Genomic DNA, 57500 nt, shown 5'->3' with positions numbered 1-57500 from the left:
AAAAAATATATTTCACTGTGTTTGTTTAGTATTAAATTATTGTAAACAAATCTAAAATATGTATAGTTGGGTTAGGCTAAAATAAATTGTTTTTGTTATAATAAGGTTAGGTAAGTTTTCTAAGATTCTTTTGGTGCAAAATTAATTTTTTTTACATTAACATTAATGAAAAAAATATATCTTTAAAGGTATAAGAGAAATTTTTAGAAAGGACTTAATTTTGAATGAGTTCATGCTAATTGATCAGTTTTACATATTCGGCACGACATATATATATATATGTATATATATATATATATATATATATATATATATATATATATATATATATATATATATATATATACATATATATATATATATATATATATATATATATATATATATATATATATATATATATATATATATATATATATATATATATATATATATATATATATATATATATTTCTAAAATTTCTCTTGTAAGTTTAAAGATATATTTTTTTCAGTTTTGTTAATGTAAAAATTAATAATTTTGCACCAAAAGAACCTTAGAAAACTTACCTAACCATTGTGGAAAATTGCATTTATCTGAATGTAACTCATTATGTACATAACAGTTGTTAGGTAAGACACATATGCAACAGTTAGGTATCTTTATTACGAATGAGTTCATGCTAATTGACATAACAGTAAATGATAACAAAGATAATTATTATTTATCAAAGTTACATAGACAAGTAGGAATTTGGGACACCTAGGTCGCAAAAATGTCCCTCTTTGATACCTACCACTGTCATATCCACAAGTTGCTCTAGACCTATTACTTACAAATGAAATATGTATCACCAGGAATTCTGGTAAATATATAAATTTGTGGACTGTATATTAAAATTAATAAATGATTATATATATACACATTTACATAACAGAAGGAGAATATATCTTAATATCACTCACCAATTTGACTGGAGATTAAGGTGTCTTATACTCAGAAAACCCCCCTGTCTACATTTATGATAATAATACTGGCCAGAACTATAAACATAAATATATAGACATGACTTAGTTGGGGGTAATATCCTGTTTTCATCTAATTACGGAGTCCTGTCCAGTCGCCTGATTCTCTCGTTATGCAGGACTGCACATCCAACAATTTCGGCTCCTATTTGAGAGGTGTCAGCCCAATTTTACCTCTAGAGCACGAAAATTCTTCCCATTATTCACTAACGTTTGTGTTAACCAGTTCAAATATGGCGAGTCTCTCTGCTTCCCATTTTTTACTGCATAGTTTGTATTAAATACAGTATTGCCATCTGTTTACATATAACTACTGTATTTCTGGAAAATATATATAGTATTTTCCACAACCATATTATAACAAGCGCACTAATCCAAGGCTAGCCTAATCCAACTAAATATATTTTAGATAAGTTTACAGTAATTTAATAACAAACAAACACAATGAAATATATTTTTTTCGTTAGGTTCAGAATGATTTTTGCGAAATTCTTACAGTCGGCTGTCAAAATATTAAAAATAATATAGTTGCTGAGAAAGCTGTGATATGAAAAATGTATTTTGATTCACGTCTTCCGAAAATTGATTTTGTGGAATGAAATTGATGAAATATATATTTTACGCTCTCTGTATGCGGTTGTCTCTCTTATGCGGAGAAGAGAAGATATCCGGAGCCAATACGAAGTCAGCAGAGGATAATTCATCAGGAAGTGTCAGCAGCTCAGTCTGGTGGAGGATATTATGTAACTGTTAGGTATGAAATAGCCACAACAGTGACTTGCACTGTATGAAGGAACCACAACAGTGACTTTTGCACTGTATGAAGGAACCACAACAGTGACTTTTGCACTGTATGAAGGAACCACAACAGTGACTTTTGCACTGTATGAAGGAACCACAACAGTAACTTTTGCACTGTATGAAGGAACCACAACAGTGACTTTTGCACTGTATGAAGGAACCACAACAGTGACTTTTGCACTGTATGAAGGAACCGTAACAGTGACTTTTGCACTGTATGAAGGAACCGTAACAGTGACTTTTGCACTGTATGAAGGAACCACAACAGTGACTTTTGCACTGTATGAAGGAACCGTAACAGTGACTTTTGCACTGTATGAAGGAACCGTAACAGTGACTTTTGCACTGTATGAAGGAGCCGTAACAGTGACTTTTGCACTGTATGAAGGAACCACAACAGTGACTTTTGCACTGTATGAAGGAACCACAACAGTGACTTTTGCACTGTATGAAGGAACCACAACAGTGACTTTTGCACTGTATGAAGGAACCACAACAGTGACTTTTGCACTGTATGAAGGAACCACAACAGTGACTTTTGTACTGCATGAAGGAACCACAACAGTGACTTTTGCACTGTATGAAGGAACCACAACAGTGACTTTTGCACTGGATGAAGGAACCACAACAGTGACTTTTACACTGTAAGAAGAAATTATTACAGTGATTTTTACACTAACTGTTCTTGTAATTTCGTGTGATAACACACACGTCTTCAGAAACAGCTGACACGAATGTTCAGGTTGTTCATTCGTCAGGAGAGGGGAAGATGACGTCACACTGCCTTACGTCGTCAGTAGAGCTGGAACTACCGTCAGTAGAGCTGGAACTATCGTCAGTAGAGCTGGAACTACCGTCAGTAGAGGTGGGACCACCGTCAGTAGAGGTGGGACCACCGTCAGTAGAGCTGGAACTACCGTCAGTAGAGGTGGGACCACCGTCAGTAGAGGTGGGACCACCGTCAGTAGAGGTGGGACCACCGTCAGTAGAGGTGGGACCACCGTCAGTAGAGCTGGAACTACCGTCAGTAGAGGTGGGACCACCGTCAGTAGAGATGGGACCACCGTCAGTAGAGGTGGGACCACCGTCAGTAGAGGTGGGACCACCGTCAGTAGAGGTGGGACCACCGTCAGTAGAACTGGAACTACCGTCAGTAGAACTGGGACCACCGTCAGTAGAGGTGGGACCACCGTCAGTAGAGCTGGAACTACCGTCAGTAGAGGTGGGACCACCGTCAGTAGAGGTGGGACCACCGTCAGTAGAGCTGGAACTACCGTCAGTAGAGGTGGGACCACCGTCAGTAGAGATGGGACCACCGTCAGTAGAGGTGGGACCACCGTCAGTAGAGGTGGGACCACCGTCAGTAGAGGTGGGATCACCGTCAGTAGAGCTGGAACTACCGTCAGTAGAGGTGGGACCACCGTCAGTAGAGGTGGGACCACCGTCAGTAGAGGTGGGACCACCGTCAGTAGAGGTGGGATCACCGTCAGTAGAGCTGGAACTACCGTCAGAAGAGGTGGGACCACCGTCAGTAGAGCTGGAGCTGCTGTCAGTAGAGGTGGGACCACCGCCAGTAGAGCTGGAACTACCGTCAAAAGAGGTGGGATCACCGTCAGTAGAGCTGGAGCTACCGTCAGTAGAGGTGGAACTACCGTCAGTAGAGGTGGGACCACCGTCAGTAGAGGTGGGATCACCGTCAGTAGAGCTGGAACTACCGTCAGTAGAGCTGGAACTACCGTCAGTAGAGGTGGGACCACCGTCAGTAGAGCTGGAACTACCGTCAGTAGAGGTGGGACCACCGTCAGTAGAGGTGGGACCACCGTCAGTAGAGCTGGAACTACCGTCAGTAGAGCTGGGACCACCGTCAGTAGAGGTGGGACCACCGTCAGTAGAGGTGGGACCACCGTCAGTAGAGGTGGGACCACCGTCAGTAGAGGTGGGACCACCGTCAGTAGAGGTGGGACCACCGTCAGTAGAGGTGGGACCACCGTCAGTAGAGGTGGGATCACCGTCAGTAGAGCTGGAACTACCGTCAGTAGAGCTGGAACTACCGTCAGTAGAGGTGGGACCACCGTCAGTAGAGCTGGAACTACCGTCAGTAGAGGTGGGACCACCGTCAGTAGAGGTGGGACCACCGTCAGTAGAGCTGGAACTACCGTCAGTAGAGCTGGGACCACCGTCAGTAGAGGTGGGACCACCGTCAGTAGAGCTGGAACTACCGTCAGTAGAGCTGGGACCACCGTCAGTAGAGGTGGGACCACCGTCAGTAGAGCTGGAACTACCGTCAGTAGAGGTGGGACCACCGTCAGTAGAGGTGGGACCACCGTCAGTAGAGGTGGGACCACCGTCAGTAGAGGTGGGACCACCGTCAGTAGAGGTGGGACCACCGTCAGTAGAGGTGGGACCACCGTCAGTAGAGGTGGGACCACCGTCAGTAGAGGTGGGACCACCGTCAGTAGAGGTGGGACCACCGTCAGTAGAGGTGGGACCACCGTCAGTAGAGGTGGGATCACCGTCAGTAGAGCTGGAACTACCGTCAGTAGAGGTGGGACCACCGTCAGTAGAGGTGGGACCACCGTCAGTAGAGGTGGGACCACCGTCAGTAGAGGTGGGACCACCGTCAGTAGAGGTGGGACCACCGTCAGTAGAGCTGGAACTACCGTCAGTAGAGCTGGGACCACCGTCAGTAGAGGTGGGATCACCGTCAGTAGAGCTGGAACTACCGTCAGTAGAGGTGGGACCACCGTCAGTAGAGCTGGAACTACCGTCAGAAGAGGTGGGATCACCGTCAGTAGAGCTGGAACTACCGTCAGAAGAGGTGGAATCACCGTCAGTAGAGCTGGAGCTACCGTCAGTAGAGGTGGAACTACCGTCAGTAGAGGTGGAACTACCGTCAGTAGAGCTGGGACCACCGTCAGTAGAGCTGGTACTACCGTCAGTAGAGGTAGGACCACCGTCAGTAGAGCTGGAACTACCGTCAGAAGAGGTGGGATCACCGTCAGTAGAGCTGGGACCACCGTCCGTAGAGGTGGGACCACCGTCAGTAGAGCTGGAGCTACCGTCAGTAGAGGTGGGACCACCGTCAGTAGAGCTGGAACTACCGTCAGAAGAGGTGGGATCACCGTCAGTAGAGCTGGAGCTACCGTCAGTAGAGGTGGAACTACCGTCAGTAGAGGTGGAACTACCGTCAGTAGAGCTGGGACCACCGTCAGTAGAGCTGGTATCACCGTCAGTAGAGGTGGGACCACCGTCAGTAGAGCTGGTACCACCGTCAGTAGAGGTGGGACTACCGTCAGTAGAGGTGGTACCACCGTCAGTAGAGCTGGTACCACCGTCAGTAGAGCTGGTACCACCGTCAGTAGAGCTGGTACCACCGTCAGTAGAGGTGGGACCACCGTCAGCAGAGCTGGTACCACCGTCAGTAGAGGTGGGACCACCGTCAGCAGAGCTGGTACCACCGTCAGCAGAGCTGGTACCACCGTCAGTAGAGGTGGTACCACCGTCAGTAGAGGTGGTACCACAGCGAGAAACACTGTCAGTAGAGGCGGAATAACATAATATTCAACCATCACCAATATTAAATCTTCTTAACGTGTGACTATTGAAAACATTTCTCTTGCAAAACGTTAAGTGTAAAGCCGTGTTATAATCCATTCTTTGTCAATATTTCCATTTTAGATTCCTTTTGCTAAATGTTAAATGGAGGGAGGGAGAGAGAGAGAGAGAGAGAGAGAGAGAGAGAGAGAGAGAGAGAGAGAGAGAGAGAGAGAGAGAGAGAGAGAGAGAGAGAGAGAGAGAGAGAGAGAGAGAGAGAGAAAGCACTGAAACATTATTCGTCTCTCATGTACACTCCTAACAATGTTATACTGAGAAAGTTAGCTTATTTTCGCTGCTGCTTCAGGTTGTCTGCTGCTGCTGGTTGTCTGCTGCTGCTGGTTGTCTGCTGCTGCTGCTGGTTGTCTGCTGCTGCTTCTGGTTGTCTGCTGTTGTTGTTGTTGTCTTGTTACGGGGCTGACACATCTTACTCACCAAAAGCTCTCCATAATCAGGTGTTTTCTCTCTAGTATGTCGTTGATGTCAGCTTAGGTCAATATATATTGTATATGCATGTACTTGTAGAAATAAAGATTATTATTATTATTATTATTATTATTATTATTATTATTATTAATTATTATTATTATTATTATTATTATTATTATTATTATTATTATTATTATTATTATTATTATTATTATTATTATTATTATTATTATTATTATTATTATTATTATTATTATTATTACAACTACTATTATAATAATAATAATTATTATTATTATCATTATCATTATTATTGTGGTAATAACATGGTCTGCTAGTTTAATGACTTTCTTGCCTCAGGTTCGACTCCCACACGTTCTGTGATTTGATTTAACACTCGTTGCGTCTGATCGTCTCCGTCTGTCTCTGAGAGTTGGAAGAAATGAAAGAGAGGGGAAAAAAGAATGAGAAGTGAGAGTAAGATTAAAAGTGAGAGAGGGGGAGAGGGGAGGATGGTAATAAAGTTGGAAGTGAGAGAGGGGGACAGGGGAGGATGGTAATAAAGTTTGAAGCGAGAGAGGGGGACAGGGGAGGATGGTAATAAAGTTAGAAGTGAGAGAGGGGGAGAGGGAGGATGGTAATAAAATTGGAAGTGAGAGAGGGGGAGAGGGAGGATGGTAATAAAGTTGAAAGTGAGAGAGGGGGAGAGGGGAGGATGGTAATAAAGTTGGAAGTGAGAGAGGGGGAGAGGGGAGGATGGTAATAAAGTTGGAAGTGAGAGAGGGGGAGAGGGGAGGATGGTAATAAAGTTGGAAGTGAGAGAGGGGGAGAGGGAGGATGGTAATAAAGTTGGAAGTGAGAGAGGGGGAGAGGGAGGATGGTAATAAAGTTAGAAATGAGAGAGGGGGAGAGGGGAGGATGGTAATAAAGTTAGAAGTGAGAGAGGGGGAGAGGGGAGGATGGTAATAAAGTTAGAAGTGCAGAGATTGTAACAGAAAGTAAAGGAAGAGTCTTCAGCCGAGGATAGTCAGTTTGTTGTAACAATACAACCACTAACAAGGCTGCAGGACCAATACTTCCTCACAGTAATAATGAACCATTAATATCCCGGGGATACTCAGTCTTACAGACGATGTTAATACGTTAAACATGACTATCGTAATCTCAGCAAGGAGAGAGCAGCCTGGCAATGTACACTAGCCTGACCCCACCACTAGCCTGACCCCACCCACTAGCCTGACCCCACCACTAACCTGACCCACCCACTAGCCTGACCCCACCCACTAGCCTGACCCCACCTTGTAATCTTTAATAAGCCCATTTGTGATGTAATTATTAGAAACTTTGGGATTATATATCACCCAAATACGCCCGAAACTATAATTATCTTCCAGCGCCTGCCATCTGAGGCTTAGGCAAATTCTGAACTGCTCTGGCTGCCAGCTGGTGGGTCATTATGCCTTAACTTGCTGCATGTCAGACACATTCATTTTCATCCCTTAAGATACCTGCACAATGTGAGGTGAATTTTGAGTTGAAATAATAATAATAATAATAATAATAATAATAATAATAATAATAATAATAATAATAATAATAATAATAATAATAATTATTATTATTATTATTATTATTATTATTATTATTATTATTATTATTATTATTATTATTATTATTATTATTATTATTATTATTATTATTATTATTATTATTATTATTATCATCACAATCGTCGGTCTTCTTATTATTTATTATTATAATTATTATATCAGACTCAGTATTTACCTGACACATTATATTTCACTTAAATACTGGTCATTAACATCAGAAAATGTAGCTGGATTGGTTTTTAATGTAAAAATCATCGTCCGAAGTGACAGTAGTGACCAGTTGCCATAGAAAAATGTTGGAATATTCTGACTTTATTATCCATGTTTTTATTTTTTTTTTCAGAATGTTGACATCATGTCTATGGTAGAAACTAGATTTTCTCCTTATGGTAAAATGTGACTTCAGATAAACAGAATGTATATAGAATTATTTTTTTAGGTGTCCATGACGACGTATTTTCATTAAGTATTGTTTGTTCAATCGGCTTCAAATTTTTAGTCTCTTAGTTTTGAGAAATATATGATTAGTGTTGCAATCAACACATGTTTAGGAGGTTGGATGTTGCAGGTAGAGTCGTTGTAGGGAACGACTTTAGGTAGCTAGAGTCGTACCTTTGAACGAATCTACCTAGACTTCCTATTAATTTCTGCAACATAGCAAGCTCCTGAAGATGTGTTGATTGCAACACGAAAAGCCTAAAACTATCATTCAATTCCCCCCTGTGGATGTTTTGCTTCTTGTATCATTTGTTCGCGATTATTGCATAATGACTTAATATAAAACTCTGGTCCATGGCCCGGTAGCCTGGTGGCTAAAGCTCCCGCTTCACACACGGAGGGCCCGGGTTCGATTCCCGGCGGGTGGAAACATTTCGACACGTTTCCTTACACCTATTGTCCTGTTCACCTAGCAGCAAATAGGTACCTGGGTGTTAGTCGACTGGTGTGGGTCGCATCCTGGGGGACAAGATTAAGGACCCCAATGGAAATAAGTTAGACAGTCCTCGATGACGCACTGACTTTCTTGGGTTATCCTGGATGGCTAACCCTCCGGGGTTAAAAATCCGAACGAAATCTTATCTTATCTTATCTTATCCTTCAGTCCTCCAGGTCTCTGTTGTTCTGCTCTCCATCTTACCACGACTTATCATCAAAGTGGAGGACGCAACACATGTTTAGAAGCAGCAGTAATAACTACCACCCAGGGTACTTCCCAGCCCACTGGAGCCTTCATATTGTAATAATGTTGGTGGAATTACCAACAATATGTCAGGTAAAGGGACACAAATGTAACTAATGCCATACTTTATTGTTGCAACGTTTCGCTCTCTGGGAACTTTGTCAAGCCTTGACGGCTCGACAAAGTTCCTGGAAAACGAAATGTTGTTACAGTAAAATACCAAATTAGTTGCACTTGTGTCTTTTTACCTAGCATCCTTCATAATCTCTGAAGTCTTAGCTAAGTTTAATCTACTTCCTAAACTTGACACTGCCATCACCTATTTAATATCACTTAAAACATATAATATATGTTTTTTCTTGCTTTGGATAGATAGAATTTGGCAAAAATAAGGCTGAAATCAGTTTTCACTCTGGCTATGTTACAGAGAACGTACTTACCACATAGACCAAATTCACCAGTTTGACTTATATGGTACGGTAATAGACTAGTTACTTGTGAACATTAAAATGGTATAAAATACCGACAGATTGTTAGGTAAGACACATATGCAACAGTTAGGTATCTTTATTTCGAAACGTTTCGCCTACACAGTAGGCTTCTTCAGTCGAGTACAGAAAAGTTGATAGAAGCAGAAGATACTTGAAGACGATGTAATCAGTCCATCACCCTTAAAGTTTTGAGGTGGTCAGTCCCTCAGTCTGGAGAAGAGCATTGTTCCGTTGTCTGAAACAATATTGTTTCAGACAACGGAACAATGCTCTTCTCCCGACTGACCACCTCAAAACTTTAAGGGTGATGGACTGATTACATCGTCTTCAAGTATCTTCTGCTTCTATCAACTTTTCTGTACTCGACTGAAGAAGCCTACTGTGTAGGCGAAACGTTTCGAAATAAAGATACCTAACTGTTGCATATGTGTCTTACCTAACACTAGTTACTTGTATATAGCTACATTTTGTCACCTAAAGACCTCTTCTCAACCAATATATTGTATATATAACATATGTCTTGTTATTCTCTGTACAAACTGGTAAAAATTCCTGATTAAGTAAATGCTCCTTTCTTTTTTTTAACAAAGGGGCTCTGGTGGCCTGGTGGTTAACGCTCTCGCTTCACACGGTGAGGGCCTGGGTTCGATTCCCAGCCAGAGTAGAAACATTGGACGTGTTTCTTTCCACCTGTTGTCTATGTTCCCCATCAGTAAAATGGGTACCTGGGTGTTAGTCGACTGGTGTGGGTCGCATCCTGGGACACTGACCTAAGGAGGCCTGGTCATAGACCGGGCCGCGGGGGCGTTGACCCCCGGAACTCTCTCCAGGTAACTCTCCAGGTAGCAGATATTGTGTCTTATTTGTATGCTGTGGGTGGTATAGTGTAGCAGTGTATCAGCACCACGAGGAGCGTGATGTGGCAGGTGAGTGTAGCGCCAGGACCCAGTAATGCACTCACCTCCATGCAGCAGTCGCTTGTCTGGAATGAATATGCAAAGTGTGAGCGACGTCTGGCTACACTGTCCTCAACTGACTTCTGAAATGTTTACTCTGTTTTAAGTGCAAGCACACACACACAAGCACACACACACGCAAGCACACACGCACGCACACGCACACACACATACACACGCACACGCACATACACACACACACACATACACACACAAGAGGTTACTGCAAAAGCTAGAGGACCAGGCACACATAACAGGAAAGGCACTGCAATGGATCAGAGAATACCTGACAGGGAGGCAACAACGAGTCATGGTACGTGACGAGGTGTCAGAGTGGGCGCCTGTGACAAACGGGGTTCCACAGGGGTCAGTCCTAGGACCTGTGCTGTTCTTGGTATATGTGAATGACATAACGGAAGGGATAGACCCAGAAGTGTCCTCGTTTGCAGATGATGTGAAGTTAATGAGAAGAATCAAATCGGATGAGGATCAGGCAGGACTACAAAGAGACCTGGACAGGCTACAAGCCTGGTCCAGCAACTGGCTCCTTGAGTTTAACCCTGCCAAATGCAAAGTCATGAAGATTGGGGAAGGGCAAAGAAGACCGCAGACACAATATAGTTTAGATGGCCAAAGACTGCAAACCTCACTGAAGGAAAAAGATCTGGGGGTGAGTATAACACCGAGCATATCTCCTGAGGCGCACATCAATCAGATAACTGCTGCAGCATACGGGCGCCTGGCAAACCTACGGATAGCGTTCCGATACCTCAGTAAGGATTCGTTCAAGACTCTGTATACCATTTACGTCAGGCCCATACTGGAGTATGCAGCACCAGTTTGGAATCCACACCTAGTCAAGCACGTCAAGAAATTAGAGAAAGTGCAAAGGTTTGCAACAAGACTAGTCACAGAACTACGGGGATTGTCCTACGAAGAAAGGTTGAGGGAAATCGGCCTGACGACACTGGAGGACAGGAGGGTCAGGGGAGACATGATAACGACATATAAAATACTGCGCGGAATAGACAAGGTGGACAAAGACGGGATGTTCCAGAGAAGGGACACAGACACAAGAGGTCACGATTGGAAATTGAAGACTCAGATGAATCAAAGGGATGTTAGGAAGTATTTCTTCAGCCATAGAGCAGTCAGGCCGTGGAATAGCCTAGAAAGTGACGTAGTGGAGGCGGGAACCATACATAGTTTTAAGGCGAGGTATGATAGAGCTCATGGGGCAGGGAGAGAGAGGACCTAGTAGCAATCAGCGAAGAGGCGGGGCCAGGAGCTATGACTCGACCCCTGCAACCACAAATAGGTGAGCACAAAGGGACAAGAAATCCTGAGTCACAAACCTACTGGAGTTCTATGACAGGGTGACAGCATGCACACGCTAGTACTACTACTGCTGCTGTTACTGTTACTACTATATCTACTACTACTACTTATACTAGTATATCTACTACTACTACTACTACTGATACTATTACTACTACTGATACTACTACTACTACTACTGATACTACCACTACTACTACTACTACTACTACTGATACTATTACTACTACTACTACTACTGATACTACTACCACCACCATCACTGTCGTACTACTCCAGCATCCGGCCAGTCATTCCTGTTTTTTCTCGCTCACTTGTAACTTGACAATGGCTCAGAAGAGACCGAAAACACAGTCAGGATTTTCCTCTATTAACTGTGAGTTGTTTGAGAATATACTGTTATTCAAACTGTATTTCACTGTGAGTAATTTAATTGCATTTTTTTGGAAAGGTAACATCACATTTCATTTGAACTTGCAAACAAACAGTCAGAATAATAAATACAAATTGAGAGTTACATAAAACTATAAATCTTAATTAACTTCAAGGGGGGGACGATCCCCCCCCGCAAAAAAAATCACATTTATTAAAAAAAATGGCTGGAAAAAAAAAAATCATTAGTGAACGCGCCAGAAATATTTACATAAACAGATGAAGGTCACAGCAAGTTATATATATCAAAAAAATTGAAAATTCAGCTCGAATAAAACTGGGAGCAGCCTAAGGCAGATGTACTTTTATTTTCTGCCTCTGCTAAAATTATGTCTGCTATTGGGTGTGGTGGGACAGCAGTGTCTGCTGTGTTTGTCTGTGCTCTGTCTGCGGTGCTCTGTGTGATGAGGATATTTCTGTATATGTGTCGTGTGGATATGTGTGGTACAGCGGATGAATGCAAGTGCTACATGCATCAACACCAGGCCAACAGTAACAGCCTAGTTGATTAGACCCTCATCCACCAAGAGGCCTGGTCTCAGACCGAGCCGCGGGGGCGTTGACCCCCGGAACCCTTCTCCAGGTATACTGCACTCTCATTTTAGGCTCATGATCATGTATATATATATATATATATATATATATATATATATATATATATATATATATATATAAATATATATATGGGGAAGTGGAACAGAATTCTTCCTCTGTAAGCCATGCGTGTTGTAAGAGGCGACTAAAATGCCGGGAGCAAGGAGCTAGTAACCCCTTCTCCTGTATATATTACTAAATGTAAAAGGAGAAACTTTCGTTTTTCCTTTTGGGCCACCCTGCCTCGGTGGGATACGGCCGGTGTGTTGAAAGAAAGAAAGATATATATATATATATATATATATACATATATATATATATATTATATATATACATATATATATATATTATATATATATATATATATATATATATATATATATATATGTATGTATGTTTCCACCATGTCTGTGTTCTGTAGCATTTATGTCCAAGATTCTTAGTGCTTACTGATGACGTCATGGAAGGGTCATGCATTGCCATGGTGATGCTGGGCAAGATGCGAGGTGAGGGAAGAGAGAAGAGGGTGGGTAAAGGAGGAAGAGGGAAGATGATTGGGGAGGTAAGGGAGAAGAGGGGAGGGAGGGGAAAGAGGTGAAAGAAGAGAATTTAATTTGGATTTTTGTATTGTTGTCTCCAAATCACGTGTGCGTAAAGAGAGAGAGAGAGAGAGAGAGAGAGAGAGAGAGAGAGAGAGAGAGAGAGAGAGAGAGAGAGAGAGAGAGAGAGAGAGAGAGAGAGAGAGAGAGAGAGAGAGAGAGAGAGAGAGAGAGAGAGAGAGAGAGAGAGAGAGAGACATATATCTTTATTGCACATCGTACTCAAGCACCCAGTGCTTGTTAGTAATGTAATTGGTTCAGGGAAGTTAGTGCTTGACCATAGTTAACAAGGGATCGTAATTCAGTTAGCAACAGCTGGGTTAAATTGACAGCTGGTCTAAATTGTCAGCCGGCGGTCATACATTGTCAGCTGGCGGTCATACATTGTCAGCTGGCGGTCATACATTGTCAGCTGGCGGTCATACATTGTCAGCTGGCGGTCATACATTGTCAGCTGGCGGTCATACATTGTCAGCTGGCGGTCATACATTGTCAGCTGGCGGTCATACATTGTCAGCTGGCGGTCATACATTGTCAGCTGGCGGTCATACATTGTCAGCTGGCGGTCATACATTGTCAGCTGGCGGTCATACATTGTCAGTTGGCGGTCATACATTGTCAGTTGGCGGTCATACATTGTCAGCTGGCGGTCACACATTGTCAGCTGGCGGTCATACATTGTCAGCTGGCGGTCATACATTGTCAGTTGGCGGTCATACATTGTCAGCTGGCGGTCATACATTGTCAGCTGGCGGTCACACATTGTCAGCTGGCGGTCATACATTGTCAGCTGGCGGTCATACATTGTCAGCTGGCGGTCATACATTGTCAGCTGGCGGTCATACATTGTCAGCTGGCGGTCATACATTGTCAGTTGGCGGTCATACATTGTCAGTTGGCGGTCATACATTGTCAGCTGGCGGTCACACATTGTCAGTTGGCGGTCATACATTGTCAGCTGGCGGTCACACATTGTCAGTTGGCGGTCACACATTGTCAGTTGGCGGTCATACATTGTCAGCTGGCGGTCACACATTGTCAGTTGGCGGTCATACATTGTCAGCTGGCGGTCATACATTGTCAGCTGGCGGTCATACATTGTCAGCTGGCGGTCATACATTGTCAGCTGGCGGTCACACATTGTCAGTTGGCGGTCATACATTGTCAGCTGGCGGTCATACATTGTCAGCTGGCGGTCATACATTGTCAGCTGGCGGTCATACATTGTCAGCTGGCGGTCATACATTGTCAGCTGGCGGTCACACATTGTCAGTTGGCGGTCATACATTGTCAGCTGGCGGTCACACATTGTCAGTTGGCGGTCATACATTGTCAGCTGGCGGTCATACATTGTCAGCTGGCGGTCATACATTGTCAGTTGGCGGTCATACATTGTCAGCTGGCGGTCACACATTGTCAGCTGGCGGTCATACATTGTCAGCTGGCGGTCACACATTGTCAGCTGGCGGTCATACATTGTCAGCTGGCGGTCATACATTGTCAGTTGGCGGTCATACATTGTCAGCTGGCGGTCATACATTGTCAGCTGGCGGTCATACATTGTCAGCTGGCGGTCATACATTGTCAGCTGGCGGTCACACATTGTCAGTTGGCGGTCATACATTGTCAGCTGGCGGTCATACATTGTCAGCTGGCGGTCATACATTGTCAGCTGGCGGTCATACATTGTCAGCTGGCGGTCACACATTGTCAGTTGGCGGTCATACATTGTCAGCTGGCGGTCATACATTGTCAGCTGGCGGTCATACATTGTCAGCTGGCGGTCATACATTGTCAGCTGGCGGTCATACATTGTCAGCTGGCGGTCACACATTGTCAGTTGGCGGTCATACATTGTCAGCTGGCGGTCACACATTGTCAGTTGGCGGTCATACATTGTCAGCTGGCGGTCATACATTGTCAGCTGGCGGTCACACATTGTCAGTTGGCGGTCATACATTGTCAGCTGGCGGTCACACATTGTCAGTTGGCGGTCATACATTGTCAGCTGGCGGTCACACATTGTCAGTTGGCGGTCATACATTGTCAGCTGGCGGTCATACATTGTCAGCTGGCGGTCATACATTGTCAGCTGGCGGTCATACATTGTCAGCTGGCGGTCACACATTGTCAGTTGGCGGTCATACATTGTCAGCTGGCGGTCATACATTGTCAGCTGGCGGTCATACATTGTCAGCTGGCGGTCATACATTGTCAGCTGGCGGTCATACATTGTCAGCTGGCGGTCACACATTGTCAGTTGGCGGTCATACATTGTCAGCTGGCGGTCACACATTGTCAGTTGGCGGTCATACATTGTCAGCTGGCGGTCATACATTGTCAGCTGGCGGTCATACATTGTCAGCTGGCGGTCACACATTGTCAGCTGGCGGTCACACATTGTCAGTTGGCGGTCATACATTGTCAGCTGGCGGTCATACATTGTCAGCTGGCGGTCACACATTGTCAGCTGGCGGTCACACATTGTCAGCTGAGCCTAAGTGGTACTCGGGAAAATGTTAATAATAATAATAATAATAGTTACCTAGGTAGTAGGGTGGTAGACAGCAACCACCCAGGGAAGTACTACCATCCTGCCAGATGACTGTGAAACAGAAACCTGTAACTGTTTTGCATGATGGTAGGATTGCTGGTTTCTTTTTCTGTATCACAAACACGCTAGATAACAGGGATATCTTGCTACTCCTACTTACACTTTGGTCACACTTCACAGACACACACATGCATATATATATACATACATCTAGGTTTTTCTCCTTTTTCTAAATAGCTCTTGTTCTTCTTTATTTCTTCTATTGTTCATGGGGAAGTGGAAAAGAATCTTTCCTCCGTAAGCCATGCGTGTCGTATGAGGCGACTAAAATGCCGGGAGCAATGGGCTAGTAACCCCTTCTCCTGTAGACATTTACTAAAAAAGAGAAGAAGAAAAACTTTATAAAACTGGGATGCTTAAATGTGCGTGGATGTAGTGCGGATGACAAGAAACAGATGATTGCTGATGTTATGAATGAAAAGAAGTTGGATGTCCTGGCCCTAAGCGAAACAAAGCTGAAGGGGGTAGGGGAGTTTCAGTGGGGGGAAATAAATGGGATTAAATCTGGAGTATCTGAGAGAGTTAGAGCAAAGGAAGGGGTAGAAGTAATGTTGAAGGATCAGTTATGGAAGGAGAAAAGAGAACATGAATGTGTAAATTCAAGAATTATGTGAATTAAAGTAAAGGTTGGATGCGAAAAGTGGGTCATAATAAGCGTGTATGCACCTGGAGAAGAGAGGAATGTAGAGGAGAGAGAGAGATTTTGAGAGATGTTAAGTGAATGTATAGGAGCCTTTGAACCAACTGAGAGAGTAATTGTGGTAGGGGATCTGAATGCTAAAGTAGGAGAAACTTTTAGAGAGGGTGTGGTAGGTAAGTTTGGGGTGCCAGGTGTAAATGATAATGGGAGCCCTTTGATTGAACTTTGTATAGAAAGGGGTTTAGTTATAGGTAATACATATTTTAAGAAAAGGAGGATAAATAAGTATACAAGATATGATGTAGGGCGTAATGACAGTAGTTTGTTGGATTATGTATTGGTGGATAAAAGACTGTTGAGTAGACTTCAGGATGTATGGGGTAGGTTTAAAAATGTAGTGTTAGAGTGTTCAGCAGAAGTTTGTGGTTACAGGAAAGTGGGTGCGGGAGGGAAGAGGAGCGATTAGTGGAATGATGATGCAAAGAGAGTAGTAAGGGAGAAAAAGTTAGCATATGAGAAGTTTTTACAAAGTATGAGTGATGCAAGGAGGGAAGAGTATATGGACAAAAAGAGAGAGGTTAAGAGAGTGGTGAAGCAATGTAAAAAGAGAGCAAATGAGAGAGTGGGTGAGATGTTATCAACAAATTTTGTTGAAAATAAGAAAAAGTTTTGGAGTGAGATTAACAAGTTAAGGAAGCCTAGAGAACAAATGGATTTGCCAGTTAAAAATAGGAGAGGAGAGTTATTGAATGGAGAGTTAGAGGTATTGGGAAGATGGAGGGAATATTTTGAGGAATTGTTAAATGTTGATGAAGATAGGGAAGCTGTGATTTCGTGTATAGGGCAAGGAGGAATAACATCTTGTAGGAGTGAGGAAGAGCCAGTTGTGAGTGTGGGGGAAGTTCGTGAGGCAGTAGGTAAAATGAAAGGAGGTAAGGCAGCCGGGATTGATGGGATAAAGATAGAAATGTTAAAAGCAGGTGGGGATATAGTTTTGGAGTGGTTGGTGCAATTATTTAATAAATGTATGAAAGAGGGTAAGGTACCTAGGGATTGGCAGAGAGCATGCATAGTTCCTTTGTATAAAGGCAAAGGGGACAAAAGAGAGTGCAAAAGTTATAGGGGGATAAGTCTGTTGAGTATACCTGGTAAAGTGTATGGTAGAGTTATTATTGAAAGAATTAAGAATAAGACGGAGAATAGGATAGCAGATGAACAAGGAGGCTTTAGGAAAGGTAGAGGGTGTGTGGACCAGGTGTTTACAGTGAAACATATAATTGAACAGTATTTAGATAAGGCCGAAGAGATCTTTGTGGCATTTATGGATTTGGAAAAGGCGTATGACAGGGTGGATAGGGGAGCAATGTGGCAGATGTTGCAGGTGTATGGTGTAGGAGGTAGGTTACTGAAAGCAGTGAAGAGTTTTTACGAGGATAGTGAGGCTCAAGTTAGAGTATGTAGGAAAGAGGGAAATTATTTCCCAGTAAAAGTAGGCCTTAGACAAAGATGTGTGATGTCACCGTGGTTGTTTAATATATTTATAGATGGGGTTGTAAGAGAAGTAAATGCGAGGGTCTTGGCAAGAGGCGTGGAGTTAAAAGATAAAGAATCACACATAAAGTGGGAGTTGTCAAAGTTGCTCTTTGCTGATGACTCTGTGTTCTTGGGAGATTCTGAAGAGAAGTTTCAGAGATTGGTGGATGAATTTGATAGGGTGTGCAAAAGAAGGAAATTAAAAGTGAATACAGGAAAGAGTAAGGTTATGAGGATAACAAAAAGATTAGGTGATGAAAGATTGGATATCAGATTGGAGGGAGAGAGTATGGAGGAGGTGAATGTATTCAGATATTTGGGAGTGTACGTGTCAGCGGATGGGTCTATGAAAGATGAGGTGAATCATAGAATTGATGAGGGGAAAAGGGTGAGTGGTGCACTTTGGAGTCTGTGGAGACAAAGAACTTTGTCCTTGGAGGCAAAGAGGGGAATGTATGAGAGTATAGTTTTACCAACGCTCTTATATGGGTGTGAAGCATGGGTGATGAATGTTGCAGCGAGGAGAAGGCTGGAAGCAGTGGAGATGTCATGTCTGAGAGCAATGTGTGGTGTGAATATAATGCAGAGAACTCTTATTTGGAAGTTAGGAGGAGGTGCAGGATTACCAAAACTGTTGTCCAGAGGGCTGAGGAAGGGTTGTTGAGGTGGTTCGGACATGTAGAGAGAATGGAGCGAAACAGAATGACTTCAAGAGTGTATCAGTCTGAAGTGGAAGGAAGGCGGGGTAAGGGTCGGGCTAGGAAAGGTTGGAGGGAGGGGGTAAAGGAGGTTTTGTGTGCGAGGGGCTTGGACTTCCAGCAGGCATGCGTGAGCGTGTTTGATAGGAGTGAGTGGAGACAAATGGTTTTTAATACTTGACGTGCTGTTGGAGTGTGAGCAAAGTAACATTTATGAAGGGGTTCAGGGAAACCGGCAGGCCGGACTTGAGTCCTGGAGATGGGAAGTACAGTGCCTGCACTCTGAAGGAGGGGTGTTAATGTTGCAGTTTAAAAACTGTAGTGTAAAGCACCCTTCTGGCAAGACAGTGATGGAGTGAATGATGGTGAAAGTTTTTCTTTTTCGGGCCACCCTGCCTTGGTGGGAATCGGCCAGTGTGATAATAATAAAATAAATAAATAATAATAATAACGGTATGAATATGTAGATAAGATCATTAACATCATTGCAGGTGGATGATAATAATGCTGATAACTTGGTATAATACATTAATCAACAACATACTAACATACTAACATACTAACATACAACATACAACATACTAACATACAACATACTAACATACAACATACTAACATACTAACATACAACATACAACATACTAACATACAACATACTAACATACAACATACTAACATACAACATACTAACATACTAACATACAACATACATACAGAAATATACATGAAATTATCATACACAATAACACCAAGGATACTGCAGTGAAGGGAATAAATGAGTGTTAAAAAGGGAAGAGAAAGAAGAAGGAAAGAAGAAAAAGAAGAAGAAGAAGAAGGAGAAAGATAAGAAGAAAATTCTAAGTGAAGATTAGAAAGAAGAGAAGAATATATCTTTAGATTATCATTATTAGAGTAATGGAGGATGCGCTAAGCCCGCGGGGGTCGTTCAGCGCCAGGGACTACGAAAAAAGTAGTGAGAGGAAGGGTATCTCCAACTCCCTGGATCAAGAGCCCTCCAGCAGCAGCATCAAGACGTGTGCTGCTCCAACTATATTTTTAAGAAGGAAAAATTATACCAAAATATTAATAAAGATATTTATTGAACAGTACTGAACACCACGTGATTGTTGAACAGTACTGAACACCACGTGACTGTTGAACAGTGCTGAACACCACGTGATTGTTGAACAGTACTGAACACCACGTGACTGTTGAACAGTACTGAACACCACGTGATTGTTGAACAGTACTGAACACCACGTGATTGTTGAACAGTACTGAACACCACGTGACTGTTGAACAGTACTGAACACCACGTGATTGTTGAACAGTACTGAACACCACGTGATTGTTGAACAGTACTGAACACCACGTGACTGTTGAACAGTGCTGAACACCACGTGATTGTTGAACAGTACTGAACACCACGTGATTGTTGAACAGTACTGAACACCACGTGATTGTTGAACAGTACTGAACACCACGTGATTGTTGAACAGTACTGAACACCACGTGATTGTTGAACAGTACTGAACACCACGTGACTGTTGAACAGTGCTGAACACCACGTGATTGTTGAACAGTACTGAACACCACGTGATTGTTGAACAGTACTGAACACCACGTGATTGTTGAACAGTACCGAACACCACGTGATTGTTGAACAGTACTGAACACCACGTGACTGTTGAACAGTGCTGAACACCACGTGATTGTTGAACAGTACTGAACACCACGTGATTGTTGAACAGTACTGAACACCACGTGATTGTTGAACAGTACTGAACACCACGTGACTGTTGAACAGTGCTGAACACCACGTGATTGTTGAACAGTACTGAACACCACGTGATTGTTGAACAGTACTGAACACCACGTGATTGTTGAACAGTACTGAACACCACGTGACTGTTGAACAGTGCTGAACACCACGTGATTGTTGAACAGTACTGAACACCACGTGACTGTTGAACAGTGCTGAACACCACGTGATTGTTGAACAGTACTGAACACCACGTGATTGTTGAACATTACTGAACACCACGTGACTGTTGAACAGTACTGAACACCACGTGATTGTTGAACATTACTGAACACCACGTGATTGTTGAACAGTACTGAACACCACGTGACTGTTGAACAGTACTGAACACCACGTGACTGTTGAACAGTACTGAACACCACGTGACTGTTGAACAGTACTGAACACCACGTGACTGTTGAACAGTACTGAACACCACGTGACTGTTGAACAGTACTGAACACCACGTGACTGTTGAACAGTACTGAACATCACGTGACTGTTGAACATTACTGAACACCACGTGACTGTTGAACAGTACTGAACATCACGTGACTGTTGAACATTACTGAACATCACGTGACTGTTGAACAGTACTGAACACCACGTGACTGTTGAACAGTACTGAACACCACGTGACTGTTGAACAGTACTGAACACCACGTGACTGTTGAACAGTACTGAACATCAGGTGACTGTTGAACAGTACTGAACACCACGTGATTGTTGAACAGTACTGAACACCACGTGACTGTTGAACAGTACTGAACACCACGTGATTGTTGAACAGTACTGAACACCACGTGATTGTTGAACAGTACTGAACACCACGTGATTGTTGAACAGTACTGAACACCACGTGATTGTTGAACAGTACTGAACACCACGTGATTGTTGAACAGTACTGAACACCACGTGACTGTTGAACAGTACTGAACACCACGTGATTGTTAAACAGTACTGAACACCACGTGACTGTTGAACAGTACTGAACACCACGTGACTGTTGAACAGTACTGAACACCACGTGATTGTTGAACAGTACTGAACACCACGTGACTGTTGAACAGTACTGAACACCACGTGACTGTTGAACAGTACTGAACACCACGTGACTGTTGAACAGTACTGAACACCACGTGACTGTTGAACAGTACTGAACACCACGTGACTGTTGAACAGTACTGAACACCACGTGACTGTTGAACAGTACTGAACACCACGTGATTGTTGAACAGTACTGAACACCACGTGACTGTTGAACAGTACTGAACACCACGTGACTGTTGAACAGTACTGAACATCACGTGATTGTTGAACATTACTGAACACCACGTGACTGTTGAACAGTGCTGAACACCACGTGACTGTTGAACATTACTGAACACCACGTGATTGTTGAACAGTGCTGAACACCACGTGATTGTTGAACAGTACTGAACACCACGTGATTGTTGAACATTACTGAACACCACGTGATTGTTGAACAGTGCTGAACACCACGTGATTGTTGAACAGTACTGAACACCACGTGACTGTTGAACATTACTGAACACCACGTGACTGTTGAACAGTACTGAACATCACGTGACTGTTGAACAGTACTGAACATCACGTGACTGTTGAACATTACTGAACACCACGTGACTGTTGAACAGTACTGAACATCACGTGACTGTTGAACAGTACTGAACACCACGTGACTGTTGAACATTACTGAACACCACGTGACTGTTGAACAGTACTGAACATCACGTGACTGTTGAACAGTACTGAACACCACGTGACTGTTGAACATTACTGAACACCACGTGACTGTTGAACAGTACTGAACATCACGTGATTGTTGAACATTACTGAACACCACGTGATTGTTGAACATTACTGAACACCACGTGATTGTTGAACAGTGCTGAACACCACGTGATTGTTGAACAGTACTGAACACCACGTGACTGTTGAACATTACTGAACACCACGTGACTGTTGAACAGTACTGAACATCACGTGACTGTTGAACAGTACTGAACATCACGTGACTGTTGAACATTACTGAACACCACGTGACTGTTGAACAGTACTGAACATCACGTGACTGTTGAACAGTACTGAACACCACGTGACTGTTGAACATTACTGAACACCACGTGACTGTTGAACAGTACTGAACATCACGTGATTGTTGAACATTACTGAACACCACGTGATTGTTGAACAGTACTGAACATCACGTGACTGTTGAACAGTACTGAACACCACGTGACTGTTGAACAGTACTGAACATCACGTGACTGTTGAACAGTACTGAACATCACGTGACTGTTGAACAGTACTGAACATCACGTGACTGTTGAACAGTACTGAACACCACGTGACTGTTGAACAGTACTGAACATCACGTGACTGTTGAACAGTACTGAACATCACGTGACTGTTGAACAGTACTGAACACCACGTGACTGTTGAACAGTACTGAACATCACGTGACTGTTGAACAGTACTGAACACCACGTGACTGTTGAACAGTACTGAACATCACGTGACTGTTGAACAGTACTGAACACCACGTGACTGTTGAACAGTACTGAACATCACGTGACTGTTGAACAGTACTGAACATCACGTGACTGTTGAACAGTACTGAACATCACGTGACTGTTGAACAGTACTGAACACCACGTGACTGTTGAACAGTACTGAACATCACGTGACTGTTGAACAGTACTGAACACCACGTGACTGTTGAACATTACTGAACACCACGTGATTGTTGAACAGTATTGAACACCACGTGATTGTTGAACAGTATTGAACACCACGTGATTGTTGAACAGTACTGAACACCACGTGATTGTTGAACAGTACTGAACACCACGTGATTGTTGAACAGTACTGAACACCACGTGACTGTTGAACAGTGCTGAACACCACGTGATTGTTGAACAGTACTGAACACCACGTGATTGTTGAACAGTACTGAACACCACGTGATTGTTGAACAGTACTGAACACCACGTGACTGTTGAACAGTGCTGAACACCACGTGATTGTTGAACAGTACTGAACACCACGTGACTGTTGAACAGTGCTGAACACCACGTGATTGTTGAACAGTACTGAACACCACGTGATTGTTGAACATTACTGAACACCACGTGACTGTTGAACAGTACTGAACACCACGTGATTGTTGAACATTACTGAACACCACGTGATTGTTGAACAGTACTGAACACCACGTGACTGTTGAACAGTACTGAACACCACGTGACTGTTGAACAGTACTGAACACCACGTGACTGTTGAACAGTACTGAACACCACGTGACTGTTGAACAGTACTGAACACCACGTGACTGTTGAACAGTACTGAACACCACGTGACTGTTGAACAGTACTGAACATCACGTGACTGTTGAACATTACTGAACACCACGTGACTGTTGAACAGTACTGAACATCACGTGACTGTTGAACATTACTGAACATCACGTGACTGTTGAACAGTACTGAACACCACGTGACTGTTGAACAGTACTGAACACCACGTGACTGTTGAACAGTACTGAACACCACGTGACTGTTGAACAGTACTGAACATCAGGTGACTGTTGAACAGTACTGAACACCACGTGATTGTTGAACAGTACTGAACACCACGTGACTGTTGAACAGTACTGAACACCACGTGATTGTTGAACAGTACTGAACACCACGTGATTGTTGAACAGTACTGAACACCACGTGATTGTTGAACAGTACTGAACACCACGTGATTGTTGAACAGTACTGAACACCACGTGATTGTTGAACAGTACTGAACACCACGTGACTGTTGAACAGTACTGAACACCACGTGATTGTTAAACAGTACTGAACACCACGTGACTGTTGAACAGTACTGAACACCACGTGACTGTTGAACAGTACTGAACACCACGTGATTGTTGAACAGTACTGAACACCACGTGACTGTTGAACAGTACTGAACACCACGTGACTGTTGAACAGTACTGAACACCACGTGACTGTTGAACAGTACTGAACACCACGTGACTGTTGAACAGTACTGAACACCACGTGACTGTTGAACAGTACTGAACACCACGTGACTGTTGAACAGTACTGAACACCACGTGATTGTTGAACAGTACTGAACACCACGTGACTGTTGAACAGTACTGAACACCACGTGACTGTTGAACAGTACTGAACATCACGTGATTGTTGAACATTACTGAACACCACGTGACTGTTGAACAGTGCTGAACACCACGTGACTGTTGAACATTACTGAACACCACGTGATTGTTGAACAGTGCTGAACACCACGTGATTGTTGAACAGTACTGAACACCACGTGATTGTTGAACATTACTGAACACCACGTGATTGTTGAACAGTGCTGAACACCACGTGATTGTTGAACAGTACTGAACACCACGTGACTGTTGAACATTACTGAACACCACGTGACTGTTGAACAGTACTGAACATCACGTGACTGTTGAACAGTACTGAACATCACGTGACTGTTGAACATTACTGAACACCACGTGACTGTTGAACAGTACTGAACATCACGTGACTGTTGAACAGTACTGAACACCACGTGACTGTTGAACATTACTGAACACCACGTGACTGTTGAACAGTACTGAACATCACGTGACTGTTGAACAGTACTGAACACCACGTGACTGTTGAACATTACTGAACACCACGTGACTGTTGAACAGTACTGAACATCACGTGATTGTTGAACATTACTGAACACCACGTGATTGTTGAACATTACTGAACACCACGTGATTGTTGAACAGTGCTGAACACCACGTGATTGTTGAACAGTACTGAACACCACGTGACTGTTGAACATTACTGAACACCACGTGACTGTTGAACAGTACTGAACATCACGTGACTGTTGAACAGTACTGAACATCACGTGACTGTTGAACATTACTGAACACCACGTGACTGTTGAACAGTACTGAACATCACGTGACTGTTGAACAGTACTGAACACCACGTGACTGTTGAACATTACTGAACACCACGTGACTGTTGAACAGTACTGAACATCACGTGATTGTTGAACATTACTGAACACCACGTGATTGTTGAACAGTACTGAACATCACGTGACTGTTGAACAGTACTGAACACCACGTGACTGTTGAACAGTACTGAACATCACGTGACTGTTGAACAGTACTGAACATCACGTGACTGTTGAACAGTACTAAACATCACGTGACTGTTGAACAGTACTGAACACCACGTGACTGTTGAACAGTACTGAACATCACGTGACTGTTGAACAGTACTGAACATCACGTGACTGTTGAACAGTACTGAACACCACGTGACTGTTGAACAGTACTGAACATCACGTGACTGTTGAACAGTACTGAACACCACGTGACTGTTGAACAGTACTGAACATCACGTGACTGTTGAACAGTACTGAACACCACGTGACTGTTGAACAGTACTGAACATCACGTGACTGTTGAACAGTACTGAACATCACGTGACTGTTGAACAGTACTGAACATCACGTGACTGTTGAACAGTACTGAACACCACGTGACTGTTGAACAGTACTGAACATCACGTGACTGTTGAACAGTACTGAACACCACGTGACTGTTGAACATTACTGAACACCACGTGATTGTTGAACAGTATTGAACACCACGTGATTGTTGAACAGTACTGAACACCACGTGATTGTTGAACAGTACTGAACACCACGTGATTGTTGAACAGTACTGAACACCACGTGATTGTTGAACAGTACTGAACACCACGTGATTGTTGAACAGTACTGAACACCACGTGATTGTTGAACAGTACTGAACACCACGTGATTGTTGAACAGTACTGAACACCACGTGATTGTTGAACAGTGCTGAACACCACGTGATTGTTGAACAGTGCTGAACACCACGTGATTGTTGAACAGTACTGAACACCACGTGATTGTTGAACAGTACTGAACACCACGTGATTGTTGAACAGTACTGAACACCACGTGATTGTTGAACAGTACTGAACACCACGTGATTGTTGAACAGTACTGAACACCACGTGATTGTTGAACAGTACTGAACACCACGTGATTGTTGAACAGTACTGAACACCACGTGATTGTTGAACAGTGCTGAACACCACGTGATTGTTGAACAGTACTGAACACCACGTGATTGTTGAACAGTACTGAACACCAGGCGATTGTTGAACAGTACTGAACACCACGTGAGTATTGAACAGTACTGAACACCACGTGATTGTTGAAAAGTGCTGAACACCACGTGAGTATTGAAAAGTACTGAACACCACGTGATTGTTGAACAGTACTGAACACCACGTGACTGTTGAAGAGTACTGAACACCAAGTGAGTATTGAACAGTACTGAACACCACGTGATTGTTGAAAAGTGCTGAACACCACGTGAGTATTGAACAGTACTGAACACCACGTGATTGTTGAAAAGTGCTGAACACCACGTGAGTATTGAACAGTACTGAACATCACGTGATTGTTGAACAGTACTGAACACCACGTGATTGTTGAACAGAACTGAACACCACGTGAGTATTGAACAGTACTGAACACCACGTGATTGTTGAACAGTACTGAACACCACATGATTGTTGAACAGTACTGAACACCACGTGATTGTTGAAAAGTGCTGAACACCACGTGATTGTTGAACAGTACTGAACACCACATGATTGTTGAACAGTACTGAACACCACGTGATTGTTGAAAAGTGCTGAACACCACGTGATTGTTGAACAGTACTGAACACCACGTGATTGTTGAACAGTACTGAACACCACGTGATTGTTGAACAGTGCTGAACACCACGTGATTGTTGAACAGTACTGAACACCACGTGATTGTTGAACAGTACTGAACACCACGTGATTGTTGAACAGTACTGAACACCACGTGATTGTTGAACAGTACTGAACATCACGTGATTAATACAAAAATATCAAAGCCATTTTCAAGAAAGAAGATAAAAATTTAGTTCTTTCTAAATATATGCATGTATGTATATATATATATATATATATATATATATATATATATATATATATATATATATATATATATATATATATATATATATATATATATATATATATATATATATATATATATATATATATATATATATATATATATATATATATATATATATATATATATATATATATATATATATATATATATATATATATATATATATATATATATATATATATATATATATATATATATAATAGAAGAATGTCTATGCAATATACGGTTGAGAAAATAAAGCTAATACACATAAATAAATATATTTCTGCCAATGTATAATTTAACCCATTATGAGAAAGGCAATATTGGATGATGTTATATCTGTAAGTAACGATATATTGGTTCTCCGCACACACTGACCTCTGGTATATAGTCACCATTACATTATAAACCTCTCTTATATAGTCTTCAACACTTTATGTCTAAAAAGTTGAATGTGGACAGCAGTGAGGCCATTGTCAGCCAGCAGGACCAGCCTCTCCACGAGAAACTTTTGTGTCAACTGTTCTGTACTCAACACATTCCTTATTTAACACTTAAATATTTGAGAATCAGCCAGACTATTACTACAAAACATACTTCCTTGAGTGAATGTTTTCATATTATTAAGTAAAATTATACTGAAACACTGCTATAAGGATATTTTGAAGACTTGACGCTTTTTAAGAGAATTCCCAGATTTCTCTTAGTAAACGCCCGTCTACAAATATGTTCCAGTATTGTTTTTATACATAGTATATGAGGAGAGTTGTGAATATGGCAGCACCATTATTAACAAGTTTTGCTTCTTGTGGTTTGAGTCAGTTTTTAGTGGGAAATACTTGACGTGAGAGGCAGTGTGAGAGTGATGGTGGTCAGACTCACTACATGATACTTTCATCTCTAGTTAACCTTAAACTTTACCTTAACTCTCTGATCATCACTGTAACACACACACACACACACACACACACACACACACACACACACACACACACACACACACACACACACACACACACACACCATCATACTCCACAATGGACGCCAGAGTCCACTTCTTACGATTAAAAAAAATCATTGTGGCTTTTAATGTAAATAGACTTTTACTGTAGCAACACAAGCAACTTGATCAGCCATCTTCTTGCAGAGTTTGAGTTACTGTTGAACCTTCAACACTTGTGAGTGACACGGTCTTTCTCACTGTTGAACCTTCAACACTTGTAAGTGACACGGTCTTTCTCACTGTTGAACCTTCAACACTTGTAAGTGACACGGTCTTACCCACTGTTGAACCTTCAACACTTGTAAGTGACACGGTCTTTCTCACTGTTGAACCTTCAACACTTGTAAGTGACACGGTCTTACCCACTGTTGAACCTTCAACACTTGTAAGTGACACGGTCTTACTGTTGAAAATTCAACACTTGTAAGTGACACGGTCTTACCCACTGTTGAACCTTCAACACTTGTAAGTGACACGGTCTTACTGTTGAACCTTCAACACTTGTAAGTGACATGGTCTTACCCACTGTTGAACCTTCAACACTTGTAAGTGACACGGTCTTACCCACTGTTGAACCTTCAACACTTGTAAGTGACATAGTCTTACCCACTGTTGAACCTTCAACACTTGTAAGTGACACGGTCTTACTCACTGTTGAACCTTCAACACTTGTAAGTGACACGGTCTTTCTCACTGTTGAACCTTCAACACTTGCAAGTGACACGGTCTTACCCACTGTTGAACCTTCAACACTTGTAAGTGACACGGTCTTTCTCACTGTTGAACCTTCAACACTTGTAAGTGACACGGTCTTACCCACTGTTGAACCTTCAACACTTGTAAGTGACACGGTCTTACCCACTGTTGAACCTTCAACACTTGTAAGTGACACGGTCTTACCCACTGTTGAACCTTCAACACTTGTAAGTGACACGGTCTTTCTCACTGTTGAACTTTCAACACTTGTAAGTGACACGGTCTTACCCACTGTTGAACCTTCAACACTTGTAAGTGACACGGTCTTACTCACTGTTGAACCTTCAACACTTGTAAGTGACACGGTCTTACCCACTGTTGAACCTTCAACACTTGTAAGTGACACGGTCTTACCCACTGTTGAACCTTCAACACTTGTAAGTGACACGGTCTTACCCACTGTTGAACCTTCAACACTTGTAAGTGACACGGTCTTACCCACTGTTGAACCTTCAACACTTGTAAGTGACATGGTCTTACCCACTGTTGAACCTTCAACACTTGTAAGTGACACGGTCTTACAGTTGAACCTTCAACACTTGTGAGTGACACGGTCTTACTGTTGAACCTTCAACACTTGTAAGTGACACGGTCTTACCCACTGTTGAACCTTCAACACTTGTAAGTGACACGGTCTTTCTCACTGTTGAACCTTCAACACTTGTAAGTGACACGGTCTTACCCACTGTTGAACCTTCAACACTTGTAAGTGACACGGTCTTACCCACTGTTGAACCTTCAACACTTGTAAGTGACACGGTCTTACTCACTGTTGAACTTTCAACACTTGTAAGTGACACGGTCTTACCCACTGTTGAACCTTCAACACTTGTAAGTGACACGGTCTTACTCACTGTTGAACCTTCAACACTTGTGAGTGACACGGTCTTACTGTTGAACCTTCAACACTTGTAAGTGACACGGTCTTTCTTACTGTTGAACCTTCAACACTTGTAAGTGACACGGTCTTACCCACTGTTGAACCTTCAACACTAAGTGACACGGTCTTTCTCACTGTTGAACCTTCAACACTTGTAAGTGACACGGTCTTACCCACTGTTGAACCTTCAACACTTGTAAGTGACACGGTCTTACCCACTGTTGAACCTTCAACACTAAGTGACACGGTCTTTCTCACTGTTGAACCTTCAACACTTGTAAGTGACACGGTCTTACCCACTGTTGAACCTTCAACACTTGTAAGTGACACGGTCTTACCCACTGTTGAACCTTCAACACTTGTAAGTGACACGGTCTTACCCACTGTTGAACCTTCAACACTTGTAAGTGACACGGTCTTACCCACTGTTGAACCTTCAACACTAAGTGACACGGTCTTTCTCACTGTTGAACCTTCAACACTTGTAAGTGACACGGTCTTACCCACTGTTGAACCTTCAACACTTGTAAGTGACACGGTCTTAATCACTGTTGAACCTTCAACACTTGTGAGTGACACGGTCTTACCCACTGTTGAACCTTCAACACTTGTAAGTGACACGGTCTTACCCACTGTTGAACCTTCAACACTTGTAAGTGACACGGTCTTAATCACTGTTGAACCTTCAACACTTGTGAGTGACACGGTCTTACCCACTGTTGAACCTTCAACACTTGTGAGTGACACGGTCTTACTGTTGAACCTTCAACACTTGTAAGTGACACGGTCTTACTCACTGTTGAACCTTCAACACTTGTAAGTGACACGGTCTTACTCACTGTTGAACCTTCAACACTTGTAAGTGACACGGTCTTACCCACTGTTGAACCTTCAACACTTGTAAGTGACACGGTCTTACCCACTGTTGAACCTTCAACACTTGTAAGTGACACGGTCTTACCCACTGTTGAACCTTCAACACTTGTAAGTGACATGGTCTTACTCACTGTTGAACCTTCAACACTTGTAAGTGACATGGTCTTACCCACTGTTGAACCTTCAACACTTGTAAGTGACACAGTCTTACCCACTGTTGAACCTTCAACACTTGTAAGTGACACGGTCTTACCCACTGTTGAACCTTCAACACTTGTAAGTGACACGGTCTTACTGTTGAACCTTCAACACTTGTGAGTGACACGGTCTTACTGTTGAACCTTCAACACTTGTAAGTGACACGGTCTTTCTCACTGTTGAACCTTCAACACTTGTAAGTGACACGGTCTTTCTCACTGTTGAACTTTCAACACTTGTAAGTGACACGGTCTTACCCACTGTTGAACCTTCAACACTTGTAAGTGACACGGTCTTAATCACTGTTGAACCTTCAACACTTGTAAGTGACACGGTCTTACCCACTTTTGAACCTTCAACACTTGTAAGTGACACGGTCTTACCCACTGTTGAACCTTCAACACTTGTAAGTGACACGGTCTTACCCACTGTTGAACCTTCAACACTTGTAAGTGACACGGTCTTACCCACTGTTGAACCTTCAACACTTGTAAGTGACACGGTCTTACCCACTGTTGAACCTTCAACACTTGTAAGTGACACGGTCTTACTGTTGAACCTTCAACACTTGTGAGTGACACGGTCTTACTGTTGAACCTTCAACACTTGTAAGTGACACGGTCTTACCCACTGTTGAACCTTCAACACTTGTAAGTGACACGGTCTTTCTCACTGTTGAACCTTCAACACTTGTAAGTGACACGGTCTTACCCACTGTTGAACCTTCAACACTTGTAAGTGACACGGTCTTACCCACTGTTGAACCTTCAACACTTGTAAGTGACACGGTCTTACTCACTGTTGAACCTTCAACACTTGTAAGTGACACGGTCTTACCCACTGTTGAACCTTCAACACTTGTAAGTGACACGGTCTTACTCACTGTTGAACCTTCAACACTTGTGAGTGACACGGTCTTACTGTTGAACCTTCAACACTTGTAAGTGACACGGTCTTTCTTACTGTTGAACCTTCAACACTTGTAAGTGACACGGTCTTACCCACTGTTGAACCTTCAACACTAAGTGACACGGTCTTTCTCACTGTTGAACCTTCAACACTTGTAAGTGACACGGTCTTACCCACTGTTGAACCTTCAACACTTGTAAGTGACACGGTCTTACCCACTGTTGAACCTTCAACACTTGTAAGTGACACGGTCTTAATCACTGTTGAACCTTCAACACTTGTGAGTGACACGGTCTTACCCACTGTTGAACCTTCAACACTTGTGAGTGACACGGTCTTACTGTTGAACCTTCAACACTTGTAAGTGACACGGTCTTACTCACTGTTGAACCTTCAACACTTGTAAGTGACACGGTCTTACTCACTGTTGAACCTTCAACCCTTGTAAGTGACACGGTCTTACCCACTGTTGAACCTTCAACACTTGTAAGTGACACGGTCTTACCCACTGTTGAACCTTCAACACTTGTAAGTGACACGGTCTTACCCACTGTTGAACCTTCAACACTTGTAAGTGACACGGTCTTACTCACTGTTGAACCTTCAACACTTGTAAGTGACATGGTCTTACCCACTGTTGAACCTTCAACACTTGTAAGTGACACGGTCTTACCCACTGTTGAACCTTCAACACTTGTAAGTGACACGGTCTTACCCACTGTTGAACCTTCAACACTTGTAAGTGACACGGTCTTACCCACTGTTGAACCTTCAACACTTGTAAGTGACACGGTCTTACCCACTGTTGAACCTTCAACACTTGTAAGTGACACGGTCTTACCCACTGTTGAACCTTCAACACTTGTAAGTGACACGGTCTTACCCACTGTTGAACCTTCAACACTTGTAAGTGACACGGTCTTACCCACTGTTGAACCTTCAACACTTGTAAGTGACACGGTCTTACTCACTGTTGAACCTTCAACACTTGTAAGTGACATGGTCTTACCCACTGTTGAACCTTCAACACTTGTAAGTGACACGGTCTTACCCACTGTTGAACCTTCAACACTTGTAAGTGACACGGTCTTACCCACTGTTGAACCTTCAACACTTGTAAGTGACACGGTCTTACTGTTGAACCTTCAACACTTGTAAGTGACATGGTCTTACCCACTGTTGAACCTTCAACACTTGTAAGTGACACGGTCTTACCCACTGTTGAACCTTCAACACTTGTGAGTGACACGGTCTTACTGTTGAACCTTCAACACTTGTAAGTGACACGGTCTTACTCAATGTTGAACCTTCAACACTTGTAAGTGACACGGTCTTACTCACTGTTGAACCTTCAACACTTGTAAGTGACACTGTCTTACCCACTGTTGAACCTTCAACACTTGTAAGTGACACGGTCTTACCCACTGTTGAACCTTCAACACTTGTAAGTGACACGGTCTTACCCACTGTTGAACATTCAACACTTGTAAGTGACACGGTCTTACTCACTGTTGAACCTTCAACACTTGTAAGTGACATGGTCTTACCCACTGTTGAACCTTCAACACTTGTAAGTGACACGGTCTTACCCACTGTTGAACCTTCAACACTTGTAAGTGACACGGTCTTACCCACTGTTGAACCTTCAACACTTGTAAGTGACACGGTCTTACCCACTGTTGAACCTTCAACACTTGTAAGTGACACGGTCTTACCCACTGTTGAACCTTCAACACTTGTAAGTGACACGGTCTTACCCACTGTTGAACCTTCAACACTTGTAAGTGACACGGTCTTACACAGTCTCCGTTACTGCGTGTCTTGATGCAAGGAGATGGGAGATACCCTCGTCTACCTTGGACGTAACCTAATAACCTCCGGTTCCCCAGACGCTGTATGGCCCTCACGGGTTCACTGTCCGCCCCCCCCCCGTGAATCTAATGAGGCATGAGTGCCAGTGTAAGGATGAGGTTCAGTTGGTAACGATAGTGACCACCTTCATCTGATTTATTTATTTTAGTACAACAAAAAAAAAAATAACCCGCACATAGGAAAGAGAGAGAACCTTATGACGGCGTTCGGGTCTCATCTGGACCACTTACAAGACACATTGTGACTTGTAAATGATCCGAGTCGAACCGAAACGTCGTTCGTCATCAGCTTCTCACTCCTATGTGAGGGTTATTTGTGTATTGTTCCAGTCACGGTATTGTGACTTTTTGTTCGTAATCACTCATCCGGATTATGGGATATTCAGTTTACATTTTACCCGAAATACGGAATACCTTCCTTATACACTCCCCCATCTACTCACTTATCCGGACTACTGGACACACAGCTCATTTACATACCTCTCGTTCACGCCCTCATATCCAGATTACAAGATATCCGGATAACATATATACATCCACGGATAACTAAAGTGTATTGAACTCTTTGCCAGTGCTCAGTAATAGCCAACATGGAGGAAGAACACAGAAGATAAATTGATCTGTATACTTCGACCCCCTTCTGGGATCCTCTTCAGTGGGCTATTATTGAGCATATATATATATATATATATATATATATATATATATATGTATATATATATATATATATATATATATATATATATATATATATATATATATATATATATATATATATATATATATATATATATATATATATATATATATATATATATATATATATATATATATATATATATATATATATATATATATATATATATATATATATATATAACTCACCCTGAGCTTTCAAAGTCAAGTCGTTCTCATAAAAGATGATAAATCTTGCAGCTTGGGATAACTACGAAAGGAATGATGAAGTTGGAGAAATGGGTAAAGGGGAGGTGAGAGGAATAAAGGGAAAGGGATTTATATTAAACGTCCCTTTAATAAGTGTTATTACGGGGGGTCTCATAAAACCATCGTTTGACGTCCGTCTCCCATTGGACACCAAATAAAGGTCTTATTATTGAAAATGGTATGAAATACCGACAAGTTGATGATTAAGACACATGTACAGCAGTTGGGAATCTTTATTGTTGAAATGTTTCGCCTACACAGTAGACTTCTTCAGTCAAATACAGAGAAAGTTATGTAGTAGCGAAGTAAAGGCGGTATAATTAAGTCGCATCAGTATTAAGGTGGTCAGTCCCTCAGCCTGGAGAAGACTTCTTCTCCATGAAGACCAGTATCTCCAAGCTTGTTGGACTGATTAAATCCTCTTTACTTCGCTACTACTCTTGCTGCCTCTGTATTTGACTGTAGAAGTCTACTGTGCAGGCGAAACGTTACAACAATAAAGACACCCAGGTGTTGCACATATGTCTTACTCATCGAAGATCACATTACTTAGAGAGTAATGATAGTACCACACACATACACACACACACACACACACACACAGTAGCGATCAGTGAAGAGGCGGGGCCAGGAGCTCGGACTCGACCCCCGCAACCTCAACTAGGTGAGTACAACTAGGTGAGTACACATACACACTGGTATAGGATATACTCGCATGGTTAAAAATATTATTATAATCAGGTTCAGTAGGTGTTGCATGGAGCAGCCTGTTCTCGTGATCAGTGTGTCGTCATTGCTGTATTACAGCTGATGGGTTTCACTACTATCAGAACAATAACACCAGCGTCCGGTATCTATCCGGTATCTATCCGCCCACTGACATTTTTTCTGGGTTAGGTTAAGTTAGGTTAGTTAAATTCTGTTACTTTTGATAAAGCTAGGTTAGCTTAGGTTAGCCTAAATTAATCTAAATTAACCCATTTAAAGGGACTGGAATATATGGAACTTCAAACACTGAGTTCCAGTCAGTGTGGCTACGGACCTGCAACTGTCAGAACGCTGGTTCGGTTCCCAGTACTCCAGCTGCAGGATGTTAGTTGGTTAGATTTTCATCTCATTTGGACATTCTGTATTCCTTGTCGCGAGCAAAATGCTTGTCTTCAGAACTGTTGGTGAGGTCAGGCTGCTCACACCATAGTGGGCAACGAGCTTCCAGACCGACTGGCCGTTAGTCGACGGAGGTTAGAGCCTCCATTGCTCCTTGTGCTGTACAAAGCGAAAATAACCATGTTAGATAACTGGACACATGTGTAACTTTTACCGAGCATATTGATGGTAATTCTACCAACAATATTAAATAACCATAATTAATCAAACCACTGAACGGGTCAGGTCTGTGCCCATGGCAAGTGAGTTAAAAAAATAAACTCCAGGCCAGTCCATGGGGTTCAAACGCTTACCGTTCCGCGGTTTGCAATTGTGTCATTAAGATTTCGTGAGTAATAATTTATCACAAAGATGTTAGAGCACATTACAGAGGCGCTGGGCTGGGTCACTTGCTCGCACCTCTGTGTTCACATTAAAAACTGAATACGATCAATGTTTTGGTTAATATCGATTTTATCGTAGAAAATACCCATGCCAAAATACCTCGGGTATTTAATATTAATCTCATAAACACGGAAAAAATGCGCAACAGTTTACAGGTTCGTAGTTCCTCGTATTATATCCTGGATATTTTTTAAAGACTTTTTTTTTTGACATTAGAGAAAAGCTACTCCTTTCTTCGATATATATATATATATATATATATATATATATATATATATATATATATATATATATATATATATATATATATATATATATATATATATATATATATATATATATATATATATATATATATATATATATATATATATATATATATATATATATATATATATATATATATATATATATATGAGAGAGAGAGCACGAGTGGGCGAGGCTAGCAGGCAGTAGTGACGATGAGGTCCTCGTAGTCAGAGTGAGTGTCAGAACACCCGGACTGTAAGGAAGGCTCTGACCTGCCTACGTCCCACTGGTGTCGTTGCCGATGCTCGTCGTCCGTGTCGTGGTGGTCACTAGAGCTCCTCGGTGCTAGCGACTGACACGACACACATAAATCGAGATTCGTACGCCCTGTGGGAGTTTTCGAAACAGAATTAACTTGCAGGTGATTATTTTTCTGTCTAGGGTCCGGCCGCGATGCATGCTGAACACACGGGTAATTAGTACAAGTAAAATGGGCTTTTGAAGTCCCATTAGTGAAACTGCTGTCCTGTTCCTTCGCACGGGAAGAATTTTTGGCCAGACGGAGGGAGAATGATCTGTGAGGCTTGAAAGTCTTAAGCACAATACTGCTTGGTTCCTTGCTAGAATCTCCATCTCTTGTCTTCTCCTCTCTGGCGGTGCTGCAAGATTCCAACAAACAGCATTCATGGTCACACTCCACTTCAGGGTCCTTGAGGCGAGCCTTGGCACACTCCAGCTGTGCCTCCTGGAGGCTCAGGTGACTACACTGCCTGAGGCAGTGTGGGGCCATCGTGTGCTCAGCCGGCATACCAGCGTCGGAATCCAGTTCTGCATCAGGAGGTATGTTGCAGGTGTTTGAGGGTGTGGTGGTGGAGTCAGCGAAGGAAGGCGCGTTGCGTGTGGCGTGCATGGTGGCTGGTGTGGTGTGTGCTGTGCCCACGCCATCACGTCTGCCGGTACTCAGTGTAGAACGGTCGTGGGACCTTTTCTTGTTGGCACGGTGTGCCGCCGACCCCCTGACCCCCTTCCTGGGGCACCCAGGGAGTCGTCGCAACTGTCATAAGTACGACCTGAGGGAGAGAACCATGTTAGTGATAAGACATCTTAATGATACGAAAAAACAAGTAACTGTTACTGTAATTTGATATACTGGGACCTAATGTCTATTCCAGCAGTTTTATAAATTATGGTCAAGCCAGTTAAGGCACCACAATATTGTCACGTATATGGATTTATACAAGAACACAAGAAGGAACACTGTAGCAGGTTTACTGGCCCATGCTAGGCAGGTCTCTCTCCCACCCACTCATGTACCCATCCAACATCTATTTAAAGCTATCCAAAGTTCTTGCCCCGAAGTTTGTTCAACTCAATAACTATCGTCACATTAACACTTCCCAATATCATTTCTAAATCTAAATTTCTCCGACATGAAACTATTACTGCGAGTTCTGTCTTGGTCATACTGCAGATACCATGAAAATAAGACACAAGTGCAACATCTGGGTATCTTTATTGTAGACGTTTCGCCATCCAGTGGCTTTATCAATACAAATTCAAGGATATAATGGGAAGACAGTAGAGCTATATACAATTTATATTGATAAAGCCACTGGATGGCGAAACGTCTACAGTAAAGATACCCAAATGTTGCACATGTGTCTAATTTTCACCTTCTCGGTAGTGCGTACCGTTCATGTACATACTGGAGATATATTCGACATGATACTCTATGTATGTCCTCCTTATTTATTCCTGTTTCCCGTTTGTACATTTCAGCCATACTTGCCCTAATTCTACGTCTTTCCAGAGCGTGTAAGTTCAATGGCTTCGGTCTGTTTCGTAAGAACAGTTTCCAATATATGGAATGTAACCCGTTATCTTTCTCTGTATATTCTCGAGTGCATTTATGTCCAGCGTGTAATATGGAACCAAAACTGGAAAGCATAAATCTAAATGGGATTTAACCAAAGATATGGAAATTTGAAGTATAACCTTTCGATTTCTGTTATTAATGTTTCTTGACGTGAAGCCAGGAATTTTGTTAGGAGAGGGAAGCTTACGTCGACGTTTAGGTCAGACTTGGGACCAAGTCGGACCGAAACGTTGTCGTAAGCTCCTCTCTCTCCTATGTGCTTTACGGGTTATTTGAGTAATGTTCCACAGTTTTGTACCGTTTTGTTCTTTACACCTTGAAGATGAGTAGGAGGAGGAGGAGGAGGAGGAATAAGAAGAGAGAGGGGAAGAGAGAAGGCAGAGGAGGGGGCGAGGGAAGACAAAATGATCAAAGGAATATGATTAAAAAAAATATCCTTATCTTTCTTGTTGGAGGCTGGTAAACCTTGATTCTTCTGGCTTACTGTAGTTATTTACCTGTTCATACTTTTTTGGGGGATTATAAGGGGTTGAGTTCCATCTCTTGAATCGCTCGAGAGTCACAAAAATAGCTACTAGACGCTACCTGTTAAGTGGTGGTGGTGGGGATGGGGGAGTTGAGCTCCAGTATGGGTAAACTGCGTCTTACCAGGCTGCTAGACAGCCTCTGACACAGCAGCACACGACAGGTTTTTCCTAGACAACGTTGATGTAAATTTTCCTCTTGAACCTTCCCCTATGTCCACTAATCCCTCGCACACCCCAGCCCTCTCACTCAACACTCACACACTCACTCACTCACACACTCACACACTCACACACTCACACACTCACTCACACACACACTCACACACTCCTACCCTTCCCACATTCCTACCTCACACACATCCCTCCCTATAGAGCTCTGTCACCCCCTTTAGGCTTATCTCTTAAAATAATTATAATAATAATAATATACAAACTTGACTCTCAAATTTGAGTGTACAAAGACAGCCAAAAATTATAAATGAAAATATACAAGGCTCAACGTATACAAAATCAAGTTGATAATTCTTCGTGCAAATTTCTCGAAAAATGGAGAAATAAGATCTGGTAATGTTATTACCAGAGGCTGTGATAAACTGTTTGTGTATTAGCATATGTTAGGCAGCTTACTGGCACACCCTGGACAGCTTATTGGCACACCCTGGACAGCTTACTGGCACACCCTGGACAGCTTACTGGCACACCCTGGACAGCTTACTGGCACACCCTGGACAGCTTACTGGCACACCCTGGACAGCTTATTGGCACACCCTGGACAGCTTACTGGCACACCCTGGACAGCTTATTGGCACACCCTGGACAGCTTACTGGCACACCCTGGACAGCTTACTAGCACACCCTGGACAGGTTACTGACCCACTTGTTGCACATATATAATTCTCGATAATAACCAACATGGAGACCGAAGCTCAGGAGATTATTATATATTTTATTATTTTTATTAACACATCGGCTGTTTCCCACCAAGGCAGGGTGGCCCGACAAAGAAAAAAAACTTTCACCATCATTCACTCCATCACTGTCTTGCCAGAGGCGTGTTTACACTACAGTTATAAAACTGCAACATTAACACCCCTCCTTCAGAGTGCAGACACTGTACTTCCCATCTCCGGGACTCAAGTCCGGCCTGCCGGTTTCCCTGAACCCCTTCATAAATGTTACCTTGTTCACACTCCAACAGCACGTCAAGTCCTAAAAACCATTTGTCTCCATTCACTTTTATCTAACACGCTCACGCATGTTTGCTGGAAGTCCAAGCCCCTCGCACACAAAACCTCCTTTACCCCCTCCCTCCAACCTTTCCTAGGCCGACCCCTACCCATCCTACCCTCCACTACAGATTTATACACTCTCGAAGTCATTCTATTTCGCTCCATTCTCTCTACATGTCCGAACCACCTCAACAACCCCTACTCAGCCCTCTGGATAATAGTTATTGTAATCCCGACCTCCACCTAATTTTCAAAGTACGAATTCTCTGCATTATATTCACACCACACATCGCCTTCAGACACAACATCTCCACTGCCTCCATCCTTCTCCTTGTTGCAACATTCACCACACATGCTTCACACCCATAAGAGTGTTGGTATAACTATACTCTCATGCATTCCCCTCTTTGCTTCCATGCAGAAAATTCTTTGTCTCTACAGACTCCCCAGTGCACCACTCACCTTTTTCCCCTCGTCAGTTGTATGATTCACCTCATCTTTCATAGACCCATTTGCTGCACGTCCACTCATAAATATCTGAATACATTCACCTCCTCTATACTCTCTCCTTCCAATCTGATATCCAATCTTTCGTTACCTATTTTTTTCATCCTCATGACCTTATTCTTTTCTATATTCACTCTTATTTGATCTGTATATTTTGGCCTCCTTCTGGGATTCTCTTCGACAGAAGAGGATCTGTTGAAGAGGATCCCAGAAGGGGGCCGAAACATAGAGATCAATTAATCTCGTCAGTTTCTGTCTCCATGTTGGTTATTATTGATCAATGACAGGTGTTCATTACGCTTTAGTTATTCATGTGTATAATTCTTCAACTTGTCGGTATTATATACCACTGATGTGCTTAACAATTCGCAAACGGGCGAAGGTATTTACAAACATTATCTCTCAATCTAGGATTCGAACCTACAAACACTGCATCAATGTACGTAGTAATTACGTCACTCGGCCGGATCTGGCTAAGTGGACTAAGTACTACGTACTTTGCTGCAGTGTAGATTCGAATCCTGCTGTGGGATGACAGATAATGTTTGTATACCACTGATGTTATGATACCATGTCCTGTGTAGTAACATATGATGGTATAAACCTTGGTAATAAATACCGACAAGTTGGTTTAGAAAGACACGTAAGCAAACACTATGACATATTTATTAGAAAACGTTTCGGTCCTGGGACCTTGATCTGTATGTTAGAAGTGATCAAGGTCCCAGGACCGAAACGTTTTCTAATAAATATGTCATAGTGTTTGCTTACGTGTCTTTCTAAACCAGTAACATATGACCCTGATTACCACGTCATTCTGGTTACCTACATCCAGAGTCCTTTTCGTACGTGAAATCTCAAGTCTTTTTAAACCAAGGGATTAATTAACTCAAAAGTCGCTAAGAAAATGTCAGTAAAAAATGTAACTTGTGTTCATTAGTGTTTGACATGTCTGCGGCTGCTGGAGCTAGCAAACAACATGCTTAGAAGCCATCTGTGAATTTTAAACTCCTTTGTTAGCCTTCCCATCTGTGTGCTTTTAACAATTTGTAAAGTTTCTGGTCACAGGCGCGCGTGAGTGAGTGAGAGAGAGAGAATGAGAAACACTTTCACATATCCTGTTCCTCTACCAGGGTGCAGGTAACACTGAACGGCTCATCTTGCCACTCAGGTCTCAGTCAGACGATTGTCTACAGCAAACCAACCAACAAGAACAACAACAAGAAGGCAGTGTTTGTTTCATCAACATTCCTTACCAAGCTTCTGACACAGCTTGTGTATGTGCGAAGATGTCAGAGACAGACTTCACCAGCAGGATCTCCCTTGTGGACATGCTATGTCAAATTGGATCCATCATTATGAAACACCCCGTGTATTCCACTGACACATCACGTACGGCCTCACCATTCACATCTTATATACACCTTCACTAAGGTCGAAAAACACCTCTTTACGTATTTCAGCCCCCAAAAATGCTGTATGACAGAAAATGCTCCAGATCGTTCAGAATCGTTGTAATATGCACTAAAATAACATTTCCGCAGATTTTTTAATATTTTTTAATGTTTCAAGTATTTTTTAAAAAAATAGGATGAAGTGTAGAATAAAATCAGAGATTATATCTCAGGATATAAATCCGCGGGAGAGAGACTTCCTCTCAGTGATGAATAAAGCACATGTCCAACACTCGGCTGTCTTTAGTGTGGAAAACTTTGCCTGCACACGAGGCTAATACAACACGAGGCTAATACAACACGAGGCTAATACAACACGAGGCTAATACAACACGAGGCTAATACAACACGAGGCTAATACAACACGAGGCTAATACAACACGAGGCTAATACAACACGAGGCTAATACAACACGAGGCTAATACAACACGAGGCTAATACAACACGAGGATAATACAACACGAGGCTAATACAACACGAGGATAATACAACACGAGGCTAATACAACACGAGGCTAATACAACACGAGGCTAATACAACACGAGGCTAATACAACACGAGGCTAATACAACACGAGGCTAATACAACACGAGGCTAATACAACACGAGGCTAATACAACACGAGGCTAATACAACACGAGGCTAATACAACACGAGGCTAATACAACACGAGGCTAATACAACACGAGGTTAATACAACACGAGGCTAATACAATACAAGTCTAATACAACACGAGGCTAATACAACACGAAGCTAATACAACACGAGGCTAATACAACACGAGGCTAATACAACACGAGGCTAATACAACACGAGGCTAATACAACACGAGGCTAATACAACACGAGGCTAATACAACACGAGGCTAATACAACACGAGGCTAATACAACACGAGGATAATACAACACGAGGCTAATACAACACGAGGATAATACAACACGAGGCTAATACAACACGAGGCTAATACAACACGAGGCTAATACAACACGAGGCTAATACAACACGAGGCTAATACAACACGAGGCTAATACAACACGAGGCTAATACAACACGAGGCTAATACAACACGAGGCTAATACAACACGAGGCTAATACAACACGAGGCTAATACAACACGAGGTTAATACAACACGAGGCTAATACAATACAAGTCTAATACAACACGAGGCTAATACAACACGAAGCTAATACAACACGAGGCTAATACAACACGAGGCTAATACAACACGAGGCTAATACAACACGAGGCTAATACAACACGAAGCTAATACAACACGAGGCTAATACAACACGAGGCTAATACAACACGAGGCTAATACAACACGAGGCTAATACAACACGAGGCTAATACAACACGAGGTTAATACAACACTGGAGACAGCAGATACAGTTTTGATGTGATCAGTCCTTCACCCTTAGTAGGGAGAGGTCAGTCCCTCTGAGCTTGAGGGACTTGCCTCTTCCTGGCAAGAGTGACGGACTGATTACGTTAATACTGAGTCTGTCTTCAGTATTGTATTCGTTTGTATTCCTTTAGTTCTTAGAGACTTCTGGTGGTAGCATACCATGAAGCATTATATTATAATTCATCAGCAGTAACAGCCTGGTTGATCAGGCCCTGATCCACTGGGAGGCCTGGTGCAGGACTGGGCCGCGGGGACGCTGACCCCCGCAACACCCTCCAGGTAGACTCTTTAATTTCCCTCAGGAAATTACCGCTCTATCATTTCTTTAGAGATATTTTGAATCAGTGTTCTTACATCTATGTGCGTTACAGCAGTGTAACACTCACACAGTGTCATCTGGGAGTGTTACAACAGTGTAACACTCACAGTGTCATCTAGGAGTGTTACAGCAGTGTAACACTCACACAGTGTCATCTAGAAGTGTTACAACAGTGTAACACTCACACAGTGTCATCTGGGAGTGTTACAGCAGTGTAACACTCACACAGTGTCATCTGGGAGTGTTACAGCAGTGTAACACTCACACAGTGTCATCTGGGAGTGTTACAGCAGTGTAACACTCACACAGTATCATCTAGAAGTGTTACAACAGTGTAACATTCACACAGTGTCATCTAGAAGTGTTACAACAGTGTAACATTCACACAGTGTCATCTAGAAGTGTTACAACAGTGTAACATTCACACAGTGTCATCTAGAAGTGTTACAACAGTGTAACATTCACACAGTGTCATCTAGGAGTGTTACAACAGTGTAACATTCACACAGTGTAACATTCACACAGTGTCATCTAGGAGTGTTACAACAGTGTAACATTCACACAGTGTAACATTCACACAGTGTCATCTAGGAGTGTTACAACAGTGTAACATTCACACAGTGTAACACTCACACAGTGTCATCTAGAAGTGTTACAACAGTGTAACATTCACACAGTGTCATCTAGAAGTGTTACAACAGTGTAACATTTACACAGTGTCATCTAGAAGTGTTACAACAGTGTAACATTCACACAGTGTCATCTAGAAGTGTTACAACAGTGTAACATTCACACAGTGTCATCTAGAAGTGTTACAAAAGTGTAACATTCACACAGCGTCATCTAGAAGTGTTACAACAGTGTAACATTTACACAGTGTCATCTAGAAGTGTTACAACAGTGTCATCTAGAAGTGTTACAACAGTGTAACATTCACACAGTGTCATCTAGAAGTGTTACAAAAGTGTAACATTCACACAGCGTCATCTAGAAGTGTTACAACAGTGTAACATTCACACAGTGTCATCTAGAAGTGTTACAAAAGTGTAACATTCACACAGTGTAACATTCACACAGTGTAACATTCACACAGTGCAACATTCACACAGTGTAACAGTTACACAGTGTCATCTAGAAGTGTTACAACAGTATAACATTCACACAGTGTCATCTAGAAGTGTTACAACAGTGTAACATTCACACAGTGTAACAGTCACACAGTGTCATCTAGAAGTGTTACAACAGTGTAACAGTCACACAGTGTAACATTCACGCAGTGTCATCTAGAAGTGTTACAACAGTGTAACATTCACACAGTGTAACATTCACACAGTGTCATCTAGAAGTGTTACAACAGTGTAACATTCACACAGTGTCATCTAGAAGTGTTACAACAGTGTAACATTCACACAGTGTCATCTAGAAGTGTTACAACAGTATAACATTCACACAGTGTAACATTCACACAGTGTCATCTAGAAGTGTTACAACAGTGTAACATTCACACAGTGTCATCTAGAAGTGTTACAACAGTGTAACATTCACACAGTGTAACATTCACACAGTATAACATTCACACAGTGTAACATTCACACAGTGTAACATTCACACAGTGTAACATTCACACAGTGTAACATTCACACAGTGTAACATTCACACAGTGTAACATTCACACAGTGTAACATTCACACAGTGTAACATTCACACAGTGTCATCTAGAAGTGTTACAACAGTGTAACATTCACACAGTGTCATCTAGAAGTGTTACAACAGTGTAACATTCACACAGTGTCATCTAGAAGTGTTACAACAGTGTCATCTAGAAGTGTTACAACAGTGTAACATTCACACAGTGTCATCTAGAAGTGTTACAACAGTGTCATCTAGAAGTGTTACAACAGTGTCATCTAGAAGTGTTACAACAGTGTCATCTAGAAGTGTTACAACAGTGTAACATTCACACAGTGTCATCTAGAAGTGTTACAACAGTGTAATATTCACACAGTGTCATCTAGAAGTGTTACAACAGTGTCATCTAGAAGTGTTACAACAGTGTAACATTCACACAGTGTCATCTAGAAGTGTTACAACAGTGTCATCTAGAAGTGTTACAACAGTGTAACATTCACACAGTGTCATCTAGAAGTGTTACAACAGTGTCATCTAGAAGTGTTACAACAGTGTCATCTAGAAGTGTTACAACAGTGTAACACTCACACAGTGTCATCTAGAAGTGTCACAACAGTGTAACATTCACACAGTGTCATCTAGAAGTGTTACAACAGTGTAACATTCACACAGTGTCATCTAGAAGTGTTACAACAGTGTAACATTCACACAGTGTCATCTAGAAGTGTTACAAAAGTGTAACATTCACACAGCGTCATCTAGAAGTGTTACAACAGTGTAACATTCACACAGTGTCATCTAGAAGTGTTACAACAGTGTAACATTCACACAGTGTCATCTAGAAGTGTTACAACAGTGTCATCTAGAAGTGTTACAACAGTATAACATTCACACAGTGTCATCTAGAAGTGTTACAACAGTGTCATCTAGAAGTGTTACAACAGTGTAACATTCACACAGTGTCATCTAGAAGTGTTACAACAGTGTAACATTCACACAGTGTCATCTAGAAGTGTTACAACAGTGTAACATTCACACAGTGTCATCTAGAAGTGTTACAACAGTATAACATTCACACAGTGTCATCTAGAAGTGTTACAACAGTGTAACATTCACACAGTGTCATCTAGAAGTGTTACAACAGTATAACATTCACACAGTGTCATGTAGAAGTGTTACAACAGTATAACATTCACACAGTGTCATCTAGAAGTGTTACAACAGTGTAACATTCACACAGTGTAACATTCACACAGTGTCATCTAGAAGTGTTACAACAGTATAACATTCACACAGTGTCATGTAGAAGTGTTACAACAGTGTAACATTCACACAATGTCATCTAGAAGTGTTACAACAGTATAACATTCACACACTGTCATGTAGAAGTGTTACAACAGTATAACATTCACACAGTGTAACATTCACACAGTGTAACATTCACACAGTGTAACATTCACACAGTGTAACATTCACACAGTATAACATTCACACAGTGTAACATTCACACAGTGTAACATTCACAAAGTGTAACATTCACACAGTGTAACATTCACACAGTGTAACATTCACACAGTGTAACATTCACACAGTGTAACATTCACACAGTGTAACATTCACAGTATAACATTCACACAGTGTCATCTAGGAGTGTTACAAAAGTGTAACATTCACACAGTGTCATCTAGGAGTGTTACAAAAGTGTAACATTCACACAGTGTAACATTCACACAGTGTCATCTAGAAGTGTTACAACAGTGTAACATTCACACAGTGTAACATTCACACAGTGTAACATTCACACAGTGTCATCTAGAAGTGTTACAACAGTGTAACATTCACACAGTGTAACATTCACAGTGTAACATTCACACAGTGTAACATTCACACAGTGTAACATTCACAGTGTAACATTCACACAGTGTAACATTCACAGTGTAACATTCACACAGTGTAACATTCACAGTGTAACATTCACACAGTGTAACATTCACACAGTGTCATCTAGAAGTGTTACAACAGTGTAACATTCACACAGTGTAACATTCACAGTGTAACATTCACACAGTGTAACATTCACACAGTGTAACATTCACAGTGTAACATTCACAGTGTAACATTCACACAGTGTAACATTCACAGTGTAACATTCACACAGTGTAACATTCACAGTGTAACATTCACACAGTGTAACATTCACACAGTGTAACATTCACAGTGTAACATTCACACAGTGTAACATTCACACAGTGTAACATTCACACAGTGTAACATTCACACAGTGTAACATTCACACAGTGTAACATTCACACAGTATAACATTCACACAGTGTAACATTCACACAGTGTCATCTAGAAGTGTTACAACAGTGTAACATTCACACAGTGTAACATTCACAGTGTAACATTCACACAGTGTAACATTCACACAGTGTAACATTCACACAGTGTAACATTCACACAGTATAACATTCACACAGTGTAACATTCACACAGTGTAATATTCACACAGTGTAACATTCACACAGTGTAACATTCACACAGTGTAACATTCACACAGTATAACATTCACACAGTGTAACATTCACACAGTGTAACATTCACACAGTGTAACATTCACACAGTGTAACATTCACACAGTGTAACATTCACACAGTGTAACATTCACACAGTATAACATTCACACAGTGTAACATTCACACAGTGTAACATTCACACAGTGTAACATTCACACAGTGTAACATTCACACAGTGTAACATTCACACAGTGTAACATTCACACAGTGTAACATTCACAAAGTGTAACATTCACACAGTGTAACATTCACACAGTGTAACATTCACACAGTGTAACATTCACACAGTGTAACATTCACACAGTGTAACATTCACACAGTGTAACATTCACAAAGTGTAACGTTCACAAAGTGTAACATTCACAAAGTGTAACATTCACAAAGTGTAACATTCACACAGTGTAACATTCACACAGTGTAACATTCACACAGTGTAACATTCACACAGTGTAACATTCACAAAGTGTAACGTTCACAAAGTGTAACATTCACAAAGTGTAACATTCACAAAGTGTAACATTCACAAAGTGTAACATTCACACAGTGTAACATTCACACACTTCTACACTTCCTTGACGTGAGCGGAGACATGTTTTTTTCATTATTATTCCCTTTCATTTAAAAAAGATGAGTCTTGGTTTGCGTAATTTCTGGAGGAATTTTACCTGATGACTGGAAAATGTAACACCTGTCTGCAGAGGTGTTGTAGGAGGAGGAGGAGGAGGAGGAGTAGGAGGAGGAGGAGGAGGAGGAGTAGGAGGAGGAGGAGGAGGAGGAAGAGGAGGAAGAGGAGGAGGAGAAGGAAAATGAAGTAAAGAAGGATATGTCAGAGAGGAGAGTAAAGGTAAAGAATTAGAATATTGTGTTTTATCTCTTATGTTAATGTTACTGAACTGCAGACACACACACACACACACACACACACACACACACACACACACACACACACACACACACACACACACACACACACACACACACACACTGTTGTACAGTCACATCAGGAGGAAAACAACAGTCAAGGACCAGGTAATCAGGCTAAGGAAGGAAGGAGGAGAGACAACAAGAAATGACCGTGAAGTATGTGAAGAACTCAACAAGAGATTCAAAGAAGTGTTCACAGAGGAGACAGAAGGGACTCCAGAAAGACGGAGAGGTGGGGCACACCACCAAGTGCTGGACACAGTGCACACAACCGAGGAAGAAGTGAAGAGGCTTCTGAGTGAGCTAGATACCTCAAAGGCAATGGGGCCAGATAACATCTCCCCATGGGTATTGAGAGAGGGAGCAGAGGCGCTATGTGTACCCCTAACAACAATATTCAATACATCTATCGAAACAGGGAGATTGCCTGAGGCATGGAAGACAGCAAATGTAGTCCCAATCTTTAAAAAAGGAGACAGACATGAAGCATTAAACTACAGACCAGTGTCACTGACATGTATAGTATGCAAAATCATGGAGAAGATTATCAGGAGAAGAGTGGTGGAACACCTAGAAAGGAACGATCTCATCAACAGCAGCCAACATGGTTTCAGGGACGGGAAATCCTGTGTCACAAACCTACTGGAGTTCTATGACATGGTGACAGCAGTAAGACAAGAGAGAGAGGGGTGGGTGGATTGCATTTTCTTGGACTGCAAGAAGGCGTTTGACACAGTTCCACACAAGAGATTGGTGCAAAAACTGGAGGACCAAGCAGGGATAACAGGGAAGGCACTACAATGGATCAGGGAATACTTGTCAGGAAGACAGCAGCGAGTCATGGTACGTGGCGAGGTGTCAGAGTGGGCACCTGTGACCAGCGGGGTCCCGCAGGGGTCAGTCCTAGGACCAGTGCTGTTTCTGGTATTTGTGAACGACATGACGGAAGGAATAGACTCTGAGGTGTCCCTGTTTGCAGATGACGTGAAGTTGATGAGAAGAATTCACTCGATCGAAGACCAGGCAGAACTACAAAGGGATCTGGACAGGCTGCAGACCTGGTCCAGAAACTGGCTCCTGGAGTTCAATCCCACCAAGTGCAAAGTCATGAAGATTGGGGAAGGGCAAAGAAGGCCGCAGACGGAGTACAGTCTAGGGGGCCAGAGACTACAAACCTCACTCAAGGAGTGAGGTTTGTATAACACCAGGCACATCTGAAGCGCACATCAACCAAATAACTGCTGCAGCATATGGGCGCCTAGCAAACCTCAGAACAGCATTCCGACATCTTAATAAGGAATCATTCAGGACCCTGTACACCGTGTACGTTAGGCCCATATTGGAGTATGCGGCACCAGTTTGGAACCCACACCTAGCCAAGCACGTGAAGAAACTAGAGAAAGTGCAAAGGTTTGCAACAAGACTAGTCCCAGAGCTAAGAGGTATGTCCTACGAGGAGAGGTTAAGGGAAATCAACCTGACGACACTGGAGGACAGGAGAGATAGGGGGGACATGATAACGACATACAAAATACTGAGAGGAATTGACAAGGTGGACAAAGACAGGATGTTCCAGAGATTGAACACAGTAACAAGGGGACACAGTTGGAAGCTGAAGACACAGATGAATCACAGGGATGTTAGGAAGTATTTCTTCAGCCACAGAGTAGTCAGTAAGTGGAATAGTTTGGGAAGCGATGTAGTGGAGGCAGGATCCATACATAGCTTTAAGCAGAGGTATGATAAAGCTCACGGCTCAGGGAGAGTGACCTAGTAGCGATCAGTGAAGAGGCGGGGCCAGGAGCTTGGACTCGACCTCTGCAACCTCAACTAGGTGAGTACAACTAGGTGAGTACACACACACACACACTCACCCGTGTGTGGGACTGCTACTGCCTTTGAGACACGGACAGAGGTGGCTGGTCCGTCCCTGGCTGTCCCTGGGCAGGTCCGTGACCGTTGTGAGGAACACGGACGACAGTCCTGACCCACGACGCACCCCGGCGCTACGGTGAAGCAGGTAGTTATCCACGTACTTCCTCACGGCTGTCCGTACCTGAGTGTCCGTTATTACGAACCGAGGGGAGAGGAAAGGTAGTTTAGAACATATAATGTGAGGGAAGTTAGGAGGGGAAAAACGATGGAATGAGGGAGGGGGGAGGGGAAAGAGGGAGGATGTATGTCACTGACTTCTGTGTCGTACCTTAAAGCATTGCGTCAAGTCACCTCAACCTCTGTGTCGTACCTTAAAGCAGTGCGTCAGGTCAACTCAACCTCAAAGTCGTACCTTAAAGGATTGCGTCAAGTCACCTCAACCTCTGCGTCACACCTTAAAGCAGTGCGTCAAGTCACCTCAACCTCTGCGTCGTACCTTAAAGCAGTGCGTCAAGTCACCTCAACCTCTGCGTCGTACCTTAAAGCATTGCGTCAAGTCACCTCAACCTCTGTGTCGTACCTTAAAGCAGAGCGTCAAGTCACCTCAGCCTCTGTGTCGTACCTTAAAGCATTGCGTCAAGTCACCTCAACCTCTGCGTCGTACCTTAAAGCAGTGCGTCAACTCACCTCGCCGTTAAGGAAGCAGTAGAGGAAGGCGATGAAGAAGCCCTGGAACGAGGTGAGAAAGTGTGTAGCGTACGACCATAAGCCGAACTCTGCTGCAGAGCGTCCCAGCGGTGCTCCTACCATGTTCAGGACGTTGGTGATACCCAGGAGTGGCAGCAAGACGATAGCTGCCTTCACTGCCTTCCTGTACGCCCCGTAACCACGCCCACACGCCCACAAACAGTACCATCACAACCAGCCACGTGGAAAAAAAGGAATACCAGAAATTATTGTATCAGATATTCCGAGGGGACGCTGCAGTCAATGTTGTTATTTTTAGTACTCTCATGTTTATTGGGGAGCGGTAAACTCGCAGGGGTTATACAGCACCTGTGGAATGCGAGGTGATCAGGTTTGATCAAAAGGAAGAATGTTAGGTATGACTTGAGTGTGTGTGTGTGTGTGTGTGTGTGTGTGTGTGTGTGTGTGTGTGTGTGTGTGTGTGCAGGGGTCGAGTCATAGCTCCTGGCCCCGCCTCTTCCCTGATTGCTACTGTGTGTGTATGTGTGTGTGTGTACTCACCTATTTGTGGTTGCAGGGGTCGAGTCTTAGCTCCTGGCCCCGCCTCTTCACCTGTTGCTACTGGGCCCTCTCTCTCCCCGCTCCATGAGCTTTATCAAACCTCGTCTTAAAACTGTGTATGGTTCCTGCCTCCACTACGTCATTTTCTAGGCTATTCCACTGCCTTACAACTCTATGACTGAAGAAATACTTCCTACTATCTCTCTGACTCATTTGTGTCTTCAACTTCCAATTGTGGCCTCTTGTTTCTGTGTCCCCTCCCTGGAACATCCTGTCTTTGTCCACCTTGTCTATTCCACCCAGTATTTTATATGTCGTTATCATGTCTCCCCTGACCCTCCTGTCCTCCAGTGTCGTCAGGCCGATTTCCCTTAATCTTTCTTCATAGGACATTCCCCTTAGCTCTGGAACTAACCTTGTGTGTGTGTGTGTGTGTGTGTGTGTGTGTGTGTGTGTGTGTGTGTGTGTGTGTGTGTGTGTGTGTGTGTGTGTGTGTGCGTGCGTGCCTTTGCTGCTTACATACACGCAAGAATGTACACCTCACTCCCCCGTACAGTAGGCATCCCTACACCCGCTACTTCCCATTTGGACAAGGCATTCCTTCCCGGACACCGGAATGTCGGGTTCGATATGGTGCAAGCTGTCAGTAGCCCTGTAAACCATCAACAAGGAGGACTTACCTCACTTGAAGCGCCTCGCTGGAATTACTCTGACGAAGTTTGGTGACCAACACCCGTATGATGTTCAGCAGGAACACCATGTTCATCTGAGGGACAAATATACAAGAACTTAAGTGAACAGGAACATCATGTTCATGTGAAGAACAAACACCATAAACTTTCTTGAAGAACATGATTTACAACACCATTTATTTTCATTTTAAGAGAAGAACTTATTTTTAAAGAATCGAGCGATAAAGAGAAGTAAATAGCACTAAGGAGGAATAAAGAGCAATAAAGAGGAATAAAGAGCACTAAAGAGGAATAAAGAGCAATAAAGAGTACTAAAGAAAAATAAAGAGCACTAAAAAGCACTAGAGCTATAAAGAGCCCTAGAGACCAATAAAGAGCCCTAGAGACCAATAAAGAGCCCTAGAGACCAATAAAGAGCCCTAGAGACCAATAAAGAGCCCTAGAGACCAATAAACAGCACTAGAGACCAATAAAGAGCCCTAGAGACCAATAAAGAGCCCTAGAGACCAATAAAGAGCCCTAGAGACCAATAAACAGCACTAGAGAGCAATAAAGGGCACTAGAGAGCAATAAAGGGCACTAGAGAGCAATAAAGGGCACTAGAGAGCAATAAAGGGCACTAGAGAGCAATAAAGGGAACTAGAGAGCAATAAAGGGCACTAGAGAGCAATAAAGGGCACTAGAGAGCAATAAAGGGCACTAGAGAGCAATAAAGAGCACTAGAGAGCAATAAAGGGAACTAGAGAGCAATAAAGGGCACTAGAGAGCAATAAAGGGAACTAGAGAGCAATAAAGGGAACTAGAGAGCAATAAAGGGCACTAGAGAGCAATAAAGGGCACTAGAGACCAATAAAGAGCACTAGAGACCAATAAAGAGCACTAGAGAGCAATAAAGGGCACTAGAGACCAATAAAGGGCACTAGAGACCAATAAAGGGCACTAGAGACCAATAAAGAGCACTAGAGAGCAATAAAGGGAACTAGAGAGCAATAAAGGGCACTAGAGAGCAATAAAGGGCACTAGAGAGCAATAAAGGGCACTAGAGAGCAATAAAGGGCACTAGAGAGCAATAAAGGGCACTAGAGAGCAATAAAGGGCACTAGAGACCAATAAAGGGCACTAGAGAGTAATAAAGGGCACTAGAGACCAATAAAGGGCACTAGAGACCAATAAAGAGCACTAGAGACCAATAAACAGCACTAGAGAGCAATAAAGGGCACTAGAGAGCAATAAAGGGCACTAGAGAGCAATAAAGGGCACTAGAGAGCAATAAAGGGCACTAGAGAGTAATAAAGGGCACTAGAGAGCAATAAAGGGCACTAGAGAGCAATAAAGGGCACTAGAGAGCAATAAAGGGCACTAGAGAGCAATAAAGGGCACTAGAGAGCAATAAAGGGCACTAGAGAGCAATAAAGGGCACTAGAGAGCAATAAAGGGCACTAGAGAGCAATAAAGGGAACTAGAGAGCAATAAAGGGCACTAGAGACCAATAAAGAGCACTAGAGAGCAATAAAGGGAACTAGAGAGCAATAAAGGGCACTAGAGAGCAATAAAGAGCAATAAAAACACTAAAGAGCACTTAAGAGCAAGAAAGGGCACTAAACAGCACTAGAGAGAAAAAAAAACTTTGCCTCATCTAATCGTATTTGCCTGAACTTCCTCTTCTTTTCTGCCTCATAGCAAGCTCCTGACGATGTGTTGATTGCAACACGAAAGGCCTACACCTATCACTCAACTCCCCATCGGTGGTTGTTTTGCACACACACACACCTATATACATACATATATATATATATATATATATATATAAATATATATATATATATATATATATATATATATATATATATATATATATATATATATATATATATATATATATATATATATATATATATATATATAAGTAGTCGATTTTTCCACTGAGCGGTCCCTTCCGGAAAAGGCCTTCCACTGAGCGGTCCCTTCCGGTTTGGGCCTTCCACTGAGCGGTCCCTTCCGGTTTAAGCCTTCCACTGAGCGGTCCCCTTTTCACACCTAGGTGTTACTTCCGGTTTGACATTGACCATGACCTCGCCCTCGAGACTACCTCACCCTTGACCCCCCAACCAATACCCCCGCCCACGACCCCCCCCCCTTCGCGACCCCACCATCGCGCCGCGCGCCCCGCCCGCCCGCCCGCGCGCCCGCCCGCGCGCCCGCCCGCGAGCCCGCCCGCGCCCTTCTGCTGCGCCTTCTGCAGCGTCATCCGGATCGCCCCCGCGCCTCGAATTTTTTTTCTTATGATCTCCTTGGATCAAGGTTTTTGGATTCTCCCCCCTATGGGGTTTTCGAAATTCTCCATCTCCTCGGATCAAGTTTTTTGGATCCTCCCTATGGGGTTTTCGAAATTCTCCATCTCCTTGGATCAAGGTTTTTTGGATTGTCCCTCCTTCCACCCCACCCCCCAATCCCAAAAATTTCTCAATATTACCAAGTTTTTGGATTCCCCCCTATGGGGGTTTCGAAATTCTCCAATTCCTTGGATCAAGGTTTTTTGGTTTCCTCCCCTCTGGGGGTAAGCATTCAAATGAACTCCTCCTATGGGGCATGCTTACTACAAGTCTAAACATCTTCCCCTTATTATTTTAAAATGAACTAAAAGTTTCCTCTCATTAAGTTAAATGAACTAAAAAAGCGTTTACTCGGCGGTCAGTATTCCTCTCATTAAGTTAAATGAACTAAAAAGGACCACGCGCACACAGGTTGAATCAGGTCGGTCCTTTTAGTTCATTCAAGATAATAAGGGAACATAGTAGTGACGTCACGTGATGACCGCGCACACAGGTTGAATCTTGTCTACCCTTTTACCCACCCTCCCAAACCCTCACACTCCAACCAACACCTCACAATTTTCACTCATAACCCCCAATTTTTCTCGTTTTAACCCTTTTAGTTCATTAAAGTTAATAAGGGGACACATGCATCAGAAAGTCACCACATCGCTTACATCCACTTTCGTTAAATTCACTACTCACAATTTTACATATTACGAAGTTAAATACGCACTTTTACTTTGAACATCTTCAAAACACTCTCATAAATCATTTGAATACTCACAAAAAATGCCTTTATACATTTCCAAACAACACTGAAATACTCCAAAAAACATTCGAACACCCCCAAATCACCTCTGAATACTCCCAGAACACCTTCATAAATACTCTTGCACATCATTTGAACACCTTCATAAGTACTCTCATAATCATTTGTACACCTTCAAAAAACACCTTTGAATACTCACATAAACACCCTTGAACACCTTCAAAACACCTTCAAAGCACTCTCATATTCATTTGAACACACTCAAAACACCTTTGAATAACCTCAAAACACCTTTGAACACCTTCAAAACACCCTTGAACACCTTCAAAACACCCTTGAACACCTTCAAAAACAACATTTGAACACACTCAAAACACCTTTGAACATTTCCAAAACACTATTTGAGTACTCCCAAATAAGATTTTACATCTCTAATTTATCTGCACTTTCATTAAATTACAACTCATCCCTCAGTCTCCAGACTAGGCATTTTCTCGTTTTTACCCTTTTAGTTCATTAAAGTTATTAAGGGGACACAATACATCAGAAAAAAAAAAGTCACAAAAACTAACTCAAACACTTTACTTTGAACACCCCCAAAAACACTCTCATAATCATTTGTACACCTTCAAAAAACACCTTTGAATACTCACATAAACACCCTTGAACACCTTCAAAACACCTTTGAATAACCTCAAAACACCTTTGAACACCTTCAAAACACCCTTGAACACCCTTGATCACCTTCAAAAAAAAAACATTTGAACACACTCAAAACACCTTTGAACACCTTTGAACATTTCCAAACAACACTGAAACACTTCCAAAAAACACAATTTGAGTACTCCCAATTACACCACTGATTACTACTAAAACACCGCTGAATTCAATCAAAACACCCTTCAACACCTTCAAACACCCTTGAACACCTTCAAAACACTCTTGAACACCTTCAAAAACACCTTTGAACATTTCCAAAACACTATTTGAGTACTCCCAATTACACCACTGAATACTACTAAAACACCGATGAATTCAATCAAAACACCCTTCAACACCTTCAAAACACCTTTGAACACCTTTGAACATTTCCAAAAAACACTCTCATAATCATTTGAACACACTCAAAACACCTTTGAATAACCTCAAAACACCTTTGAACACCTTCAAAACACCCTTGAACACCCTTGATCACCTTCAAAAAAAAAACAACATTTGAACACACTCAAAACACCTTTGAACACTTCCAAAAAACACAATTTGAGTACTCCCAATTACACCACTGAATACTACTAAAACACCGCTGAATTCAATCAAAACACCCTTCAACACCTTCAAAACACCTTTGAACACCTTTGAACATTTCCAAAACACTATTTGAGTACTCCCAATTACACCACTGATTACTACTAAAACACCGCTGAATTCAATCAAAACACCCTTCAACACCTTCAAACACCCTTGAACACCTTCAAAACACTCTTGAACACTTTCAAAAACACCTTTGAACATTTCC

General features: G+C 42.5%; 1 protein-coding gene across 2 annotated transcripts; it reads right to left on the bottom strand.

Annotated features, from left to right (window-relative positions):
* Window positions 1–36813: 36813 nt before the first annotated feature.
* LOC138853843 (PDF receptor-like) lies at window positions 36814–52975 on the bottom strand. 2 transcript variants are annotated; one of them, XM_070093158.1, is made up of 4 exons: window positions 52889–52975; window positions 51648–51831; window positions 50960–51141; window positions 36814–37706 (listed from the first exon to the last, which is right to left on the bottom strand). In XM_070093158.1, the coding sequence occupies exon 4, from the start codon at window positions 37544–37546 to the stop codon at window positions 36830–36832; it is 717 nt and encodes a 238-aa protein (XP_069949259.1). In that variant the 5' UTR covers window positions 37547–37706; window positions 50960–51141; window positions 51648–51831; window positions 52889–52975; the 3' UTR covers window positions 36814–36829. The 2 variants fall into 2 exon arrangements, with proteins under 2 accessions (XP_069949259.1, XP_069949260.1); XM_070093159.1 differs by having other exon boundaries at window positions 52889–52969.
* Window positions 52976–57500: the final 4525 nt, after the last annotated feature.

Source organism: Cherax quadricarinatus, chromosome 42 (assembly GCF_038502225.1).
Source record: "Cherax quadricarinatus isolate ZL_2023a chromosome 42, ASM3850222v1, whole genome shotgun sequence".
NCBI classification, from domain to species: Eukaryota; Metazoa; Arthropoda; class Malacostraca; order Decapoda; family Parastacidae; genus Cherax; species Cherax quadricarinatus.
Note: the sequence above shows the minus strand (reverse complement) of the source record. Positions and strands in the feature narration are given on the sequence as shown.

Bases quoted from the DNA above. Each gene is read 5' to 3' on its own strand.
- LOC138853843 (XM_070093158.1), bottom strand. From the start codon at position 37,546: ATGCACGCCACACGCAACGCGCCTTCCTTCGCTGACTCCACCACCACA.